The 72,089-nt window shown below is 37.5% G+C and overlaps 2 protein-coding genes across 5 annotated transcripts; one reads left to right on the plus strand and one right to left on the minus strand.

The window, feature by feature from the left end:
• The first annotated feature begins 4,105 nt into the window (after positions 1-4,105).
• On the plus strand, positions 4,106-24,937 carry PTB3 (polypyrimidine tract-binding protein 3). Of its 4 annotated transcripts, none has more exons than XM_089795419.1 (15): positions 4,106-4,356; positions 21,080-21,161; positions 21,266-21,337; positions 21,458-21,534; positions 21,626-21,713; positions 21,914-22,043; positions 22,350-22,414; positions 22,558-22,607; positions 22,720-22,761; positions 22,867-22,930; positions 23,085-23,124; positions 23,236-23,285; positions 23,469-23,582; positions 23,750-23,893; positions 23,986-24,937. In XM_089795419.1, the coding sequence occupies exons 2-15, from the start codon at positions 21,105-21,107 to the stop codon at positions 24,382-24,384; spliced, it is 1,392 nt and encodes a 463-aa protein (XP_089651545.1). In that variant the 5' UTR covers positions 4,106-4,356; positions 21,080-21,104; the 3' UTR covers positions 24,385-24,937. The 4 variants fall into 4 exon arrangements, with proteins under 4 accessions (XP_089651545.1, XP_089651547.1, XP_089651548.1 ...); XM_089795421.1 differs by having other exon boundaries at positions 22,876-22,930; XM_089795420.1 differs by lacking the exon at positions 4,106-4,356 and adding an exon at positions 4,377-4,398 and having other exon boundaries at positions 21,078-21,161.
• Positions 10,745-12,570, minus strand: LOC149544845 (uncharacterized). Its single transcript, XM_089795423.1, has 4 exons — positions 12,238-12,570; positions 11,917-12,140; positions 11,619-11,806; positions 10,745-11,522 (listed from the first exon to the last, which is right to left on the minus strand). The coding sequence occupies exons 1-4, from the start codon at positions 12,463-12,465 to the stop codon at positions 10,909-10,911; spliced, it is 1,254 nt and encodes a 417-aa protein (XP_089651549.1). The 5' UTR covers positions 12,466-12,570; the 3' UTR covers positions 10,745-10,908.
• Positions 24,938-72,089: the final 47,152 nt, after the last annotated feature.

Here is a 72,089-nt window from a genome sequence, read left to right on the forward strand (position 1 = left end):
AGAAGTTACTGATTCACCCCTCCCCTCTCAGTAACTTGTCATATCTTGAATATTTCCAACAATATAATAATGTCATATTTGCTTATCAGAAATGCCCAGAATCTCATTTTGAAAATTAGGCTCCAAGACTAGCCTTCTAGTCTGTATTTGCATTTTAAATCATATCTTGTTTCTAAAGTTAAAACTTTATGTTATAAATTTTCTTATATTTAAAATGCCTGCACATGCCTTTTGTGAAGAAAATAATAAAAAAATAATTTTATACATTTTATATTTTTCCCTCCATTACCAATTGGGGTTAATAAGCTTTAACTTTCCTATGACACGTGTCACCACTGGATTGGCCTAATTTTTGCATAATCATCTGACACCTACCACCTGGGTGCCATGTGTCACTGTCTTATTAGTCCCTGTCTTGCCACTTAGCAGCCACGCCATTGGTTTCCATGTCACCATCCTACTTAGCATGGTGCCATGTCATCATGACACATGGCACCTCAGTCCACGTCAACACCTAGTTAGCAGTGCCACGCCACCACCTTGTCATCCTGTCACATCATCGACTGCTATGTCACATGACACCTCAGCATGGTGCCACATCATCACAACATAGCGATGTCGTGACATGTGGTACTATGCCTCATCACTACCTCAGGAAGTGTGCCAAGTCTGGGTCACCCTGCCATGTGTCACTATCAAATTTGTCATCAATTTGGCCACATGTTGATTTGCGATTTGTCCAGTGGATCCAGTCACCGTGCGACATCAACATTTCATTTCAAACTTTAACTTAACACACCTTTCAACTAGCCATGAGCCCCTCACGAGAAATCTTGGGCTTATAAAAGCCTTGATGTCTTTAAGACATTACATCATGTGTGTGGAAATGTATTTATAGGCCAAGAATCTTGCCACAACATGCATATGGGACTAAAACTTAAAGTATATTCCTTAAGAATTTGGAAAACAACTACATATATGAGCTAGAGTTACACTATTTCAAATTATCGACACATGCCTTTTTCGGGAGCCAAGTTATTCATGTCGATGGCGGTTTGATGGAGAGGAGAACTATTTTCACAAGCTGCAAACCTCTAATGGTGGAGAAAATCGATAGCTCTAATGTACAAGTCGGTTCCCTTGCCAAGGTGGAAGTGTCAAATACATTTTTTTTTCCACAAACAAGTGACTTGGCTACATTCTTCCTCCATCTGATGCCCAATTAAGAGGATCAAATATGTTGCCTCATGGTTCACTCCCTCACAATAGACAATTGCCAAGAGTGCCTAACAAGTGTTGTAGTATATTATTGCGTATATAAAAAAAGATCTTTGGTGGTGTACCTCTTTAAGAATCTCCCTCCAATCTTTGGGCTGCGGCTTCCTCAATCGGCAATAGGGCCTCTCCTTCAAGTTCAAACATAAAACATGGTGCTCCCTCCTTGTCATTGTTGTGGGATGCATTCACCATTTCATTTCTCTTCTTCTGTAGTGCCAATGTAAGGGAGTAGGGAGGATCTAAGATCCAGCTTGCATTGATCTCCACACAATTTTCCTTCCACATGTTCCTCTGCAAATTCTTTGCAAGCTTGATGGATTAATGATGATGCCTTCTTTCAACAATTGCTTCCTTGGCCTTTATCTTTTGAGACCTCCAATTTCCTTTTACATCTTAGCAACATGAAACATTCACATCACCCCCCTCTTAAAAACCCCTCTACTGGCCCCATCTTGAATGTTGTGTAATGAAAATGAATAGATCTTTTTCAAGGGCAGTGGCTAAATATGTGTTTCTCATTTTCAACATTTAACCATTGTGTCAACTAATATTCTTGCTAAAACAACACCTCACAGCATAAGATATGCAACTTTCATGTAGCATTTATAGCTAGGTAAAAGTGAGAGCTAGCTCAACTTCAGACAAATGTTTATCACCATCAGAATCTAGGTTACCAAATATCCTTTTAATAACATTAACATCAAGTTATCCATCTTCTTGAAGGAGTCTTTGAATTCAAAAGAAAAGGAGTTTAAAAACGAAGTGATGAGAAGAGGAACAACATTTTCCTTCAAGTTTCAAATCCACATCCTTAATGATATGCTTAACTTCGAGTTGATTCACATGTGTATGCCCCATATACTCATGTGACCTTGAGCAACTCACGTGTCCACACTCAAACTTATAACGATGAAAACCATTACAACTCTCTCATGGAATCTTTTAATCCCCAATATACCTTATCAGTTTGATACCATCTAACAATAGTAGATTTCCACAATCCATTTGTAAAATAAGTTGTTTTCTGGATTCGATTTAACATCAATGTCTTGGATCACACTACATGATCCATCATCAGGATGAGAAAGTGCAAGATAGTAAAGATATCATTTTCATTTTCAAACACTTGACTTCTCAAATTGATCCATTAATCATCTAATACTTGATCAAAATCAAAATCTATCACTGAACTACCAATTAAGACTCATTTTATCATTTTCTACAAATTGTAACTTTTGTGCCAAGAGGTCCTTTGGCTAGCCTTAAAAACTGGCCAAAACACATGACCGGGCTTTGAAATCAAACTTTATGATTCTTTGTTCTGCATTCTCTTACCCCGTTGAATCTCATCTCATGATGAATGCTTAGTCAAAAGATATTGACTGTCAAAGTTGCCTTCTCACAATTGCCTACAAGAAAATATGTTAGAAAACAATAAATCGTGTTCGGTTTTGGCTTTGAAAATAGGTCAAATGGACACCTGGGGGCATGAAAACTGGGGAATTAGTTCACTGTCATGAGGAGAGTACAAATATGTGATTTGGGCTCATGACGAAGAACTGGGTGTGTTTGGTGAGTGGTCAAAGTGGGCTACTTGGATTTGCAGAACTCAAAACACTAGTAGAAAAATAATTTTTGCAAATGGAATGGACTTGAGAAAGTGTGCAAATGGATTTTTCAAGACTCACAAACTGGCATAGTTAAAGAATTTTCAGATTAGAACACAACGGTACAATCCATTTGATCTCGCCTATCACAGATTTAGAGTTATGACATCCCGAAAAGGGGTACCGATCAATCTGTACTTCTTGACACTAGTAAAACTTTACAAATTGCAAATGGAATCATGTTCGAAAACTGATCAAACAGATTTGTCATAAGTTCAAAATTGAAACATAACAAGTCTTTGACCTCTAGAATACAATGCAAAAGGAATTTTCTCATTTCGGTCAACAGGGTCAAAGTTATAACAAGTCAAATAGGGCCTCCCAGAATTTTAAACAATATACATCAGCATGACAACAATAAACAACCAACTTTGAGGGAATCAAAACCTAATCAAAACATGTCGAAACAATTTGAAAATAGAAACATAAGTTCTCTGATGTGGATATTAAACACTCCCAAAGCAGTGAGTCATGAAACATTATTGGGTGCAAGATATTCAGATGCAAACTAGGCCTCCTGTCGTTGTTTGACACTTAGGCAAAAATGTAGATTTGGATATTGCTCAAAACGAAACTTTACAGAATAACTCGGAATGACAATTTATCTTTATGGGACGCGTGGATATACTGAATGCAAAGTGTTAGAAACATTAAACACCTATTAGGCCTCAAACGAACATCCAGATAAACATACATTAAAAAGCACTTATAGAGCTTGATTTTTAGAATGGTACTCAAAATCAGGGCTTCAATTTTGAGTCCCAACATGTGACTTGCTTATACTCTTCTCATTGGTGCAAAGTGCTTAAATATTATGTAGTGCACAGGGTCAATTAAGATTAATATTAATAATTTTTTATTTTTTTATAACAAGAATGTATCACCAATCAAAAAGTAGATTTAAAAATTCTTATCCTCCAAAAATATTTTAAAATTCTTTAAAAAAATAATAATAATCAACTATAATGTTCATGTCCATAGAATTTAAATTCTTTATCTTGATTGGCTAATTGACTTGTGAAATATGAAAAGACGCACCTATACGGCAGGAACTATTCGAAGGTCGGTACATACAAGTGACCTTATGAAACTACCCTACTCGCTCGAAACACCCACGAGATTTCTCACATATATTAGCTGTAGGGGCCAAATCCAACTTCAATAAAACCTTTTTGACCGCACCTGGAGGCATCCCTCTATCTTAGGTCACTGATTCTTCCTCTTTTTTCTTTTAGGTCTACTGAATCGGTGATATTTTCTTTCCTTTTCCCTTAGATCCACAACGTGCTCAGCCTAGGTGATAACAGATCACAATTTTAAGGATTGATTTCTGAGGTCTCTTTGCTTCCTTGGTAGAGAATAGGAGGAGCTACAGTGGACACTCAGTTGGGCATGCTACGAATCTTATCAGGTAAGATGATTTTTCTGAGTCGGGCATGCTACGAATCTTATCTGCAGAAATGGGTTGGACTGTTTCAGTTTCTTTGTTAGCATATACATTCATTTATCTATGTTTGTCTGATCATTTTATTATGGCTATCTGAATAATATTTTTCGAAGTTTTCCGTTAACTGGCCTCGTGTGAGTGTAATGGAGAACCAAGTTGGTCACCCATGTTTTCGAATAAAAGAAGAAGCCTTCTTTTGGACACTGGTAGTGAATCTTTAACTGAAAACTTATTGATTTCCTAGTTGATGGGTCTGTACCTAGTCCTGGGTGTAGAGGGAATCATGTTGGTCGACAAGTTTTTCTCGTGGGTATTGCTGTTGAGTTTTAAATCCAGAGCCTTTAAGCCTATATGTGACAAGTTTATTCCAGGTTTTTCGAGGCCTAGCTGCCCCGGGTGATTTATATTTTAATCTTGCCGTACAAAGAGTCGCTATGTGCCATTGGAAAGTAGATATATCATACGCTTACTTCATGGCATTCTTGATGTCAAAACTAATTTTTCGGGTTGTGAATCGAAAGTGTGCTGTTCATATTGACTTATTTTGTGGGTTGGACTGAATGCCTTTTAATTTCTGGTTCTTGATGCGTCAGAACATCCGCATAGAAAAAAATGGCAGGAATAGTGTAGTTCAGTTTAGGTCTATGCACAATGCACATATATAGAAGTATACAAATGAAATTTTTACTTTTCTACTCTTGGGTCCTCCAAATACAAAGAATCCTTTACCTTTATACTCTTGGATCCTCGAAGTACGAAGTTCTGAACAAAACTTCAAGGTAATAGGAAAATACTCCTGACGCCTGAGAATTTTGGTTCTCTGCCTGGACGGTGCCTTCGGCTATATTGTGTTGCAGGGTCTTCAACATGCTTTTTCAAGGGTTGCTTATTTTAAGCCAACCCATTTTCTGTCTAGACTTTGTTTTTTCTGTTTTGATTTTTTTCGCTTCATGGCTGGGATTGATTTTTCCTTCGTCCGTTGAGATTGTACTTGCACTGTGTTCCAGGCCCTTTGATTCTTTTTGGACTTTTGTGGATGTTAATATATTTTCTTTCTTTTCTAGCGAGAATCTGATATTTGAGATTGATAGTGCCTAATTAATTTATTGAGTGCCTTTTACTTGTTTTAATCTACTGCAGACTATTGATAGTAGCTTTCTCCAAGAATGTGATTCAAATTTGTCATTCTTTTGATTGTCCACTATCTACATCAGTATTCTAAGTTCTTTAATTGGAACCACATTGCTCTTTACCTGTGCAGGATTAGTTCGTTCTAAGTCATTTTTAAATTATAAATATAATGCTAAAATGCTAGTGTAGTGGCGTTAGGCTGATGGTTGGGTTGTTGGGGTTTCCAAAGTGGACTGATTTATACAAGTAAATTGGTTTCTGAGCAATTTGTGCATGTGTTTGTTTGCGTATTTATTTATTTACTGTGATGTATGTTGTACATTTGCATTGGGGTACTTAGAATTCCAGATTGCTATGCCGCTCGATTGAATATTGTTCAAGCTGTAGGCCAGCAATTAGAACTTTGCTCGGTAGCCCCTGCAAAAAAATGAAAACCTCTGTTGGCAGAGAAAGGATTGAGGTTCCTGATGCAGGTCTTCTCGTGTTTATGTATTTGTAATTGGTTCCACCCTGTTATATGCAGTTTAACTTTTAAGTCATACATCTGAGGATTGACTTATAACTGCTCAACTGGGGGGTCAAAAATCAGATTGTTTTTAATGGAAAGCTGAAGCTCTTTCAAAAACTTCAAAATTTTGAGGTTATTGAAGGTTGGTTTATATTAATATTATGCACCAATCTCGGCTGAGCTTTTAGTTGACTCACTCTGACTTAATGACTTCATGTTTTATGATCTGAAGTCCAAGTTGTATAATTATTGTATTGAGGATCTCTACTACAGTCTGCAAATTCTTAAGCATAGGCTGCTTAGATGGCGAGTTGCTGCTTTGTCAGTAGATTTGTGCTTATTCAAATAATGAATGATTTCTTTCTAGTTTTGTCAGGACTAGGGAATACAGACAATGATAACTTTGGGATATTAAATAAGAACTTTCATTCTAGTAACTAGAATTTTCACCTGGAATTGAAGTCAATATTTTCCATAATTCTATCTGAACTGAACCAAGTGGGTTCCATTTCATGCAAACCAAACAAAGTTTTGCATATATTCATATGAGACAAAATAAACCTCCCAAATAGAGCTTTCAGATGCCCCATTGGGATTTCCTTTCTAAAATCTGAAGGTTTGGCTTAGGTGGTCAGGGTTTCACCAAGTTGTTTTAAACAGATTTGGTAATGGATGGGTTCACGTGTACTATAATTATAAATTTGCACATTTCTTTTACAGAATATTGGCATAGGAATATGCCCTTTTGCAATGGGTGAATGCTTATAAAACTGAAGCTCTGAGCATTTATAGATTAATAACTCTTTGTCTGTGGTTTGTGTGTTGTTGGTACCTTAAAAGTTGCTTTTTAGGATTTGCTGGAATTAGTAAAGTTTTAATTTACTCTTTCATTTTGATTTTAAAAAACATCTGATTTTTGCAACATGTCCTTCTGCTGTATCTTTTTTTGCTTGGGTATATCCAGGGACATAGTGGAGCCTCTGCATCTGGCTCAGGTACGTCTTAGATGTACCTGGGGCAAATGTACAGGTCGGTGTGTTGCCTTGGATTCACCTACGTCATATCTGTCATGGGATCTGAACTCTGAACAAACTGGTTTGGGTATGGAAGGGCATCGGGGTGTACCCGGTATTGCAACATAAAAATGTAACTACAGTTTTTCATTCCTATATGTCAAAATGTGCAATAAGACTATTGGATTCTACCGAAAGGATGTTATTTATTTCTCAGATAGACCATTTTGCTTGCATTTGTATGGAGCTTCTTAGCTTATCCTGTGGTAGCTGCAGAAACTGAATTGAACCAGAGTAAAAGCCTTACCGCTTTCGAACTGATTGACCAAATGCTGCAAGATGACAATGCAATTCAATGAATGCTGACAGTGTATGATAGTACCTATGAAACTAATGAATAATAATGTTAACATTTGATCTGGAAAAAATAAGTTTAGTATTTACTATTAGTATTAATATATCAAGGGGACGCATCAAGCACGGTAAAGCTACTGACAAATTGAGTATTGCAGTGTTATCTTCTTAGTTTTAAAATAAGACTGAATTGGACCAGTGCAAGATCTACACCAAATATGATTCCTTTTTACACATTCGCAATGTTTAACTTTCTCCCATTTTTATGGACTCAAAAACATGCGGTTAAAAAATGATGCCTGCGTAAAATGCAGGTTAAAATGTGTTTTTGATTTTCACATTTTTTTGCTATAAACTATGTGTTTTCTATCTTGATGTGTCAATTTTAATTTAATATATTTTGTAATTGAATTTTACAAAAAAAAGTGTCCTTAATAAATTTTAATTTTGAATACTTTTTAAGTTGCCTAGATGAAAATTTTGGGCTTGCTGAGTACTTTCTGAGTTGGAGTCCGCGAACTATGGCTTTATCTATATTTGTTGAACAGAGCAAACTGATCATGTCATTACCTGTGCCTGCTCATACCGGAAGCAAACTATGATTTTAAGTGTTGTGAGTTGGTAAATGGGTCAGTCTCCACTTAGGTTGACTAATGAAAGCTAATAAATTCAGTAGGTATGGAGGTATTGCACAGTCTATCTAGTAATGGAAATGAGAAACCATTTTTGGTGAAATGTATTGTATACTGTACTCTTTTAGTTTTTGATTTATTACTGTCTACCATGTCAACCATGCGAGCTTTACTTTTAACTGTTTGATACACATCTGTCGTGTCCATGATTTAACGACAATTGAGCTTCTGAGAAGAATCTCTCATTTATAATGCACCATTTGATTTCCAAATTTTAGTATCACTTTTCTACATCAAGCTTTACTTCATTTGGGATACTCATCTGGGGAGTCTTGAGGATGTCAGTTCGCTGTGATATTTCATATCGAGTGTGTGTTGCTATATTTTGTGCGTCATCTATATATAGGGTATTGCAATCTGCAGTGTGCAATTTTATGATAACTTTGTTATATTGATACTTACAACCATCTAGGCTCGCTGGCAGCAAAGCGTAGCTAGATTTGTTATTGAACTCAAGTTGATTCAATTTTGTTGCATTGCAAAGAGGTATTAGCACAAAGTTAGGATTTGACGTATTATATGTACTTCAGCAACTGCAATAGATATGGAGAGTTATAATGAGATGTTAGATAGCCAGTTAAAGCTGTGCTGGTTATTAGTGGGCAAGATGAGCATAGGATTGCTCTCTGGAAAATATCCAGTATCGATTTTCTTAATAATTTATGTTTTACTTTATATACTCGTTAAAGTCTGTAAAAATCAATGATTATTTTGTGTACCTTATTGAAATATGGAGAACATTCTTTAAGGGACAGATTTGTGTCTCCTGGAAATCTTGTGTTGCGTGTTCTGTAGGCTTAAGGCTCTCTGCACAAGAGGAAATTTCTTTTGAAAGTGGCATAATAGGTGAGCTTCTGTTGCCTGATAAAAATGGTGCAAATGCAATCAAGATATCAAAAATCTTATGGCTCGCTTAATTATAAGTACAGTTAACACTTATTTTTATGAGTGCTCAGCTGCTTAGCATAATGTCTAGAGGTGAAGCACAGAAAATTCTAAAAAGATAGGCTTTCTTGTCTAATGGGCTAGCAATTTATGATTGAGAGTCCTGATGGGCACTTTCCTTTTTACACAAAGTTAATTGAATGTGTTGACTTGAGGTAGAGAGCAAGAGAGGGAGGGTCATTTCTATTACGAGGTAATTGGTAAATACTTGCTTGTTAATAACAGAGACCGAAAGGTCAATTCATACAAAAGAATGAGACGATGTTTCCTTAGGAAACGATCGTAAAGAATAGAAACATTCTATTCTAGAGAAAGCAAAAAACGAAAGCAAACTAAAGCTAAAGATATTTACAGGATAACCATTAACATACCCTATTATTGTAATACCCTCCCATAATGGTTAATCTTTCTAACACACCAGGCTGTCCTCGGAATTTGACAAACTTATCATGACCAAGAGGCTTGGTGAGAATGTCTGCAGTTTGATCTGTGGTAGGAACATACTGCAGATCTATAGTCCTGTCTTCAACCAGCTGTCGTATGTAATGACAATGAACATCCACATGCTTGGTTCGTTCATGGAAGACTGGATTCCGTGCTAACTTGATAACGCCTTCGTTATCAACAAACAGAGTAGTCGGTCCTGCTGGTGACATCTGCATATCCCCAAGAATCCGACGAAGCCAGACAGCTTCACATCCTGCCTTAACAGTCCCTCTGTATTCAGCCTCTGTAGAAGAGAGAGAAACTGCCTGTTGCTTCTTGCTGGTCCACGTGACTTCATCGGATCACAAACTGAACACATATCCAGATGTTGACTTTTTATCATCAACAGAGCCTGCCCAATCTGAATTTGTGAACCCACTGAGTTTAGGATTAGAACTCCAAGAATACAGAAGTCCATAATCAAAAGTGCCCTTCACATAACGAAGCACACGCTTTGCTGCTATCCAATGATCAGCCTTAGGAGCTGTCATAAAGTGTGAAATATAGCTGACTGCGAAGCTGATATCAGGCCTAGTAGCAGATAGGTAGATGAGGCTGCCTACTAGTTGCCTATACATAGTATCATCAACGGAAGGAGAATCAGACTTGGCTGATAACTTGAGACTTTTCTCCATAGGTGTAGATGCAGGTTTGCAATCCTGCATTCGAAATTTGTCTAACAAGGCCTTGGCATATTTGGACTGAGAGATGAATATACCAGAAGACTGTTGCCAAACTTCAACACCTAAGCAATAATGCATGAGCCCAAGGTCAATCATATCAAAAGACTGGCATAAGTGTTGTTTGATTCCCTGAATCAAAGATGCCGAACTGCCAGTGATGATCAGATCATCCACATAGATAACCAGAAGGATGATGTCACTGTCAGTAGTTTTGATGTACAGATTTGAGTCTGAAGAACTCCTCTTGAAGCCTTGATCACTGAGGTACGTATTAATCTTGATGTACCATGCCCGAGGGGCCTGCTTCAAACCATAGATAGCTTTTACCAATTTGAGAACTTGATGGTCTTTACCATAGTTGGAAAACTCGCCAAATGCAAAAACTCGCCCAGCCCCCCAAAAGTTTAATCGGGAAAAACTCGGCGATTTAAAAAAAAACTCGGGAACCTAAAAAACCGCTGAAATTTAATTAAAAATACATTTATTTTGCAAAATTTAATGAGAAGATGAATTTAATAAGTTAATTAAAGACATACAAAAGAAAGAAACAAAGTTTAGATATATATAAATGCATAATGCGTACAAAATTGCATTCTCATGCAGAATGCTCATGGTAGGAAGCAAAATAGTAAATTACTAAATAGTTTCAATTTGTCAAACTAGAAGTAAATACTGAAAGTCTAAATACATCAATACAATGTCAATCACATCTTCCTCTTTCCACTTGCACTAGCAGGAAAGCGAGGGGGTCTAGTCCTAGAAGAAGTGCCCCGCATTGGGATAGGGTGTGAGCTGCATGACTGTGAACTCTGTGGCTGTGCCCCCTCGCTCGATGTCCCTACTGACTGGCTCGGCGTCCTAGAAGAGGATGCATCTCCTCCTAATGGTAATGCCTGATCCTCGCCTGAATCATCATCATCCTCGTCCTCATCCTCAATGTCATCCATAGTGAACTGAAAATCAGTGTTAGCCTCCCCCTCCATGGCCTGCCTCTCCAAATCAGCGATCTCATCTGGCGTAAACAATGGACTTGGCTCCTGTGCTGTCCAATCAGAATAAGGATCTATCTCATCTAGATCAAGCGGACCAGGTAGTTCTAAGAGCTGTGCCTTTTTTATGCGCAACTTAAGATTATAGTGCACATAAACAAGATCATTAAGCCGTTTTTGAGTCATTTTGTTTCTTTTCTTTGTATGGATGGACTCAAATAAGCTCCAATTGCGCTCACAATGGGATGAGCTACAAGGTTGGGATAGGACTCTGAGAGCAAATTTCCTTAAATTGGGGGTATTGCCACCCCAACTTGCCCACCAAGCATCTGCAAAACAAAATTAAAAAAGTTATAAAGCAATAAAAAAAAAAATCAGAAGCACAACTTATCAATTAGCAAAAGTTTTAAAGTTTGATGCTTTACCTGGTGCTTGAGTAGATCTTGCTCTCTTTGTTAGCATAGAAGAGAACAAAGGACCCCTTGATTCCACATAGATTTGTTCTTCGGTCACAATAAGGTCTCTCTCCTCTTCACTTGATATCATTCTCTCAATGCATTTAGAGAGACCTTCCATGACCTCTCCATTAGAATCTGAGTAGGAATCATCAGCCCTAAAACAAATAGAAAATGATATCAAGTCTTACTACACAACCTTAAAAAGTAAAGTAAAATAAAGACTTATTAAAATTCCAACTTCAAGGACAATCAATTATCATAGTACCTGAATTTGGGATTGAGGAAGTAGCCTGCTGCATGAATAGGTTGGTGGAGCATATTGTTCCACCTCCTATCAATTATTTCCCAAATGGGGTCAAATCTGAGACTGTCCCCGTGATTGTAACTTCTAACAGCCTCTTTCGCCCTATCCATGGCCTCATAAAGACTTCCCATTGGGGATTGCTGCCCATCACATGTGCGCAAGACTAGAACCAGGGGCAGAGACATCTACATTTGAAATTTGAAAAATACAAATTAGTTAATAACATAGTAAGTTATGAATTGATAATGAAACTTGAATAAACTAAAAATATAATGAAGTTACCTCCACAATCTCCTTAGCCTTTGCAAAAAAGCTATCATCAAAGACTACTCGTGCCACAACCTCTCCTTCGGGCTTCTTTGAGTAAGGTGAAGCAACCCAATCAGCGCACACAAACATTTGCTTCAAAGCCAATATGTGGTCAAGAATACTTTGCAACGTCAAGAAGACCGTTGCAAACCTTGTCATTGCAGGTCTCATCAAATCTTTTCCTTTAGTGGCTTTTCTCATCAAACTGAGAACCCATGGGTGATTATAGATATATTTCGTGACTCGCCTAGCATCTTCCACAACTAGACTCACCCAATCAAGTTTTCCTATGTCCTCCAAAAGAAGGTCAAGGACATGTGTTGCACAAGGTGACCAAAAAAGTGTGGGATGCCTCTCTTGGAGGATTCTACCTTAAAAGATTAGCAAAAAATCAATAATCAGTAACAAACTTTCCATATTTAGTATTTACAAATTACATCAAATCTAAATTGAATAATACCATAGCATTACATTCATGATTCATATTGATTCAAATATAAAAAATTAAATCTACCTGCTGCCACATATGCTGCTGCATTATCTGTGATTATTTGCACCACATTCTCTATTCCCACCTCCATGACAACATTCTCCAACATTAAAGCCAATGTGGCTGCATTTTTCACTTTGTTGGAAGCATCGACAGATTTCCAAAACACCACATCATCTTTGCAAGCAATCAAGAAGTTAATAATGGTTCTACTTCTTCCATCTATCCACCCATCAGATAAAATGGTGCAGCCATACTTTTTCCACTCTTTCTTTTGGTCTTCTATCAACAATGTTGCCCTACCAACCGCTTTGTCAAGCAACCTACAAAATTTAGGTATAATATTAAATAAAGTGTAAGTGTTAGTAAAAAATTAGGAAATAAGTTATAACAATTAAGATTTAAAATATAACAATGAACTAAAGTGAATCACAATTATTTACAATTACTAAATAGTAAAATACTAACCTTCCACTCATATCCTTGCGATTAGGTGGCTTGTACCCTTTGCCTGATATTGTCATTGCATTCACCATATTGACCCAATGGGGACTATCAGCGGCATTCATTGAGATATTGTTGAAAAATCAAAAATCAACTGCTGCAATATCAGTTTGCTCATGCACCTCCTTAAACCATGCAGTGCCCTCTAATGAATGGCTGTGCTCCAAGTGTGTACTTGGGCACAAAATAACCACCTATCCCTGATGGGGATCTGGATGGTGATGATGAAGAAGTAGGAGATGTAGAAGAAGTGGAATCGGTAAAAGAGAAATTTTGTTTGCGGATCCGTGGGCCACGAAGAGATCTTCGTATATTCTCAAGTGCTTCTTCTTCCTCTTGCATATCAAAAGGAGCTCCTTCAGATTTAGCTATGGCTGCCTTCATAGATAATTTTGCCCTCTCTCTATTCAATTTTTTCTCTTCAGCAGCTGCAAGTAGGGCATGGATGAATCTTTTTTCTTCATCAGTTACCTTGAGACAAGGATTTGAGTCATGTTTCTTTATGCCTGCAAGGTGGTATTTGAGGTGGTTTATGCCTCCAGAAATAATTCTCTCACAGGGAATGCATATCACCTTCCCAATATCATTTGGACTTGGAGCTTCATAGGCATACTGCCATGCTTTATCTATTGCATTTTTAGGCCGAGTGCCTATATATCCAGATGGGCATGGTGTTTGTGGCCACTCTTCTTGCGGATTTGTCATGTGTTCTTAATGCTTGTCCGCTGCCCTACACATAAATAATTAAATTTATAGAAAAACGAATAAACAAAGTTAGAACTTAGAGTTAGAACTTAGAAGCTAGAAGTTTAGAACAACTAGGGTTTCAACTTTCAAATGATTTGAAATCATTTACAAACAACAACAAAAACAATAAAAGCTTTGCTTAAAACTATAAAAAGTTTTCAAACAATGATAAGATGAACATACCTAGAAAGAAATTTCTCTTCTAAATTCGGTTAGAATCCTCCAAAATCCACTCCAATTTGCCTTTAATCACTTGCAATCAGCTAAAACCTTCTTTGCTCCATAGAAATGAAAGAAACAATGCAAAAAACAATGCATTTTGACCTATTTAGGCGTCATTGGCCGCGGGTTCCCTGAACTGCGAGTTTTTTTACATAACTCGCCATGTTTTTTACTAAAACTCGCTGATTACTCGGCGAGTTTTTGGACTCACGCCGAGTTTTTTGGCAGGCGAGTTTTTGGGCGATTTACTCACCGTCCCAAAATACTCGCAAGTCTTCCATCTATGGTCTTTACTAACAACCTTGAAACCAGGAGGTTGCGTCATGTAGACCTCTTCATGGAGATCACCATTCAGGAAAGCACTCTTTACGTCCATCTGATGGACCTTCCAGCCAAACTGTGCTGCCATGGCTAGGACTAATTTGATGGTGCTCATCTTTGCAGTAGGAGCAAAGGTCTCCTCATAATCAATGCCCTGACGCTGAGAAAAACCCTTTGCCGCTAAACGAGCTTTGTACTTATCCAAAGTACCATCTGATTTGTATTTGATTTTGTAGACCCATTTGCAGCTAATGGGTTTCTTCCTTGGGGGAAGATCAGAAAGGACCCAAGTGTTGTTCTTTAACAGGCTTTGGTGTTCAGATTGCATGGCCTGTTCCCACTCTGGAATTCCTTTAGCCTCTGAATATGTTTGAGGTTCAAACACACTGTGAATGTTGGCCATAAGAGCAAAGTTAACAGAATCTGTAGTTTTGCTCTTTTTTCGAGCAGTTCTCCCATCAATGAGCTCATCATCATGAAGATCAGCAAGTGTCTTAGCCCACCACTTAGGCCGGAGAGGAGAATGACCAACAATAGTACTAGGAGATGCTTGATCAGCAGGATCCTCATCAGAAGAATCTGGATCAAACTCAGGTGAAGCATCTTCAAAACGAGGTGATCCTGCAGGAGAAGCCGGAGGTGTCTGTATAGGTATCACTGGCAGGACTGGAGTTGTAGGAGCTACTGGAGCCCTCCCATCAGGTGGACCTAATGGAAGCCGAACTCCCAAATCATAAACTTGCATAGGCTGGTCTGCTGGATCAGGAACAGGAGAAACAGGCATGAATGGTCCTCGCTGCTCATCAAAGACTACATCGCGGCTGTATATGAGACGAGATGTCTCAACATCAAGAAGGCGGTAGGCTTTGTGAAGACTGCTATATCCAGCAAGCATAAGTTTCTGACTCTTGGCATCTAACTTGGTGCGTGAAGCATCAGGGATCCAAACAAAAGCAAGAGAGCCAAAAACCTTCAGGTGACTGATTCTGGGCTTGCGACCTGACCAGGCCTCTTCCGGAGTTTTACCTTTGACCGCCACTGTGGGTGACCGGTTCAACAGATAAACTGCAGTGTTAACTGCTTCTGCCCAAAAACGCTTCGGAACATGTTTGTGTTCGAGCATGGAACGAGCCATCTCGGTGATTGTCCTGTTCTGACGTTCAACTACACTGTTCTGTTGTGGCGTTTGGGGTGTGGTGAATTGGCGTTGGATGCCATGTGTATCCAAGAAGCTGGAGAAAACATTAGAACAGAATCCCCCCCCCATTGTTTGATCTAAGAGTAATAATAGATTTTTCAAACTCTTTTTCAACTAAGGGTTTAAACTTCTGAAATACAGTAAATGCATTGGATTTCTTTTTAAGGAAATACACCCACATTTTTCTACTGAAATCATCTACAAACAACAGAAAATACCTGTACCCAAGAATAGGAGTGGCCATAGGGCCGCAGATATCAGCATGAACAAGCTGAAGTACTTGAGAAGCTCGCCAAGAATCGCCATTGGGGAAAGGTGTGCGATGTTGCTTCCCAGCTTGACATGCATCACAAACTCCAAGGTGTTGGGTTTGAATCTTTGGCAAACTATGAACAAAGTCATCCCGAGCAAGTTGTGAGAGATAATGCACATTTAAGTGCCCATATCGCTGATGCCAAAGTGTGCTGATGGAAGATCGCCAAGTAGCCATAGCTAAGTCCTGAGAATTACCAGAATCAGTAAGTCTGAAAAGACCATGATCCTCAAGACCAACTGCAATAGTAGACTTAGTCGCCTGATCAGTGATGGTGCACTGATGTGAACTGAAGGTGACTGCCAAGTGTGGAGAATGTCGCAGCAACTGACTGACCGAGAGTAGATTTAGTTCCATCCCTGGAACGTAGTACACATTAAGGAATATGAGCTTCCTCCCAACAGACTGAATTTGAATGTTGCCTTTACCAACAACCGTGTACTCTTCTCCACCACCAAAGATAACAGAATCTGAATAAGGCTGGTAGTCAGTAAACCAGTCTCTGCGGTGAGTGAAATGTCGAGAGGCACCTGAATCAATGTACCAGGCAGATGACTGCACATGATCTGCGGGTCTTTTAGCCATGAAGGTGTAAAAGGCAGATTTCGCCTGCTCAGTGTGCTCTGCACTGTTCGCTTTGGGTTGCGAACCTGATTACTTAGACTGGGCAGCTAAGCGTTTCCGACATGCAACCTTCATGTGACCATACTTGTGGCAGTAGTTGCATTGAATGTTCTTCTTTTTGGTACCATCGGATGCTGGAGCAGAAGACTTCTGCTGAGATGGTTGCTGAAACTTGCTTTTATCCTTTTGAAAGGATTTCGCAGCAAAGGCTTGCTCAGTGGAGGTGGAACTGGAGCTGCTACCGAACTGTTGTTTCCACCGATCTTGCTGAAGCAGCAAGGTGCAGAGATCGGTGAACTTTAGATCAACACCAGTAGATGTGATGTTGAGAGTCTTGATAAAATGTTCATAGGAATTTGGTAAACTCCGAAGAGTGATTACCACAATATCCTCTTCGTCCATCTTGCGATCGATGGCAAGTAACTAATCACGGATTTCCTGAATCCGATTCAGGTGTGCCTGGAGCGAGGTGCGCTCATCCATGACAATAGAAAACAGAGTGTTTTTCAGAAAGAAGGCTCTGCTTTTGTCGGAAGTCTCATGAAGACCTTTGAGATGTGTCCAGATTTCGGCAGCTGTCTTGCCGGATGGAATCTGAGAAAGCTGGTCATCAGCTATGGATAGTTTGAGAAGCATTACTGCTTCTCGATTATTCAGATCCCATGTATCTTGATCAATACTCGGAGAAGTGGGACGCTGCCTAACACCCAAAACAAGTTGATCGGTGTTTCGATATTCGAAGATTGCGATGATGCGCTGCTTCCAGGTTCCATAATTGCAACCATTGAATTTGGAATTATACTCGAGCAGAATATTTGTCAGAGATGCCATGGCACGTTTTCCAATGAAAAATTGTGAAAATCTGTGAAGGCACGTTCTTTGAGGCAAAAATACGGAAGACCCAGAAGAATCAGAGAATGACCCAGAAGAGAGCTCGAAAAACCCAGAAGGAATCTACTGTCGTTTTATGAATTTGTTGGCTCAAAAATTGAGGCACAAAAATCAAGGCACCCAGAAAAACGGACGACAACCCAATTGAGTTCTCGAAAAACCCACAAAGAATGTGCGAACAAAATATTTTTTTGACCCCAAAAATTAGGGTTTCGAAAAAAAGGCCCTAGCTGAAAAAAGCTTGAAAAAACTTCAGATTTCTTGATAAAAAATGGTCGAATCTGCTCCCCAAAGCACGATGACGGACTGAGACGGCTAAGAGCATGAAGATTTGATACAGAAACATGCAGATTTTCACCCCAAAAACGCGAGTCTGCTAGTCGCGCGGCTGTTAGAAATGATCTCAAAAAAAAGGTCTTAGATAAAGATCTGAACCAAAACTGTTGATTCCTCGTCTTTGGTAGGAAGTACAAGCCCCTGCAACTACAACATGAGCCTCCAAATCGCGCGGGTGCAGGCTGAAGACGCGAAAATGGAGTGAAAAAAAAACGCGAGTTGCAGAGGATGTTAGGCAAAAGAAATCGCGATTTTCAGATACCAGCTGAGAATGGTACAAAACCACCACGATTTTCATGCAATTTGTAGACCCGAGTTCAGAATTTCTCTAGACAGAAAAACCTAGGCGGGTTTTTGGAGAAAATAGCTGCAATAATTTTGAAAAAATTTAAACAAATAATTTCAAGAAGAAATTATAAATTTTAACAAAAAAATTTAAGCATTTAGCTCTGATACCATATTACGAGGTAATTGGTAAATACTTGCTTGTTAATAACAGAGACCGAAAGGTCAATTTATACAAAAGAATGAGACGATGTTTCCTTAGGAAACGATCGTAAAGAATAGAAACATTCTATTCCAGAGAAAGCAAAAAACGAAAGCAAACTAAAGCTAAAGATATTTACAAGATAACCATTAACTAATAATAGACGTCTTATCTATTATTGTAATAATTTCCTTGCATTTTGATGTATATACTTAATGAGAACTCGTTTTGAGAGAAGAATGCATTTGTATAAATAGATTCGTTAAGTCATCCCTAATTCAAATGGATGTACTAATCTGGCTTGGAGATTCAAGATTATGCGTGACATTGATGAATTTAATCTGGGGACAAAGCTAAATCAGAATTAATGATTGCCAGCGACAAATGGCACTGAGTTTTAACCTTAATTATGTGGCTTATATGTTCTATGATGGTCACTATATCAACACATCTTGAGAATCATTTTCTTACATTTTTATGTATATATGTAATGTGAACTCGTTTTGAGAGAAGAATGGATTTGTAGAAAATTTATAAATAGATTACTGAAGTCATCCCTAATTCAAATGGATATACTAATCTTGCTTGGAGATTCAAGATTATGCGTGACTTTGATGAATTGAATCTGGGGACGAAGCAAAATTGCAACTAATGATTGCCAACAACAAATGGTACAAAGTTTTAACCTTAATTATGTGGCACATATGTTCTATGGTGGTCACTATATCAACACATCTCAAGCCTCAGCCCCACTTTTTGATGAGAAGCTTAGGATTATTCTAAAGTCATCTTATCTAACACAATAGATATAGTTGAGACAATTTGGTCTTCAATGTTTATCATTTGCAGGGAGAGGGTATTTCTCCTGCAATTATGCATAATACTCAGGTCATCTGGATTGCCAGGCCTCTGGCCTGGGTTGCTTAGTTCATATCCTTAAGTCGAGAAGTTCTCTGCATCCAATATTTGAGTTTCAAAGTGTCCTAATAAGCCTTCAATCTCATCAAATCAAAAGAAAAAGGTCATATTTTATTCATTGGAAGCTTAGTCTCTGGGTGCATGCACCCTGCCCTGTATCCAGATTCTGGTGCTGGTGTGTTTTGATGTGCCTATTTCTCCCTGTGGAAGAAAGAGGTCATATTTTATTCATTGGAAGCTTGGTCACTGGGTTCTTGCACCCTGCCTTGTATCCAGATTCTGTTCTGTCCGGATGCAGATTCTGGTGCTGGTGCATTTTGATGTGCCTATTTCTCCCTGTGGGTGCATGTGCATCTGGATGCACCTACAGGGAGAAAACATATAAATGGTATTAAAAGCATGCTTTCAAAAATGCTCTATTCATCAACAAACATGATGTATATATAGCAGGTGACAGTTATAGCAAGATCTAACCTAGAAAGCTGTTTAAAACCTGTGATATCCTTTGTAAATGTTGTGTTGGTCGATCAAATAAAACCGCTAACCAAAATTATGTATTTAAATCTGCAGAAAATCTATAACCATGTGAAGCTTTTGTTGTAGGATATCTGTAAAACTGATTTAAGCCCAACAAGAATTGTAAATATGTCCTGAAGTTTTCTCCACATTACACTGATTGAACATTTCTATGAGGTCGGTAGTGAAAATTAGAACTATTTAAATGCATACAAGCTTTCTGCTATAGACAAGGCTACACGCACTCTTTCAATGGAATTGTGAACATACTTTTTGTATTTATAGTTGTAGCAGTAAAGTTCTTTGTATTTATACTTATGTGATTGTAATGATTCTCTGATTTTCATTGGAGTGGTGTACAGTCATATACGATACGGCTTATTTGAATATTTGTGAACTATCAATTGGCATTTAATATTTATCTTTTACATTGATCAGTGATGAAGAATGATACTATCAAATGATTTAATAATGTATATTTCTTTAATTTTAGTATATATAAATTTATAATACACACACCCACACCTAAACACATCCAAACTCCCCCCAAATCACATATCCACGTATTGGGTTCTTGTACCTGCATCCGGATTTTAACTGGGAAGAATATAATGATGCATATACCATGGTATTCTTGCAATCAGCAAGCAGTAAGTTTAACATGGTTTGACATACTTATCAGCTTAGAAGTACGATTGTCTGCATTACTGATGGTGGATCATTTTGTTTCATATTGGTATCTGATTGGCTTCCAAGAAAGTGTTTGAGAAAATGAAATATATGATAATTTCATCAGATTCTGAAAGTTGTTAATGGCTGGAGTTGTAATAAGTAGAAGGGAAATTATTTTTGGCCTCGTTGCAGGTTATCTGTTAGTCATGTTCGCTATCTGTTTAAACGCGCTTAACCATTTTTTGCTGCCAACAATAAATGAATTCTCTTGTTATGTGATGATTCTGAGGGCGTATCCCTGGACCTAAAGAGAGGGTACAACTAGGGCTGATGGGCCCTAAGAAATCCAACAATTATGGAAGTGTCAATACTTTTAAGTAGATCTGCCAAGGAATGAGATCTTTGCACATGTTAGCTTTTCGGAAAAAAATGCACTAACTGTATGTGATTGGGTTAATGTATTTCTATATGATATTCCCTGTCATAGTTATACTTTGTGCTTCTTATTAAAGGAGGTGCAGCTATGTGTCATGAATAAGGAGTAATGAGATCTTGTTTTCATGTTGTTACTGTTAGGTTTATTCTCTATATTGATTTCAAGATGACAGAACCATCAAAAGTTCTTCACATTCGTAATGTCGGACCTGAAATATCTGAGGTAATTCTTTCTGCAAATGGTTATTATTATTTTTTTTTCCTGACAGATTGTCTGTAGAGTCATTTTTCAGTACCTGTTTATATTCATGGTTGTGAGATCTGCAGGCAGACTTGTATAAACTGGTAGAAACTCTTGGTACTGTAACCAAGCTTGTGATATTGCGTGCAAAGAATCAGGTCAGGACTTGAATAGAGAACTTATTCTAGCAAACCTTTAGATTTCTTTTTGTGTTGAATTAACTACTTTTGTAATGCTTTTTAGGCAAACAACATTGACAATTTATGTTTCTCTTGTAGGCTCTCATGCAAATGCGTGATATTACTTCTGCAGTGAGTGTTTTAGAACATTACTCAACAATTCAACCAAGCATAAGGTATTGTGCATGGATAGTTGTGCAATTTAGACTTACGTTTGGCAAAATACTTTTCTTATTTCGTCTAATCTAACAATGGGATTATTCACAGAGGTAGGAATGTCTACATCCAGTTCTCATCTCATCAGGAATTGACAACAGCAGAGTATTCAGGGCAGACACGGCGCAGTGGAGACCAGGTATGCGTTAGTACATATTTTTTCAAATTGATGCTGCTTTGAGTTAAAGTGGAATAGGTTTGGCTTTCAAATATCAAATAGATGTCTTTTGTGCACTACCTTACTAAATCTCTTTTCTCACGCATTCCTTTCTGCTTTTCTCTATGTATGTCTTCTTTCTCCTGTCTTTGCTATGCTGGATTGGTGATGGCCATTCTCAGGATTCACAGCCCAACCGAATCCTCTTAGTTACTATTCATCACCTGCTCTATCCCATCACAGTGGAAGTGCTGCATCAAGTTTTTTCCCCTCTTGGTTTTGTCGAGAAGATCGTCATATTTCAGAAGTCTGGTCAGCTTCTTCGAGTCTTCTAAACATCCAATTCTAATTTCTTTCTTTCCATGGTGCTGTATAGTCTCAGAGTGTTGGTTGCTTTTTCTCTTTCTATTCTATGTTTTACTCTTTTAGAATATATGGATCATTATACTTCACCCTATGCTTCTGGAGCACAAAAATAAATATCATGAACAGATTAGACACATGTCGGTGAACTTATCATACAATATGGTATTGTACGTTAAATTAACGTATTGTGAATCTGGGAGTGATTTCAATTTGGCAATGGTTAGAGTTGATATTTTAATTGTCTGTATGCAGGTTTGCAAGCTTTTATCCAGTATTCTTCAAGACAAAGTGCCATTCAAGCTATGAAAAATCTGCAGGTATGTTACTGCTAGGATATATGTACATTTATATGGTTAGTTGTCTCATCTTTGAGGAGCTGGTGTAATTCATATAGTTAGTTTTCTTAACCTTGTTTGTTGAGGTTTGGTTTAGATTGAGTCATCTTGGCATATTTTTGCAGAATCGTAATATCTATGATGGATGTTGCCAGTTAGAGATTCAGTTCTCAAAGTATGGCTGCTCAATATTACCAACTTTTACCTTTGTTTTAGACTTTTAGTCATTAGCATTTTAAGATTGTCTTTCGGTTTTGCCTGATAATGTAAATCTTTTTTTTTGCTAGTCTTACTGAGTTACAAGTGAACTACAATAATGAAAGAACTAGGTAATTATTTGCATTGCACCAGTTAAGCTCTTAGTTTTTCCTTTATCTCATAATGTATAATCTTTGGTGCTATGCTTATCCTTAATTATCTTTAAGTTGAATAAGTTTTGGCAGGGACTTCACAAACCCCGCATTGCCTTCAGAGCAGAAGAATCGGATGCCAACCCAGGTGATACTTAACCTACATTTAATGCGAATGTAAAGTTAAAATGGTCCTACTGTAACTTGGCCTACATTTAATGTGAATGTAAAGTTTAAAATTTCCTAATGTAACTTAATCTGGTTTTTTCTGAGTTGCATCTTTTTGTATATTAAATAAACAGTCTTTTGGTGACGTGGGAGGCATGTATGGCATACAACCAGGTGGGTATGGTACACAACCATTTGTTCTAAGCTTGAATATTTACCATTTGAGGAATTTATGGTCTAAACTACGTTTTATAATGATGCGTTCTCTCTTGAGAAAATTTACAGTTTCACTCCATCATATGGTTGCACCAGCGATGGGACTAAATTCTGTACAGGTTTGCTAATCAGCTTGAGCTATCGTTGCATTCATTGAAAATTATTCTAAGTTGTAGGGCTATGCATCACATGGAACAGATAATGAAATGTCAAGGAAATTATATATCTATAATCTCTGAATTCTGACCTATCTAATTTGACACATTCTGATAAATTTTTTCACTACCTCTTCCCTGTAATAGATGCCTACTGCCAGTGGAGCTGCTATAATGGAAGCCTTTGGTGGTGTCTTACCACGAGGAGTCACTGGTAACAATGATAGATGCACGATTCTAGTTGCCAACTTAAACCCAGAGGTCCTGTTTTCAGAGCCTTTTTAAAATTGTGCTCTCTGCTTTTCCACATTGATTTTCTCTAATTGTTTACTGACAGAAATGCTGACTGCACTTATTGAATTTCTGAAATGTTTTTAGCTTGACAATTATGAATTGAGTACTCAAGCTGATATTATGACTTATTTCAGAAAATAGATGAAGACAAACTTTTCAACTTGTTCTCCATTTATGGTAATATATTGCGCATTAAATTGCTCCGAAACAAACCCGATCATGCACTGATTCAAATGGCAGATGGTTTTCAGGCAGAATTAGCTGTCCACTTCTTGAAGGTATACTCTTTGGTTTCTCAAATGATTTTAACTCCAGTATAACTGTTTTTATTTATTACAACTGATATTTAACAATGTGAACTGTCACCCAGGGAGCTTTGCTTTTTGGAAAACATTTGGAAGTGAACTTTTCTAAGCATGCACAAATACATCCATCTACAGATTCAACTGATTACTCAGGTTCTAAACTGAATCGTTTTAACCGCAATCTGGCAAAGAACTACCGGTACTGTTGTGCTCCAACAAAAATGATTCATGTTTCTAGCCTACCTGCTGATGTGACAGAAGTTGAAGTTGTGTCTCATTTGGAAGAACATGGAAATATAATTAACAGCAGACTTTTTGAGGCTAATGGTAAGAAGCAGGCACTGATACTTTTTGAAAATGAAGAACAAGCTACAGAAGCACTTGTTTGCAAACACGCCAGTACCATTGATCACTCAACAATTAGATTATCATTTTCTCAGCTTCAGTCCATTTCAGCAACTTGACTGAAAGTTGACATGTTAGCTGTGAAATTTTATCTCCCATATGTATGTAGGTTGCGATTGAGCTGCACTGTTGGTTTTTTTCTTGATTTGATGTTTGCACTTTTTTGATGTTTCCAACTTAAAGATGAGCTGAGCCAATGAATCACTTTCTATCACATGCTTCGAGTAACTATTGTGATCATGTTTGACATTACTCTGGACGTCTATCAGATGCCACAAAACAAAGCAGAACAATTATTAAGTGTTATTAAGAATCATCTTTTCATTTTAGTCTGATTAAGGGTTCACCTGGATGTCGGTGATTGGGTGGATTGGGTTGTGAACTTGAGTATCCCTCTATTACCAAGATCCCAGGTCTTTTCCTACCGATAGTTACCCCATAGCATCAAATTGGCGATATATGGCACTTTGTGATTTTGATGCCTTGTGCTATTGAAGGTCCAATTATATATCTAGGGAGTGCTATTATGGCATTTTAAAATTTAACTATTATGGCATTTTAAAATTTAATTATGACAAAAAAAATGCAATGCAATTATTGAGATATTGTCAATTTTTGCTGTTTATGGATTCTTTGTGGTTGGTCATGCAAGTTCCTTGAGTACAATTTAAAGAAGTGTTTGATTCCTTGGAGAGCCTTGAATTTTGTTAATTTTTTGATGTACATTCTTTATTAAGCTTGTTTTTGTTATTCCAAATGTATTATTTGTTCTTGTGAGACTTTGCCTCTTGTTGGCCTTCAGAATTTGGTGGGTTTTCTCTAGCCATCTCTGAAACTTGAAATTCAGTAGTTATTTCTCCCACGCCCTAGACTTTGATGGAAGATAGGTGTAATATTTTAATGTCTTCCATTTTTAACATAATTTATTGGGTTGCATTATAAAAAAATATTCTAGTATTCTGATGACTTCATTATGGAGCAATGACTAATTTATTTTTGCCCCAAGTCAATTTTAAAATTTCATGTTAGATGATCTCATTGCCTTGTATTGCAATTTTTTGGTCTGTGCTGTAATATAGAAGAAAAGGCTTTATGACATTTATTTTGCGTGGGATTTTTCTTTCCATTTTTTATCTTTGCAAATTACTGCCATGAGCTTAAGTCAGCAGATTCTTCTCTAGCCTTGGTTTATATGAATTGGGTTAGTGTGAGATTGATTTGAGATTGATTGATGCACTTGTCTTAATTTTCTAGTAGAAGCTTCACTTACATCAATCTTATTGTCTTATCTAGTACTTTAAGTGTGAGACTTTCACTGGAGTTGTATGATTCTAGAATCAAAATCTTATCTTGCCTATTTGTATATTGTGTCCATATGGCCTAATGCATTGATGAATCCTTGCCATATTTTTGTTGCATTTTAATGGGATTCAGAATTTTAAGGAATGTTTCTTGTTCAAGATTTAAGCTTTTACGAAGGATTTATCAATCGACAACTAGACTAATGCCATTATCTGTTTCCTTCAAGAGTAATATTTTGCTGAAATTTTAGTGAGATATGTTTCAGATGCATGCATTTGAAGATTAGTTTTCTTAAATATTACTGTCAACTGGAGCTGTATGCATTTTTATTAGAATCTTGTTTCATTCCAACTCTGCTAATGCAACCTAGCCTAGAGATGTCATAAAATTAAACTAGGTTTTTGAATGGTGCTTTGTAAATCCTTGAGTTTGTATGCCTTCTTTTTATGTGTAATGTTGGATCTTCAGCACTTGTTGAATAGATATATTATGTTTTGTTGAAAAGAGCACTTTTGGAATGTTTGATTTTGATTAAATATTCAATTTCAGTTATTATGCAAACGAAGCCACATGTTGATGCATTCCTGAGCTTAGTTAGGATGGGGACAAGCAAGGTTGATAATGCCAGCGATGCATTCCTGAACTTAGGTGTTGCGAATGGGGACAGGTAAGGGTGACAATGGGATGCCCTGCATGCTCCCCACTTTTTTTTGAGGATTTCTGAACATGTTGAGGTTTTTTCCCTTTTTTGGAGCATTTTACAAGGCATGCCGAAATGCATCTGATCTTAGGGTGTCCAGATGATGTTCGCTGTGGCATGTCTTCAAAAAGAAGGAAAATATCAACAGCAGTAGTTTCAACCTGTAAAATGCGACTGTACTTTGTTTCTTTAATTAACCTGTAAACTTTTAATTGGTCAACTGTATCAGTTACCTGAGATATCCAACAAAATTTTGTTATTTTATGTTTACCTTGATATTGCCGTGTTGCTGTGTTTGTGGACATCCATGTTCAAATCAAAGGCCTGTGATACTTAATGGTGCTGGTTGGCATTTAAAATTTATAAATTTCCTAATGATTTGGGTGGAGTGTTAGGCCAGTACCAGTAGGTGGGTAACATTGGAATGGATTTTGTTAAATGACATTGCAGCATCCCTGGATGCGGTGGACATCTCTCCTTGCTGTAGTGGGCCAAACAGCATTTCATACACAAGTTAAGTTGGAGAATTTTACATTTTGGATAAACAAGCACAATTTTCTATAGGTGGTTTGATGGGGCAATTCCTTGCCCTGCATGAGTGATGATAAGCAGATGTTTTGTAAAATTATAGGTTGTTGGATATGCATACTGTATACAATCAATCCAGTTATGAAAGTATTTGTTGCAGATTTAATGCCAATCACAATAGTTCAGACAATTTGTTTATACCTTAAATTAGTGGGTTCTGCAATATGAATCGAGATTGGGTAATTGGATGACCATTTAACTGGAATGAGGAATTTTGAAACAGGAATTGAAACAGAAATTTTCTCTAGTTGATCAGGTGCAACAGTATATTTACTTATATTTCTGGGTCAGGGAGACGGGGGAGAGAATACTGGGTACCTAGAACTAGTGCAATGCATTTCAAGTGGTACTGATAGTGTGGTTAATGGTTAATTTTTTTTCTTAAAACCTGAAACGAGTTTGCATTTTGTTTAATTAAAAATTGATTGAAGTGCCAAATCTATGTCATGGTTGTTGAGTTGGAAATTGCCTACGATGTATTGTTTTAGACTTCTATTTTGTCAATTAAACAGTGTTTTATCTCTCACCACTGTGTCAAGAAACACTATTTATTTCAGTTTTGAATCTTTAACCCATCCATAACTACTATTTATGCCAATAGGTAAACATCATTTTTTTGGGCAGGTTTTCTATATTTGTCGACTGACTTGTTAAATTTTCCAATTAAGACAATCTCAATGCAAAGCTTTATAAGCATCAAATAGCCATTCCTAGCATTGTCAGTCTTAAAACATCTATTGCCTCCTCATTTCTTTGGCTCATCTTAGCAACCTTTATATTTCGTATCCTTCGTATGCAAACGCTGAAAGCACAAGCAAATTTTTTTCTAGCATACGAACCAAATTCCACTTTTGTGAGCAGCATGACTTTTCTTAGCTATATGACCACAATTGTGACGTCCGCACGATAAATTCATGTTTGTTGATCTAGAGTTTATTGCTGTTATTGTGTGAAGGCCAACGGTCATACTCTACTTTCCCCTCCGATTATGTATCTTTTTGGAGCCTTTATACATGCTGCTCCTGCATTGTTTGTAACTGAACTTTTACATAATCAATTCAATGCTCTGCTTAGTTTGGATGTAGCGACAAGTTTGTGGTGAACCACAATAAATATCATATTGTGTTCTCTTCTGTTAGTTTACGTTTGTTGTTTTCTTTTTGCTTTCAAATCCTTTCAATTGGTATTAGAGAATAGATGTGCTGATCTGGAAATTGGTGTTGATTTTTTGGAAAGATAGAGGATGTGAAAGTACAAAAATTCGCAGAGCAGAATTTTAGCCTTTGGAAGGTGCAGATGGTGTAGACACCTAAATCTGATTATATCATTAGATAATCTATCTTATTCATCTTTTAGGACATTATGGATTAAATATTTATTATTTAATTAATTAATTATCATTTTTTAATTAATTAATTAATTAAATTAAATATAGTGCAATTGATAAAATCAAATGATAACTCAAAATCAATTTATTAATTAATACTTTATTTCTCTATTAAATTAAATAAACTTTCAAATTTATTTAATTTAATTCCACTTTTTTTGTTGTTAAATAAATCATCTTAACCCTTAAACCATCCCTTAAACTTATTTTTACCCTTAATCCAATCCATCCAACCATACTAACTTCAATTAGTTTCCTAACTAACTTATCCCATCAAAGTTAAGCCACTTACATCTTAACCTTTTTTTCTAAGCTAAGTCTAATTCCTTTTTTAAACATGTGCACAACTTTAAGCAAGAGTTACCACTTGCTAACTGAAACCAAAGTCAATAAGTCTCCCTTGTCTCCTTCCATCCTTATCCAATAGCATTAATGACTCTTACATGACATTAATGTTTCTTACATCCTTTTTACGTACTCTACCTCTCTCATTACTCACTTTGACCATCCATTTTGTCTATCCCCTCACACTCATCCTCTTTGTGACAAGTGTCACTTCTTAATTGGCTACAAACAAACACAATCCATGTGCTCCCCTTTCAAAGCATCTTAACCCTCGCTCACCATTCTTCTATCCTTGTATCTCGACCCTTTATCTCACTACTCCTCAGCCTATAAATAAAGCCCTTCCCTTTCACAATTCATATCATCTACCCATGCAAACTTACAATGCTCGATTGACCACTACAAAATATCCATTTACACCATCACCATGTTAAAATCCCCCTTCAATTCCATTGTTGAATCCTTCATTTACCCCTATGCTTGATAAACACCCCATCACTTGAAGCTTAAGGACAATCGAGCACACATCCTCTAAGCTATCTGGACATATCTAGGTCATCACAGGTCACACCCAAGGAGCTTACAATTTTTGGTTTGCCTTCCTTCCAGGGGTTCACCTCGTCTACTCATGAATGTTTCTATTAGTTTGTTTGTTTAATGTTCTTAACACACTAGGTTTTTAGCATTACATTTTGCCACTTTTGGTGTGACCTTGCACTCGAGTCACTATAATAATGTCTTTTTGCTTATTTTTGTTCACTAACCAACTTAATGTTTTGTGCTTGTTTGTGGAGTTGGTTTTCTAACATTGTTTGCAGGCACCAAAGTCTCCAATCAAGAAGCGTGCTCTCGGCCATACAACCAAATCCCAACTCAAACACACTTTAAATACCTTTTATTTGTGAACTTGTAGTTGTGAATTCATAATTTTATATTGGTGGGAGTGCGAAGCTGCGCGAGCATGATCACGATTTGTCCTAAACTCCACCACGTGGCATAAAAAACCACCCTCAACATTCCTGCAAAACACTCTTCCTGCGGGAATGCAAGATTTTATTAGCGGGATCGTTGTGAAAATTGTGGGAACACCTGACCAGGTTAACTGAACTCTAAATCTCACGTTTTTCTCCCATCATCAAACCCGTAGATAGACTTGTTAGTGGGAACACTACCCCATTAACTCACGAGATCACACTGTTGCAGTAACGCTACATGATTTTTCTTCCCGCAACTCGCTTTCCCTAAAAATTCACTAGGTTCTTGTACCACGATCCCACAAATATTAAATTGCTTTCTAGTGTTGTGGGATCATAGGTTAAAACCCATAGGTTTGTTGTTTTGATCAACTAGTGTTAACTATTTAATGTTTTCTGATATGGGAGACTTTTGCCGATTTACATTTTTGCTAGTTTTCTTAAAATGCTTGTTAGAAAATCACTCTTGAATGCTTAAAAGGAACAATTATAAGTTTTTTTTTTTATTGAATGAATGTCTAGATATTAAAACTTTTTCCTTGGAATGTTTGATTAGATAATTACAAAATCGAATCTTGAATGTTGAGTTTTATAATTGAACTAATGCGATGAACATTGTGTACAAACACTTCAGTTTTGGAGTTTAAAATGAATTCATTCAAAATCTTGAATGCTATAAAGACAAACTCATCCTTATTCCCTCTTTTTCAAAGCTTTCACACACAATTTCCTTTTGTTGATGCGGTTTATTTTGTTATCCATCGTTGTAAGTTGGAAATGAACATTGTATGTTAAAATCACATGTGTTTTCAAGATTAGCTATTAGGATAAATTAAAGTATACAAAATAGAAATGAACCATGTGCCTTGCGTGTTTTGAGATTGTGCCCTTTAGCACATCTTTGTCTTCTCTTTTTTCTGCAAATTAAGACCTTAAAATACGCAACACATGTACTAAAAGTTGTTAGTAAGATCATTCGCAACAACTTAGGAGTGCTTCTAGTGAGTTCATCCACATTTGGGAAGCACGTCCCCTCTGGTGAGAAGCTCAAACTGGTAAAAATTTAACCAATATATAAATGAGAGGAAAGGTAAATTTTCTCGCTCTATCAAGCAAGTTCAGGCATTGTGTTTCTAGGGGTAGCTTGAGGTGGGAAAACTTTCTCACGAATTCAGCATGTCCAGAATAGATCCTTAAGTGGATTACATATGTAACAACCGATTGGCTGACTCCACAGACCTATTTACAACCCAATTTAGTCATCATGATTTTATCCTTGGTATGTTAATTCATGATGCAAGGGAAATAACATCCCTCAAGATTACTTACCATTGTGCTCCCTTGGTAGAGGCATAAGGTTACTTGGGTTTCATCTCCAAGAGTCGTTGCCCCACATAAGGGGAACTTCTATTTGCCATGCCTTGAAGATTCTTTGATGTGTATCATTTGTCGATCACCTTTTGTATTGACTCACCTCTTTGATTAGAGGGGCATACTGCACTAGAATCAGGAGACATCAAGTTGTGGGCTGTTGAATAACATATTGCAACCAAAAATTGACTTTAGGGATAAAGAGTGTGTTTGAATTGTCTCATTTCTGCAAAAGATCCGTGAAAAACATTTGTAAAACATACACATTTTCTATGGTTACTATCAAATCTTTTTGTTAAAGAGATCACTTGGTTGTCTTTCTAAAAGTTGCTTTGTCCTTTGAGAAACTGTTTGCTCATAATCTAAAAGAGTCTTATCTTTGTTATTTCAAAAATAGTTGTTAGCGAGTCCATTTGCAACAACTTTATTCTCATTGGTTGAAGTTTATCTTTTTTCAAACTATCATTGTTATCTCAAACACAATTGTTAGCAAGTCTATTCGCAACAAGTTTAGTCTCATTGGTTCAACTTTACCTTTTTCAAACTATCTTTGTTATTTTAGAAACAATTGTTAGCAAGCCCATTTGCAACAACTTCAAGTTTTAGGCCACTTTTACTTTACCTATTTTCCTTGATTGATAACTTTCTTTGTAAGCACTCAACAACCATTCATCTTCAAAACAAGTTGTCCTTACCTTTTTTCAAAAAGATTGTTAGCAAGCTTATTCGCAATAGTCCTAGGCCTAGTTCCTCCCACTTTGCTACTTATATCCTAAACCCAAACCACTTTCTTTCTGTAAAAACACCATTTCTTGAGAGTTAGTCACCCCCCAACTAATTTATGTTTTTCAACCTAAGGTAAAAAGGTATACTTAGCATAGTCATTACCTTAAAAGCCCACAGTTTTGATAAATCCCATAGAGTTATCTCATGTCAGGCCTATCCAAGGCCAAGTTCAAAAAGGATAAACTTCCACAAATACTAGCTTACAAAGAAATAGAAACAAAATGCAAGAAGCATACCCCCGACCCAAGGATCGCTAAACTAGACCAAATTGAGAAAGACAGTGTTGACATTGCACTACAAACCAAGTGGGATTACAAAATTTAGAACTTAACTCTTAGACATGGTGTCAACCACAACCTTATCAATAACTCTAGTGTTACTTTGATTGGCTCCTTTTTCCACACAAACTTATGCACTTATCCCCTCATAGGCTTAGTCTTTCACATAGCTCCTCATCTTATTCAAGCATTTGGTAGACTCATCTCCTCCCTTATTATCATCAACCTTGGGGTTTTTAAAAATTCATCCAAAATAAGCATCATAGGTCCAAGCATCCTCCATTATTTACTCACCACTTAAAGCATTTAACATCACCTCATTCAGAATTGTTTACCGTAGAAACCTCCATCCATTTGACCATCACAGTTATCCTTAAACTAAGCATTGTTTAGGACAAACTACCACTCTCATTTGTGTCCCTCATCACCTTGAGCAAAAGATTGGGCTACACACTTGATCACCATTTGTCTTCCAAAAGGTCACAAGGCTACCTTAGGATTTGATATCACCATCACATTTTCAAGTTCACACATAAGAGAAACATACTCTCTTTTACTTAGCACCATCTCATTTAGATTCCCTAGATATCATCAGGAACATTTCCACACACACTCCTTTGCATCTTATGAAGTCCTCCACCCTAGTCATACCTAGGCAAATCACCTCCTCACATACACTTATCTCCATCCTTTTTGCACTCCATCCCTAGGGAAGTTGTCATTTCATGCCACCTACCACACGTCTCGGTAAGAATAAACAAAAAAAGGACATGGATCTTAGTCTTTGTAGTAGCACAACTCAGGCACAACCATACCCCGTAGTTTCCACGACACTACTAGATCAACCACCACAAATTCCTGACAAATCAGGTTCTGCACTAGACATTGATGCTTTCATGAACCAATGTGGACACACAACCATTGTTAATGCCATCATAGATCGAAATAGGGAGATCATCATGGAAAACTTCTTAAGGGATAATGTTGGTGCCTTTGATTTTGGAAGATCACCACCTACTAACATTATAGATCCTGCACATCCTTTGTTTGGATGGCAAGCACCATCCACAGGGCAATCTGCCCCTCATGATCCTTTCTTTTTACCAAGCAACAGGTACCAACCAATGCAAACAAAACCAACAGACCCGAATATCCCTTCAACCCAAGTCAATGCTCCCATTCCACAAAACAATCAACCCATCATCACTCAACCCTTAGTCCATACCACATCCCAACCAACCACAAGTGTACCATCTGCATTTGCTTCCACTACCCCTATCCTTGTTTCACAATATATTCCTTTTCCACCTAGCACCACTGGATTTTCTCTTCCATCTCAAAACACATCCAACCTACATCCCAGTACACTACATGAATGCCTCCATTAGGGTCGAATACGTCATCTTCCATCTCGCCCAACATCACTATCAATCAATTTGTCACTAGCCAAAGTACTTCAACCTCATTTCCACTAGGACCTTGGAGTTTTAGTCTAGCACGAGGGCTTGCCCCCAGTATTTTCTTTAGCACTACATCCATGTCAATACCTTAATCACATCCATCCCTTTCCCCTCAAGTCTATTCATCACCACCCATTACCAACTACTTTTCTATGCCACCCTTAGGCAATAGCCAAGTCACCCTTCCATCACAATACTCGGTTGTGAACACCCTTCCTCACATCAATTACCTAGCACCCATTAATACTCAGTTGCTTTCTCAAGTAGGAGCACAACCAACGTATATCAGGTAGGGTATAAATTGTCAGAGCATGGCCCAGGTATTACCCATGCTACCATCTATTTAGCCACAATCATCACACCAACAGTATGCCCAGGCACCCCTGCAGAATTATCTAGTCGGGCAACAACCCCGCACCTATGTTCCCCAACCACAACTCCCTCATCAACAATCTGCCCAGTAGATGTAGTAGTATGCCCAAACTATATTTCAACAACCAATCACATCCATCCCAATAGTTGCACAACCCATATTTCAACCATCACCATATGGCAGTCAAGGTTTTCCATATCAACCTTCAACATCCGCTACATACCTCACACCGGGGGCACCCATTATCTTGCCTATGAACTCTAAATGGGAAGAGATGAAAAATGCTCTCAAAGCCCTCAAAGATGGGACAAAATCCAAAACTTTCAAATTTGAAAATGATTGTCCATACCCATTTGACAAAACCATTATGATGACACCTTTTCCTAAACACTTTGAAAACCCAAAATTTGATAAATTTAGAGGGAAAAGTGACCTAGTCACACATGCCAAAGAGTTCTATATGCACTTCCAGGAAGTGGCCTATAATGATGTTTTCCTCATGTAACTTCTTTCGAAGAGCCTAGGAGGCCTTGACCTTGAATGGTTCTATCGTATACCCTAGGGTACCATTAAGACTTTTGCTGATCTTTCTAAAGACTTTGTGGCTCAATATTCTCATCTAGTTGAGACTGAGTTATTTGTAGTAGACCTAGTTCATACCAAACAAAAGGGAGAAGAAAGCCTTGCAAAATACTTACAACGATGGTAAACTCTCACAACTCGGATCTCATGCATCATCCCCAAATGTCACCTTGTCAAGATGTTCATTAACAACACACATTCTAGTCTTGCCCATCACATGGTTATGAATTGTTTACAAACATAAAAGACACTAAGGAAAAAGGGATGAGACTCAAGCAAGGGCTCATCAAAGATGGTGTCATCAAAATTTATAAGCAAAACATTGAACACCACAGTCCAAGCAATGACAAACCACGGTATTGGAACAAAAATAAGAACATAGTTACTGATGGTGTCATTGACACCCAACATGTTCATGTTGTCGGAGCAATGACCAACATCCCCACCACATTTTGTCAACAACCTTATCAACAACAACCACAAATCTATTAGCAATTGCTTGTACAAAACAATCAACACAATGTCTAAATACCTAGCCATCAAAATTAGACTAACATTATCACACCTTCGACTGGACCTAAACCACGCGTTTAGAGGCAACCTCATATATACACCCCGTTGGGTGAATTGTTTGATGCAATTTTTGAGAAACTAGCCAAGGATAACCTTATTCAACATTCACAGACACAACCTTTAGAACCTAATCAATTGAGGGCATCTTGGTATAAGGATAATGAGTTTTGCAAATTCCATTGTGTCAAGGGGCATACCACCCTCAAATGTATGCAACTCAAGGACTATAAACAAGACCTTATTGATAAAAAAGAGATCACAATGAGGGCACATGCCTCACCCAATGTAGGGCTATTGATGTATTAAAATGTGTTCCCTCCCCACAACACAAACACAGGCAAAGCACCTACAAACACTCCTATCAATAACAAACCCAACAATGCTCAAAACAAACAAGGTGATAACAAAGAAGTCTTAGAATTACACCTCATCATACTTGGACTATGAAAACCTCATCGAATGTGTATCACAAGTTGAGCCTTCTATAAATGTTATAAATATCAAAGGCCCAAAAGCCCAATGTGTAGCCACCACTCAAAAAGCTCGACTCAGCATAGCTGGCCCATCTATATCTACACCATCAAGACCACCTTCATCAGGACCACCCCCATTAGGACCACAATATAACATCTTGGAACACCTTGGAAATATGCCAACCCAGATTTCTATTTTAGATCTCTTATGCACAAGCCCACTTTATCAAGAGATCCTCGACAGTGCTCTCCATGAGTCACGCGTCCACACCGACATCAATGCCATTGAGTTTCGCAACTTGGTCGGCCACCTCTTTGTATCATGTGCTTTGTCCTTCAAAACCTTTGACATCCCAATAGTCGAACTCAATCATATACTTCCACTTCGCATAACTGTCATAGTTTTCAACTTTGTAGTCAAATAGGTCATGATAGATAATGGATCGACTCTAAGTCTATTTACTTTAAAGTTTATCAAACAAGCAAGATACATTGAGGCAGATATCCTCAATGAGGTCATTACCATCAAAGCATATGACAACTTAGAGTGCACCACTTAAGGAACCATCTTGCTACCTCTTAGGGTTGGTCCAACCACTCAAGAAATAATTTGTCATGCAATTGATCTTAACCTTCCATACAACATCCTCCTTGGTTGACCATGGATTTACGCCATGAAGGCCATTCCATCCACATATCATTAGTGCATCAAGTTCCCGCATAATGGCACTGAGATAACAATCCATGTAGATCTCAAACCCTTTGCTTACTACAATGCAGTAGAAGCTTCATACACCAACTATTGTCCTAGGATCAAAATTGGCCACACCATGGCTAGTTCCTCTGGCACCTGCCACTATTCAGATACCATTTTAGCCTCCACCCTTTCCATGGTTAAGATCAACTACCAAGATTGCAAAGAATATAGTTCTTTAGATGCTTTACTACTTGATCCACATACTCAAGGACACCGAACATATTAGGGGCCAAAGCTAGATACAACCCCCTAGCTCAGACAACTGGGCTCTGCCACATTTATTACCAAAGGTATCCTTGACAGAGAGGAAACCGCTCCTGATATAAGTACATAGCTATATAGAGAGACACCTTTGAAAAGTGAAGAACTTCTAGATCACTTCAAACAAAAATACCCATGATCGCATTGACTTGCTACTGAGCAATGAGATTATCAGGGAGGTGGTTTAGGCTGTCAGGAGTTAGGCATTAAGCAGCCTTTGGAAGCATACAAAGAAAATGTAAGGAAACTTGCAACAAAGACTAAAATTGTTTCCACGTAACCCATAATAGATCTTAAACAAATTTGCAATTGAAATCCACATGCAAGAGAATAGGAAACATACCCACAAAAATGTGACACAAGATATACCCTGGGAAACCCTCATTGAAGTTAAAAACCCAACCTCCAAAACCATCCATCACCATGTATTATTCAGCAAAAACACCATTGCAATACAACCATGGAAGCCTTCAAATCCATAGCCACAACCAAACAATCCATGTGAGCATGAATGCTCACATCGCATGCCATGCTTCCAACCTTCACAAATGCTCACATCGATGTGAGCATGAATGCTCACATCGCATGCCATGCTTCCAACCTTCACAAATGCTCCCTTGGCTAACCTGTCAAGCCTTGTCCTGCTCGACTCTTTCTTTTTTGCTTTCTGTCTTCTCACACCAACAACTACTCCTGTGGTTTCTTATATAGTAGCAAGTCCCACAAAACCACCAAGTGGTATTACATAAACCATGTGCTACCTAATTGACCCCACATATAATATTAGAAATTTAATTATTTTTCTCAATATTAAATAATTACATGAAATATTATTACAGTTACAATACAACTCATCAAGTATATCTCATGATAATCTTTACATGTTGCACATCCATCTAGGTGCAACATTACATCATAAAATAAAATAATACAATATAACAATATTATGCAATGTGTGCAACACCTGTTATCCTAACAAAAAGGAAAAAGAAAGGCTTAGGCTACAGACTCCTCACAACTAGGGGCACCATGAAAGAAGGCCACGCCTTCATAAACATCCAAAATAGTCCTGTTGTGGTTGAAGACATTCCTGAGGAAGTAGAAAAGAAAGCCTATGATGATATCTTCCTTGATGAAATTATCCTAGGAGCCTCTGTGCTTTGTCAGTTATCCCTAAATCGCATAGACTTACCACTCGCTCATCTTGAACTCATTGATTGGGCCCAACCAAGTGTTGTCTCCACAGAGTACACATTCCTTAGATTGATTGGAGCAGAAACACCACATAAACAACTGCCACCACTATCAGCATATGTCTACAAGTTGGATCCAACAGGTTACTTTAGGGAGGAGGAAATATCTACTCTGAATATTGAACTGAAAAATGACAAAAAAAGAAGAAGCAAAGCAAAGATGTCATTTGGTGAAAAATCCTCTAGAGCACCATTGAATGGCTCAAAAAAGTGAAAAGAAAATAAAGGATGCATCCAATGGTGAAAACCTTTTTGAGGCACCCAAGGATGGAGATTTCATCCTTCCTCCCTAGGATCACATGCCCAACGTATCATCAGTCTTGACAGAAGAAACTAGACTGATCAATATCAGTCTAACCAATGTACCAAAGATCACATACATTGCGACATCTCTACCACTCTAACAAGCAAGAATTCTCATTGAAGTTCTTGGTGAAAATGTAAGACATGTCGGGGTTGGACCCCAAGTTAGTAGTACACCATTTGGCCATGGATCCAAAGACTAAACCTATCAAACAAAAACTTTGTAAGATGCATCCCAAAGTTTCTTTATTGGTTAAAGTAGAGCTAGAAAAACTGCTAGAGGCAAAGAGCATTTGCTCAATTGACTATTCAAAATGGATCTATAACATGGTACTTGTCATGAAGCTTTATGGTGATATTAGGATTTGCATAGACTTCAGAGATCTCAACAAAGCTTTTCCAAAAGATGATTTCCCATTACCAAACATAGACATGATTGTTGATCTCACCACAGGCCATGAGCTCTTGTTACTCATGGATGATTTCTCCAGATACAATCATATTCAGATAGCAAAGGCAGATCAACATAAGACAACTTTTACCACCCTTTGGGGAACATTTTGTTATAACATGATGCCATTTGGATTAAAGAATGTTGGGCAACATATCAATGCACCATGATAGTCATCTTCCATGACCTAATCTATTAGACTCTTAAGGATTACATAGATGATATTCTAGTCAAATCCCTTAATGCCCTTGATCACTTATCTCACCTCGAGGAAGTGCTTGATCAATTGGCTAAATGCCATCTTATGCTCAACCCCAAGAAATGCGTCTTCGACGTTACATTGAGAAATTTCCCGGGGTTCATTGTATCATGACATGATATTGAGATTGACCCTAAAAAAGTCATGGCCATCATGGATATGGCTCCTCCTAAGACACTCAGACAACTTTTCTCTCTCCAAGGGAAACTACAATCAGTCAGAAGATTTATCTCCTAGCTCTCTGATAAGTGTCAAACATTTACACATTTACTCAAAAAGGATAAAAAATTTAGGTGGGACCCTATTTTCCAACACAACTTTGAACTAATCAAGCAATACTTGGCTAATCCACCTATCTTGGTTCCTCTAGTTGTAGGATGCCCACTCATATTATACATCACAACTACCCCAACAACACTAGGTGCTCTTCTAGCACAACTTGATGATGAAGGGAAGGAGATGGCTATTTACTACATCAACAATACTCTAGTTGGGTATGAGCTCAATTACACACCAATGGAAAAGGCTTGCTTAGTTGTGGTCTTTACCACTCAAAAGCTGCATCATTATATGTTGAGCCACATAGTACAACTAATATCCAAGATTGATCCATTAAAATATATGTTTTCACACACAATACTCATAGGGCGTCTGGCTAAATGGGTCATGCTTCTTAGCAAATTTGACATCCAATATGTTGACAGGAAGGCTATCAAAGGTCAAGCTATAGTAGATCACTTGGTTGATGCACCTTTGGTTACGAATCACCCTCTCATTATGGAGTTTCCAGATGAACACCTCTGTTTGATTGAGGAACAACAATCCTAGAAGTTATACATTGATGGATCTTACACATCCCATGGCTCCGGAGCCGACATAATTTTGGTCACCCCTCAAGGTGATTACATTCCTAAATCTTTTAAACTACATTTCCAATGTACCAACAACATCTTAGAATATGAGGCCCTTATTGCAAGGCTCAAAATAGTAGTTGAATGGAACATCATAGAGCTATAGGTCTTCAGAGATTCACAACTTAATATCAAACAGGTTTTGGATGAATATCAGACCAAAGATGACAAGCTTCAACCTTACAAAGAATTGATAGATCAGTTGAAGAAACATTTTACTCAAATTCAATTCACACAAATACCTAGATTGCAAAACAAGGCTGCAGATGCCATAACTACTATTGGTTTACTTTTGGAGATCCCTCGGGAGGCTACACAATAGGAATTCTTAGTTGAGAAACTACATGAGCCTACACATGAGAATGATGAATCCAAATGGGTATGCATCTTGGTTGGTCCCCAATCCCCATGGTACCATAAAATTCATGCTTACCTACTAAATGGTATCATATCCCCCATCTCACATGAACCCAATGCCATAAACTTATTTTCAGAGCATCTCATTACACTATCATAGCTCAAACCCTATATTTGTGTGGCTATAATGAAACTCTCTCTCAGTGTTTAGACCAAAATGAGCCTGCAATGGTTCTCAAAGAGGCACATGCCATACTTTGTGGTGCTCACATTAGTAGAATAGTTCTAGCTAAGTAAATACTTCGGGCTAGATATTATTGGCCTACTCTAGAGCATGATGCATGAAACTTTGTAAAAAGGTGTCTACCCTATCAACAACATGCTAATCTAATTTGAGCCCTAGCTCAAGATCTTCAACCTATTGTGCCACCCTAGCTATTTGCATGTTGGGGGTTTGACCTTGTTGGTGTTATAACACCTCTCTCTTCGGAAGGGCACAAGTGGATAATCACTGCCACTGATTATTTCACTAAGTGAGTAGAAGCAATCCCACTTATCACTACCACAGGAGTTCAAGTGTCCAAGTTTATCCTCTATCATATCATATGTCGCTTTGACATCCCAGTTACCATTTTCATTGACTATGGAGATAATTTTGAAAAACTCAATATGGAAGAATTGTGCACTTCCCTTCATATCCATCATCATTTTTCTAGCCCATATGTAATGTCCCCATTTTAGCAGTTGACCAAGTGTGTGTGCGTTAGCCTTATTCTACATGGTCCTGAGGGCTAACGAAGGGTTTAATGGGATCTTGGAGTGTTTTGGCCTAGTCATTTCCAGTTTGGGCCAAAACGAAGTTGATTTACTCAGTTTCAGGCATACTTACTATTTTTAGTAAGTCGGCAGGACACAGTGCAGGTCAATTTTGGTGATTGGATTCGATACTCCTTGGTGAGAGCTTTCCGATGAGCTATCACTCGCATTATTCGGAGTCCGATTGCTAATACATTTTAATGCCTAAAGTTTTATTAAAGTAACGTCTAATTTAATTGTAAAATATTAAAGTGTTACTTTAATATTTATTTTATGGTAATGTGTACCCAAGGGAGACATAAGGGGTATTTTAATATATGTTTTATATTACACATCTTTTATCCTACATTGCCCATATGAGTTGAGCGGACCCGTGGGAATAGAATAAAAGGAAGCATTTGTGGCTTCATTAGGGAGGTTGAATATGAGAAGAAATTGGTGTGTGAGTTGCAGCTTTGTTCTTGGCATTTGAGGACGTCTATCCTCTCTTGTAACATTCTAGACGTCATTCCCTTGGGGTTTGGCCTTTGGAATTCTTTCTTATTGGCTTCATTATCAGGCAGTTTAGTTGCATTTTCGGCTACAGGCAGATTTGATATTTTGCTCATATCTTCTTCACTACTTGTCTGACACTTATGCCGCTTGGAGGGAATGGTATTATGAAGGTAGTGGACTGATTGGAGGACAAAGTATTGTAGCAGCAGTTCATAAGCATGGGCTGGAGTATTAAGACAATATTGCTATAGTAATTAGTGAGTTGATAAATCTGCCATGTATTTGGTTTTATGAATTCTGAAAATAACATTTTATTAGCAACAGTTCATTTTCACTTTGCATATTATTGTAGTTTCTTTCTTGTTTATGTTGTATGATACCAATTCCATAAAAACGTTTGATTTTCAGAGTAATAAGGGGTTTTAAGAAATTGAATGCAAACTGTTTGACATAATTCCTTTCAGCAATTTGGTTTAGTTTTTGGGACATTCAGGGGTGCGCATTACAGTGGAGTATTAAGACAATATTGCTGTAGTAATTAGTGAGTTGATAAATCTGCTATGTATTTGGTTTTATGAATTCTGAAAATAACATTTTATTAGCAGCAGTTCATTTCCACTTTGCATATTATTGTAGTTTCTTTCTTGTTTATGTTGTATGATACCAATTCCATAAAAACGTTTGATTTTCGGAGTTATAAGGGGTTTTAAGAAATTGAATGCAAACTGTTTGACATAATTCCTTTCAGCAATTTGGTTTAGTTTTTGGGACATTCAGGGGTGCCCATTACAGTGGTATCAGAGCTATAAGTCCTACCATCCTGTGGAGGTCTTATAGGGAATTTGGAATAGCCGGATAGAGGGAAAAAGTAAGTAAAAAACACAGGCTAAGCATTTATGTTTGAGCACGCGACAGGGGTCTTATAATTTTCGCGATACCAGAACAAGACAAAATAGGATTTCAGACTTGCAAAGCAAACAGTCGAGTACATCCGTGTAGGGGGACATTGAATTCAACCATACAGACACAGAGGAGATATTCTGTGATCAGGACAATAATATGGGTGATCGAGATGATAGGAATACAGGATTAGGCGGAGGCAGAAATGCTGGTCCAGATCAGGGGGAGGTACTGCTTCGACAGTTACTGGATACATTAGAGCAGGGGCAGCGTATGCAACAGGAGCAGAATAGGCGAATGGACATGATGTTGCAGCTCATGGCTAGACAGATGGGTGTCAATATTAATCCAGGTGATGCCAACAACAGAAACAATAACAATGAGAGAAACAATAACAACGGGGGAAACAATAACCATGAAGGCCAAGGCAACAACAATGGTCCTGAGAATAACATTAATGGTAATAATGGACACGACAACAATGGGAATGAGGCTGATAACTTTAGACACGTTGCACGCCCAGCACGGACTGCGAGCTCGAGACCTCTTCTACCCACTTTTCCACCCAGAGATCCAGTTCAACCAGTAAACGAACCGCAGATTACCGAGTTACAGGATCAGTTCAAGAGGGACTGGGAGGCTAGTGGACTAGAGTTTCAGGCGGATATTTCTCTTAGAGATTATATGGACTTGAGGATGAGACACATGCCTAAAGCAGGAGGGAGGAATCAAAACTTTGAGCTGAGGAAGAAAGTTGGAAAACTTTCTTTACCTTATTATGATGCTTCAGGGAAGATGAATGCACGAGCTTGGGTGCATAAGGTAGATACATACTTGCAGCTAAATCCTATGCTTGAGGAGGAGGCTATCAAGTATGCGGCTATGCACTTGGATGGCGTTGCACATGAATGGTGGCATCATGGCATGGTGACTTTGGGGCATAATCAGATTACATCCTATGAGGAATTCACCGAAACATTGATTGGGAGATTTGACACTAAGGATCCCGAGTTACATTTCAAGGAGCTAGCATAGTTAAAACAGTCAAGTTCTGTGGATGCTTACATTGCCGAGTTTCAGCGCTTGTCTGTACTTGTTACTGATATCTCTCCTAGGAGATTGGTGGTGTTATTTTGTGATGGTCTTGCTGATCCATTACGAGGTTGGGTGAAGGGACATGATCCACTCACGTTAGCTGAAGCAACTAAAAAGGCACGAGATTTAGCCCCTTCGGTATACAAAGGAAAAAACCATTCAACAGATTCTTCCTACCGCAAGGACAAAGACAAGAAATCATTTCAGAAAGAGTATAGCAAACCCAAAGAAGGATCAAAAGGACTAGAAAATGAAACCTTGAATGAACTTCGAAAGAAGAAGCTATGCTTCCATTGTAGAGAGCCTTGGGACTTATCTCATAAATGTTCTGTCAAGGCTAAGGCAAATCAAATGGAGTATTTTTCAGCAGAAGAGTCAGAGTCAGAAGGGGAGGATCAACACTCCGATTCAGATGAGGGTAACACTATAGAGGAGAGCAACATTCCTAAGGATGATAGATCGTTGGAACACTTGACAGGGGCCCAAAAGGCAATCACATTTAAGGTCAGGGGTACTATCCAGGGGCAGAAAGTGATATCTCTTATTGACACTGGGGCTACACATAACTTCATAGATGCACAGTTGGTAGCCAGGAGAGGGTTACAGACAGAGGAGCATGATGGGTTTAGAGTCATGTTGGCTAACGGTGATAAGTTATTATGCACTCGGAAGATATCTAATCTTCGCATCAGGTTTGGAGATGGCTACGAGTTGGAGGATGAGTTCTATGTTGTGGACATGGGAGATTATGATGTCATCCTCGGCATGACATGGATGGCTTCACTAGTTGAGTTCACACTCAATCTAGCGAAATTGGAGATGAGATTCCAGCATGAGGGCAGAACTGTGGTACTTAGAGGGCTTTCAGATGGAGGTTGCAGAGTAGTGTCCTTGAGGAGAATGCAGAGACTTTTTCGTCATGATGACATAGAGTGGGCAGCAGAGTGCCACATTATGCCAACTTCACCAGAGCCACAAGAAAAGAGTCATCCACTAGATGTCTAGAAGATACTTGATAGACACGCTAAAGTATTTAGCGATATTCCTCATGGGGTTCCTCCTGACAGAGGGATGGAACATGTTATTGAGCTCGAGGAGGGAGCCAAACCAGTTATGATTACTCCCTATCGTCATCCTAAGAAACACAAGGATGAGATAGAGAAGGCGATTAAGGATTTGTTGGAGATGGGGCATATCAGGCCCAGTAAGAGCCCTTTTGCTTCAGCAGTAGTATTGGTAAAAAAGAAGGATGGGACGATGCGCATGTGCATTGATTACAGGGCACTGAATAAGAAAACAATTAAAAACAGGTATCCCATTCCTAGGATTGATGAGCTGATTGATGAGTTGCATGGGGCATGCTTCTTCACCAAAATTGATTTGCGATCCAGATACCATCAGATTAGGATGAGAGCAAAGGACATTGAGAAAACAGCCTTCTGATGTCACTATGGCCACTTTGAGTTCATGGTTATGCCATTTGGTCTAATCAATGCACCTGCTACATTTCAAAGTTGTATGAACCAGGTATTCAGGAAGCAACTGAGGAGATTTGTCTTGATCTTCTTTGATGACATCTTGGTCTTCAGTAAGACCTGGGAGGAGCACTTACATCATCTAGAGGAGGTGTTATCTATTCTGGAGAGAGAGTCATTGTATGCCAAGGAATCTAAATGTGAGTTTGGCATGATTGAGCTCCTTTACCTGGGGCATATCATTAGTGCAGATGGTGTTCGGGTTGATCCCGAAAAGATTAGAGCTATTGTAGAATGGCCTACTCCCACAAACCTTACACAGCTTAAGGGATTCTTTGGTTTATGTGGTTTTTATAGGAGGTTTGTTAACAGATTCTCACAGATTGCTACACCCTTGATAGATCTTACCAGGAAAGGAGCCTTTGTGTGGACAGCGACAGCACAGAGGTGTTTTGAGCATTTCAAGCAGGTAATGTCTTCATGTCCAGTTCTAGCTCTACCGAATTTCAGAAAGCCTTTTGAGCTTCATTGTGATGCATCAGGTGATGGGATTGGAGCAGTATTGATGCAGGAGAAGCATCCCATTGCATTCGAGAGTAGGAAGCTCCGAGGAGTTGAGAAAAGTTATTCTGTCTATGATCGGGAGATGTTGGCCATAATGCATGCATTGGCCAAATTTTGATCATATTTGGTAGGTGGACATTTTGTGATCAAGACTGATCACAATAGTATTAAATACTTCATGAGCCAGCGTGATCTTAATGACCGGCAACAAAAATGGGTGACTAAATTGCAGGCTTATGACTTTGACATAGAGTTTGTCAAAGGTAAGAAAAATGTGGTGGCTGATGCCTTATCTCAGAGACCTCACTTATGTGCTCTGGCAGAGATTTCAGGAGATTGGAGAGATCGGATTATAGAAGAGTATGTTGGAGATGCTTGGGCTTTTGGATTGATTTCAGGTACCATACAGGATGATCGCTATGAGGTGATAGATGGATTGATCAGAGTTCAGGATAGGGTTTATTTGATTCCGTCATCATATTTGAGAGAGGCGATACTGAAGGCATCTCATGATGCACCCACAGCTGGACATCCGGGAGTCTTCAAGACCTACAGGCAGATCCGAGAGCGGTTTTCATGGAAAGGGCTCAAGGATGATGTTCAGAGGTATGTCAGGGAGTGTGTGGTTTGTCAACAGAATAAGGGAGAGCGCACATTTCCTGCAGGTTTATTACAGCCCTTGCCCATTCCTGATAGGAAATGGGAAAGTATTTCGATGGACTTCATCACTGGTTTACCACGAGTGCAGGGAAGGGATTGCATCTATGTGGTGGTGGACTGCTTGACGAAGTTTGCTCACTTCTTTGCTATTCCGTCCACTTACACAGCAACACAGGTGGCAGATCTTTTCTTTAAAGAGATATTCAGGTTACATGGGCTGCCCAGATTCATTGTCAGCGACCGGGATAGTAAGTTTATGAGTGTTTTTTGGCAAGAGTTGTTTAGGTTGTGTGGTACAGATCTTACACCTAGCACTAGTTATCATCTGCAAACAGATGGGCAAACAGAGATTGTGAATAAATGGGCGGAAGGATATTTGAGGAACTATGTAACTACACAACAAAAGGCTTGGATCAGATGGTTGCATATGGGAGAGTATTGTTATAACACCACTTATCATATGTCCATCAAGATGACTCCTTTCATGGCACTCTATGGTTATGAAGCACCTAGCTTCATGGATTTAGTTTTGGGGGACAGTAGAGTGCCCAAAGCCAAAAACTTATTGCAGGATAGTCAGGACATCCCGAAAGTGCTCAAAGAGAATATACAACAGGCCCAGAATCAACAGAAATTGTATGCTGATCAGCACCGAAGAGAGCGCAGCTTCGAGGTAGGGGATATGGTTTACTTGAGGCTACAACCATATAGACAGTCATCGCTCAAGAAGAGCGAAGCTGAAAAGTTGAAACCTAGATTTTATGGTCCCTACAGGGTGATTCACAAAGTGGGCAAAGTCGCCTATGAGCTTGAGCTTACAGAGGGCAATCGAGTGCACAATGTGTTTCATGTGTCTAGGCTTAAGAAAGCCATTGGTTAGAGTGTAGTGCCTTCTGCAGATTTACCCCCTTTGGATGAGGAAGAGAAGCTTGTGTTAGTACCTGAGGCTATTCTGGATACCAGAGAGAGGAAGCTTAGAAACAAGATAGTGAAGGAGTATTTGGTCAGATGGAAAGACCTGTCGGAGGAAGATTCTACATGGGAGAGTGAGCAGGTTATTCAGCAGGCTGGATTGAGATTGCTTGAGGACAAGCAATTTCAAGGGGGGCGAACTGTAATGTCCCCATTTTAGCAGTTGACCAAGTGTGTGTGCGTTAGCCTTGTTCTACATGGTCCCGAGGGCTAACGAAGGGTTTAATGGGATCTTGGAGTGTTTTGGCCTAGTCATTTCCAGTTTGGGCCAAAATGAAGTTGATTTACTCAGTTTCAGGCATACTTACTATTTTTAGTAAGTCAGCAGGACACAGTGCAAGTCAATTTTGGTGATTGGATTCGATACTCCTCGGTGAGAGCTTTCTGATGAGCTATCACTCGCATTATTCGGAGTCCGATTGCTAATACATTTTAATGCCTGAAGTTTTATTAAAGTAACGTCTAATTTAATTGTAAAATATTAAAGTGTTACTTTAATATTTATTTTATGGTAATGTGTACCCAAGGGAGACATAAGGGGTATTTTAATATATGTTTTATATTACACATCTTTTATCCCACATTGCCCATATGAGTTGAGCAGACCCGTGGGAATAGAATAAAAGGAAGCATTTGTGGCTTCATTAGGGAGGTTGAATATGAGAAGAAATTGGTGTGTGAGTTGCAGCTTTGTTCTTGGCATTTGAGGACATCTATCCTCTCTTGTAACATTCTAGATGTCATTCCCTTGGGGTTTGGCCTTTGGAATTCTTTCTTATTGGCTTCATTATTAGGCAGTTTAGTTGCATTTTCGGCTACAGGCAGATTTGATATTTTGCTCGTATCTTCTTCACTACTTGTCCGACGCTTATGCCGCTTGGAGGGAATGGTATTATGAAGGTAGTGGACTGATTGGAGGACAAAGTATTGTAGCAGCAGTTCGTAAGCATGGGCTGGAGTATTAAGACAATATTGCTGTAGTAATTAGTGAGTTGATAAATCTGCCATGTATTTGGTTTTATGAATTCTGAAAATAATATTTTATTAGCAACATTTCATTTCCACTTTGCATATTATTGTAGTTTCTTTCTTGTTTATGTTGTATGATACCAATTCCATAAAAACGTTTGATTTTCGGAGTTATAAGGGGTTTTAAGAAATTGAATGCAAACTGTTTGACATAATTCCTTTCAGCAATTTGGTTTAGTTTTTGGGACATTCAGGGGTGCCCATTACACCATACTTCCCACAAGGTAATAGTTAGGAAGAGGCAACTAATAAAACCCTACTCAAAATCCTAAAGAAAGCTATCAATGATTTCGATCGCGATTGGCATTTAAAAATCAACCTTGCCCTCTGGGCCTACTGCACCTCATTCTGTACATCCACAGGCACAACCCCATACTCCTTGGTTTATGATGCTGAAGCAATATTACCTATTGAGGTTGAACTCCCATCCCTAGGCATTTCTCTACGGGGCTAGATAATAGTTGAGGATTATAAAGTGGCTAGACTCACCTAGCTAGATTTACTTCATGAAAAATGACAACAGGCATATGACCATCTCATGGTCTATTAGAATAGCCTCAAGTGCAACTTCAACAAGAAGGTCCATCTGTGCCAATTTCAAGGAGACATGGTCCTCAAGGAAAACATGAAGGTCCAAGATGACCGAGAAAAGAACAACAAGTTCAAGCCCACATGGCTTGGTCCTTACGTGGTCACAACATGTTTTGGCTCAGGGACCTATCAGCTATCTACACTTGAAGGTAAATTCATGAATGATCCCACCAACATCATTCACCTCAATAAATTCTATGCCTAAAATCCTCAGTCTATCTTTCTACCTCAAAGAAAAAATAGAAAAGAAAAGAAAAAATAGTAAAGAAAAATAAGCATCTAATGGTGAAAACTTTGCAATTCAAGCGCCTTGGATAGGCACCCTGGTGAAAACCTACCAAATAGGCATCATGTGTACTTAACCTATTCATTATCTATCAATTACCTACATCTCCCCCATCACCTCATCACCCATCTTCCCATTTTCCAAGGGTGCTCCAAGAGTTTCATCCCCGCACTCCCACAACTCATGACATATTCCCATCATCCCTTGGCTTGGAAAACCTATCTAGATCATGTATTCTACTACGTTTTGTGCATCTATCCTCCCCCTGTACCTTATCACGTGTATCATTATAGTTGCATCTTATCCTTTGTACCATGCCCATGTATCATACCCTTGTAACAATAATAGTATATGTATCATACTCTTGTAACAATAGCAATATGTGTATCATACCCTTGTAACAATAACCATACTATATGATGCTACCTCCTCATCTTGAGCTTTCCCCCATCATATGAAAACTAGCTACTATATTTTACCATAGTTCCTGAGTCATCCACATGTTGTATAAATCCCACTTGTACATTTTCAAAACCTATAGTGAAACCCCGCATCACCAATAGGATGTCTATAGAAAGTTATGGTTGCCAATTGTGTCATAGTCCCAAATACTATAGCTAAGTCCCTATAGGAAGCATCCTTGCTCCTACCTAACATTGGTCTATCAGTATCTAGTTGTATCGATCTCTTTGGAAAAAGGTTACTTTTTCATGAATTTATTCTTTCTTCTGATGTTGGTTTTTTTGTAGTTTCATCAAATAGATCTTTTCCAAATGATTTAGTTGTTCCCTCCTCACAGTCACCATGATCTTTTATATCATGGTGTGCATTGACTAGAACAATTTGAAAGCAAGGTTTTGATCAAGGTCTTTTTCTGCTTCTGCGTCAATCAGATATGACCCTTGCATATTCCAAACATGTTTTCATTCATGATCAAATGATACAATTGAGGAATATTGTTTGCTTGTGGATCACCTAGCATCATTTCCATGCTGATTTCTTGAGGACTCGTGTGATGTTGGGGCAATCCTTGCATGCTTGTTTGAGTTAGTCCTATGTAATATTAGGGAAAAAGGCCTTGATGTTCCTAGTAACCTTGGCATATCCCTAATATCAAATAAAGTGCTCACAATAAATGGTGGTACTTCTTAATGAAGTACCTCACCCTCAAGCTTCAAGTGGATCCCATCAATATGGAAAATTACTTGTTCGTACCACCTTTTAATGCATTCGTACTAGTCACATCCTACATGTTCTCTTCCTACCCTACACATCTATCCTCTCTACCCCCACTCCTTCCCAAGCTCCTGTCTACCATGTTCTCACCTCTCCTTGTCATCCCAATCTCCTACCCAATTCCATCTCCCTGAGTCTCCTACAAATGTTGTGTTTAAAGTTGTGCATATCGTTTCCACTTCCAAACCAAGGTTATGATTGATCAGTGATATGCTGCACCATCTTCCTAAACACCACATATGTTTCCCTATCATTCTACTTGCCTTTCATATCATGACCACTCATCTCCCTTGCATTCCCTTGATCTTTTCTCCTATTTTTCTTCATCATTTGCCTCATCTTAATTCTTTATGTCACTCATCTTTTTCACTCATTCCAATCTTTCTGATACATTTTTTGGGTCCTCCTTGCACTATCACAACTTTGGATCCCTCCATTATTAGAATCTCTTGATTCACTTTCCTTACCTTGAACATTGCATTCATCTTCATTATCATAAACTTACAAATGATAAACCCTAGGCTAAGGTTTCACCATCATAGATTGAGTTCTTTTATCATATTCACCACCATCGATTATGTTCATTTATCATATCCATGATCATAGTTTTAAGTTTATTTAACATGTGTTATCATCATAGATTATTTTCATTTATCATATCCATCATCACAGTTTTAAATTTATTTATCATGTGTTACCATCATAGAATATGTTCATTTATCATATCCATCATCATAGTTTGAATTCATCTTCTCATGTTTACCCATCGTAGTTCGAGTTCATTTATCACGTTTTATCATCATAGTTGGAGTTCATTTTAATCATGATCCACCATCATAATCTTAAGTTCATTTTATCATAGTTTGCATTTATTTTATCATAGTCATTATCATAGTTTATGTTCCTTTTTATCATAGTTTACATTCCTTTTATTATATTTTATAATCGTTTGAAGTTCATTTTTATCATATTTCAGCATCACAGTGTGAATTCATCTTATCATATTTCCCCATCATAGTTTGAGTTTATTTATCACATTTTATCATCACAGTTGGAGTTCATTTTAATCACATTCCATCATCATAATCGTAGGTTCATTTTATCATAGTTTACATTCCTTTTATCATATTTTATCATAGTTTAAGTTCATTTTATCATATTCATTATCATAGTTTGTGTCCATTTTTATCCTATTTTATCATCATAAGTTTACACTCATTTGATGTATTTTCTCATCCTAGTTTACATTTTATTCTTTTTTATTACCCTCATTTAAAAAGTCCATTTCATTTATCTTTCTCATTCTAACAATTGAAACACATTACATTCGTCATCATATCTTTCATTTCCAATTATTTTTAGTTATCATAAACATCATCATAACAAAATTTTCCAAATATCATCATCAAGCACATCATATCCTGCGTCACAAAATGTCAACATCATCCAACAACTCATCATAAAACACATACATCCTACATCACAACATGTTAGTAACATCATATATCTGATAAACATCACATCCTGCATAAAACTATGTCAGTCTCTCTTCTACATCTCATCATATGCCTCTCATACAAACACACCTCTAATAACCAAATCAAAACATAGTAAATCTATGCATCCAAATCCCACCCAAAAGAATGATTAGATCTATATATCTCACCCACAAAGAATAAAAAAAAATCACCCATCCCTGCAAAAATACCAAAGTCCATCATAGTCCAGATATCCAGTATCCATATAAATACAAAGACCCATATCAATACATCCGGCCTATGACCGCACAAATACATCCAAGGATACATCCAAAAATACTATGTCAAAAACAACACATCACTAATCCCCCTCATCCATCCCCTCCTCATCATGAGACTTATAGGTGTCTCTCTTTGCATCAGACACTATTGTTGGTGGAGGTGGAGGCCTCATCTGTTCTCCTCCAGTACCTGAGCTCTTCACCTCATCCCTCCTTCCAGTCACACCCTATCTCACCTCTGGCTCTACCTTGTCCTATGGATTTTCCCTATGCGCTTGAACCCACTAGTCCTCTGTCAGCCCTCGATGTTCCATCCACTCTCTCCCCCTCCCCACATGCTTGTATGGATCCCAACTGTACCTGACCATGTCAGCTATCTATAATGCTCTATCTAGTTAGCTGGCATTGCTGCATGATATCTCCTATGATAAAATCTTGCTCTGTCATTTAGATAATCCACCTCCCCCACAACCTCCTCAACTCCTCCAATTCTCCACTATGTCCTTAGGGTTTCCACCTCCACCACCAATCTATCCGTCTCCTCCTTGATGATGTCCATGCTCGCCTGTAACATCTATCTCTCTAATGTCACCACCTCCAATCTCCCCTCCAAGTGCTCGCCCTCCCCCTGTGGTGTCCCCAACTCTGTCCCTGCTCTATCTACTTATCCCTGCACCACATCACACTCATGTCTAAATTGATCTTGATTTATCCTGAGTTGATCCCTCTCTTGCTATCTATCCTAAAACAACTGGCTAGTTGCCTCATGTGTTTTCTGCAGGGACACACACCTGCTAGCTAGTCCATCATCCCCTCCCCTTGATGATGAGCCACCTACACCTCCCCTCCACCTTCCCCTCCACCTACTAGCCCTTGTGGCCCCTTTCTACCATCCTCTTGTGGTCTCCTCTCCTCTGCTAACCTCTCCTCTCCCCATGAATCCTCCTACTTCCCCTCCCTCATAACCCTTTACCTCTACCTCAATGGTGCCTCCTCCTATATTGTCACTGCTGCCCATTTTCGTAATCCCTTGGCAACATATCTACTCTGTCGTGCCAGTCAGGAAATCTCTCCTGTCACCACTAATTTTCTTGTAACTTGATCCTAGCCTACTGGTCTAGGATGCTCAAAGCCATCTTAGTACTCCTGTGTTGAGCTCACATCTACATCAATGTGGATGTAGTAGCAAGTTATGGTGAACCAAGATAACTATTGTATTGTCTTTATTTCTATTCTCTCGTCTATTCATTTACGTTTGCTTTTTTCTTTTTTCTTTCAAATCATTTCAATTGGCATCAAAGCACAGGCTGTGCCAATTCAAAAATTGGTGTTGATTTTCTAGAAAGATAGAGGATGCAAAAGGAGAGAAATTCATAGGGCAGAACTTTAGCCTTTGGAAGGTGCATATGGTGTAGACACCTAAATTTGATTACACCATTAAGTAATATTATTTAGTCATCTTCTAAGACATTAATGATTAAATATTTATTATTTAATTAATTAATCATCATCCTCTAGTTAATTAATTTATCTAATTAACTATAGTCCAATTGATAAAATCAAATGATAACCCAAAATCAATTTATCAATTAAAACCTTATTCGTCTATTAAATTAAATAAATCCTCAAATCTATTTAATTTAATCCCACATCCCCCTCTTTATTAAAGAAATCATTTAATAAATCATCCTAACCCCTAAACCATCCCTAAAACCTATCATTACCCCTAATCCAACCCATTGACCCATACTAACCTCACTTAGCCTCCTAACTAAACCATCCCATCAAAACTAAGCCACTTACCCCCTAACCTCATTTCTAAGCTAAGTCTAATTCCCTTCCTAAATGTGTGCACAATTTTAAGTAAAGATTAAGACTTGCTAACCGAAGCCAAAGTCAATAAGTCTCCCTTGTCCTCTTCCATCCCTATCCAAGAGCATTAATGGATCTTACACGCTATTAATGTCTCTTTTATCCCTTTTACACACTTTTCCTTTCCTCATTACTCTATTTAACCATCCATTTTTCTCATCCCCTCACACTCATCCTCCTTGTGACAAGCGTCACTCCTTGATTGGCTACAAACAAGCAGAATCCATGTGCTCCCCTTTCAAAGCATCCTAGCCCTCCCTCACCATTCTTCCATCCTTGCATCTTGATCCTCTATCTCACTACCCCTTAGCTTATAAATAAAGCCCTTACCTCTCACAATCCATATCATCTATCCATGCAAACTTATAGTGCCCCACTAATCACTACAACATATCCATTTACACCATCACCATGTTAAAATCCCTCTTCACTTCCATTTTTGAATTCTCTATTTACCACCATGCTTGATAAACACCCCATCATTTGAATCTTGAAGACAACTAAGCACACATCCCGTAAGCTATCTAAACATATCTACGTTATCACAAGTCACACCCAAGGAGCTTACCATTCTTGGGTTGCCTTCCTTCTTGGTGTTCACCTTGTCTAATCATGAATTTTTCTATTAGTTAGTTTGTGAATGTTAAATTTAATCTTAATGTTCTTAACACACTAGGTCTTTAGCATTATAGATGGAGTTGTTAATTAAACAAGATCTTTCTCTCACATTGGAAGGAAAGGTAAAGAGACTAGCGACTATGATAGATGAAAATTGGGAAACCTTAGATATGAAGGCGAAGGCACCAATTTTTCTTAAGCTTGTAGATAATGTTGTCTTAAATATCATACACGAGAATACCACCAAAGAGCTATGTGATAAGTTTGTAGGCATGTATACAATGACATCGACTACAAACAAAGTCTTCATCATGAAAAAAATGTATAAACTTAAGATGAAGGAAGGTGGAATTATTTCTAATCACATCAATTAGTTCAACACTCTAATTAGTCAAGTAAATTTGGTGGGTATGTCACAAGACATTGAGAACAAAGCTATTCTCTTATTATGTTCACTTCCTAGCAATTGGGATGGAGTTGTTACGGCCATTATCACTTCAGCTTTAGCCAAAGCAAATTGGTTTTTGATGATCTAGTTTCCACTCTTTTTAGTGAAGATATGTGAAGAAGAAATCAAGAGACTCTTTTGGTGATACACTTACTATGGTCAACACCTAGTGACATAGTGCAAGGTAGGAGAATCCCCAAAGGAGATGGCCTAGCCCCAAATAAATAACCACACAGTGGATGATAAAAAATAACATAGATATTTAGATCTAGGTTATAGACAGAACATAAGCAATTACAATAACAATTCTACAAGATCTCGCAAGATCCAAATTCTAGCTAGCCTAGATCTATAATCTGGTAGAAACCCCAAGAAGAATCTAAACTTGTGTTCACAAGCCACCAAGCAACCTTCTTGTTTCCCAAGTCGTAGCTACTATCTTTGCTCAACTTCTCTCTTCTCAAAGACTCCTCTCTAGCTAACTTTCTCCATAGTGAATGATCAATAATGAGAAGAAAAGACCCTCTACTTATACCAAACCAAGCCACAAGTCAGCCTAGCAAGTTACATTAAATAAACCCTTTCATTAAATTAATCCACCTATTAAATTCCTTTTTCCCTTTTTTCTCCATTTTTATTTATTTATTTTTCTCTAATTTTTGTCACCTTCTCTCTCCAAATTTTTTTATGTCCCCATTTGTTTTTTGATGCAAGATGCTCCTGCGTCAGACTCCCCAGGTAGATAGAAAAGTGCGTCCCACACTTTGATGACAAAAAAAAATTTGCAACCATCTTCATCTTCACCAAAGGCTTCCAATCCATTAAGGGCAAGAGAAAAAATATCCACTCAAACGAGTGAATCTTAGTAACCCAATCAGCATGCTCATTCCTAGGAAGAAATTGAACATAATGCTTCACACATAAATCCTTATCCATGTCAACCATTAGCAAATTGAGAACATACAGATCTGTAGTATCATGCAAACCCTCAAACATATTAGCAAAATCAAACTCCACATCAACAAAAATATGTAGATCTCTGTCAACATGTGCCAAACTCAAGACACCAACAATCTCATTGCTCACAACAAGATGCTCTACAACATGTAAATCATTACCCACATCAACTTGATTATCCATGACCAAGTGCTATGCAATTTTCATGTCAGATCCATTCAACTTATCATGAAAACACTCCTCCATCCCAACATCAATAAGGTTAGAAATATCCTCAACAACAACCTCAAGCTGCTCTGCAGGTCTTGCATCAGACTCCTTAAACTAATCAACAAAACCAACTTCCACCTCAACATTTCCATGCCCTTTTCTCTATCAAAGAATTCTTTTAACTAGCCAGACAACTCTCTTCTAGGTCATAGACTCCAACTCCAGTAGTATACAACTCTCTTCTTCTGTTTCTCAACTCTTTTAGAAAGAACAACATCCACAAAAATGTCCACTTGAGAAATCATCTCATTTATTCTCTTCTCCACTATATTATGGATATTAACAATTATCCTAGGGTCCAATATTCTCGAAAGCATCTTCCAAGATCTTTGCAAACCCTCTACAACAAATCCTTCCCACAATCCTTGTGAAAAAATCATTTTTTTGAAAGTCAGATTGCAACCTATCACCTTGCATGAACAACCAAGAATGAATCACAAGTCTAGGAACATAGATCTGTAATACATACCACACAAACTCCATGTGATCAACCTTCCATATTTACAACCATCGATCCATCTAAAAGTCCTCTAAAAGTGTAGGTTAGATCACAATCCACCACCCCACACCAAGAATCACCAACTAGGACTTTAGAAGAAATCAATCCTCAACACACTCACCACTAGATCAAGATCTTCTCCCAACCCAAGATCTTCGTGCAAATTTCCTCACATTCGATGATCTATCTACATGCTTAAGAACAAATATGCTTTGATACCACTTAACACAGTGCAAGGTAGGAGAATCCACAAAGGAGATGTCCTAGCCCCCAATGAATAACCAAACAACAAAAGATAAACAATAACACAAAATTATATCCAAAATAATGCCAATTCTCATAATATAATCATAAAGATTTACATCCAACATGCCCGAATATAAGGCCTTCGAGGTTACAGCCAAAATATAAGAAATTACAATAGTAATTCTACAATATCTTGCAAGATCCAAACCCTAGCTAGCCCAGATCCATAATCTAGTAGAAACCCCAACATGAATCTAAACTTGTGCTTGCAAGCCACCAAACAATCTTCTTGTTTCTCAAGCTGAAATTACTAGCTTTGTTCAACTTCTCTCTTCTCAGCTACTCCTCTCTAGATAACTTCCTCCATGCTAAATGATCAATAATGAGAAGACAAGGCCCTTTACTTATACCAAACCAAGCCACAAGTTAACCTAGCGAGTTACATTAAATAAACTATTATTGTTGGTAAAAACTATATTATATCAGATAGGTTTAGTTAGTATCTGAAAGGTTGCATGACGATTGAGTCACCCCTTTGAGAAGTATATATACATAATCCAAATGGATTTATGAATCATCCTACCATCGCAGTAGATCCACCACCACCACCACCTCTGACAGGGAGTGTTGCGGAGAGGATGTTGGAAGCAATAGAGACATCAATGGCCATAGAGAACACCGCACCATTGGGCCATTTGATAGCTATAGAGGAGGAGGATATTGAGATGTACTTAGCAGATGTTCTATCTCAAGGTCACCAAGTAGTAATCTTAGCATAGAGATGTGCTTTGGAGTCAATGGTACAAGAGTTGGAGTAGGTCTTGGCATTTATGCAGTTTGGTTTTCCATTGGTCTTCTCTATATGTTTCGAGGTGAGAGGATGGCCAAACATAGAGACCCCAAAGATGCAACAAGAGTGGAGCCTATGGTGGAGAGAAAAATTGTGTAGCTCATGTGAGGGATAATATAGGTGTATCAAGAGGTATACTATGCTCTACACAGGAGTGAGGAAGATCAGATAGTAGCAGTATGGGTTCAAGAGGAGACAACTACCAAACTAGCCACATTGGAAGTAAGTTTGGCCACCCATTAAGTGTTGGATACAATTGTTCAATTGTGTGTTGTCTTTGATGTTACACAAATGTCATATCAGTTATCAAACAGAGTCTACCGAGCATAGTTGGTCAGAAAAAGAAAAAGATATAATCTACCAAGCTTAGTTGGTTAGCAAAGCAAAAGACAGAGTCTACCAAGCTTAGATGGTCAGCAAAGAGATTTACAGAGTCTACCAAGAATTCCTGGTAGTTACACTATGGAGACAGTTTCTGTCGAGCTCACTCGGGCGATGAAGAATTCTATGGCAAAAGTCAGTTTCTACCGAGCTCACAAGGTTAGTGAAGGAAAGTTAGTGTTTCCTGAGTTCACTCGATCTCCAAAGGATTTTGCAAAATTCATAGTGTTTACATAACTTCACTTGGTTAACACTAGAAATCATTTCTGGAGCAGTGTTTATCGAGCAGGGTCGGCTAATGAAGGATTTCATTATTTTGGGAAATAAAGTTTAATTGTTTCATGTAAAGTTTGTAGCCCACTGATGTAACGATTATTGGTAAATGTAACTTGTAAATGAGCCAACTTGACAATTTGTAATGTATAATAAAAGGTCAAGTTGTGAATTCTAAATTATGGATGGATGTATGAATGAGCAAGAAAGCAAGTGAGTTAATTGTGTGAGTGAATTTTGAAGAAGGATCAAATATCCTTGAGGAGTAGCAAAGTTGTATTCGATCAGTAAGGATCCCGGAACAAAGATTTGTAATAGCCAAGTTTAGTTGCATCTCATTCAAGTCACTTCATTGTTACTTTTTCATCATTGTAGCAGTGATTTCAAAAATCTCTTAATAGAGTTGGTTTAACAACCATTTTGTAAACCCTCTAACAAGGTGGATAGTTCTATTGAATTGTTCTAAAAGTCCTCTAGCAAGGCCACTCCTAGCAGGGTGAATAAATCCTCTAACAAGGTCACACCTAATAGTGTGTTTTGTAACCTTTAATAGGATTGGCTCCTAACAGGGCTTACTTCAGAAGAGTAAAAATTGGTAGCTAGTTACTTGGTAGTTTTTCCCATATTAGGTTTCCACATTAAATCTGGCGTCTCTTGCGTTGATGTTATTTCTTTTATGCATGCATGTTAAATCTTTGTGAATGCTTAATAAGTTAACATACATCTACCGAGTTACAATATTTTTTCTATGTGGCTACTGAGTGACAATAGTAACTAGTTTTATAAGACATCTAAAGGATTTGTGGATTTGTTTTTGTAGTCACTGATTCACCCCCCCTCTCAATTACTCCATCTATAATTCCAAAAATTGGTATCAAAGCTTTTGGTGCTTGCAGGAAGGATTTCAAGGATCTACGCTAAAGATCAGGATGTCTTACAAGAGGGAAATTCCAAGGCTTAATAGGGATAACTTTTCAGCATGGCAAGGTCTCATGAGACTCCATCTGGCTTCCATTGGAGATACAGGATTAAAATATCTTGATGAAGCATATGTGTTAGGATAAACCACGGATAGAAATAAAAAATTACATGCAAATATAATCAATAACATAAAATAATAATAGATCACACAGAAATGAACACAAGGCACCAAGATTTAATGTGATTCACCCAATCCCTGGGCTATGTCCACCAAACAACAAGTTTGATCTTATTAAAATCTAGTGATTACAACCTGATTATAGTCCGTAATCCCTTACAACTCAATACCACCGCAAGAAGCAATTTCGCATCACAACATATTGAAAATACCTAACCCTAAACCCTTTTGTACAAGTATTTTATCCAAAGCTAAATAGGAGTTTAGCTTCTCCCTTGTTACAACCTTTGTCAACATATCTATTGGATTGTCATTTGTATGGATCTTCTCCAACTTTAATTGTCCATCCTCCAAAACTGACCAAATGAAATGGTATCACAACTGTATGTGTTTGGTCTTAGAATGCAAAACTGAATTCTTTGCAAGATGAAAGGCACTTTGACTATCTGTGAAAAAATAATTATCTTGCTGAGGAAGTCCCAATTCCTCCAAGAAGAACTTAAGCCATATCATCTCCTTGGCTGCCTCTGTAGCAACAACATACTCTGCCTCTATAGTGGATAGAGCATTAATCTTTTGTAACCTAGAAACCCAGCTCACGGCTGCCCCACGAATAGTAAAGACATAACCTGTAGTACTTCACATGGTATCAATATCCCCTCCCAAATATGAGTCAACATAGCCCTGTGAATTAGTAGTAGAGCCCCCAAATTGTAAACACTTATTGGATGTTCCTCTCAAATATCTGAGAATCTACTTGACAACATTCCAATGCTCAAATCTTGGATGACTCATATACTTGCTAATGACTCCCACTGCATGTGCAATATCTGGCCTAGTACATATCATAGCATACATTAAGCTTCCTATAGCTGAAGCATAGGGTACCTTGGGCATCTTATCCTCCTCTTCCTATGTCTTAGGACAAATCTCCTTAGTCAACTTCAAATGACTAGGTAAAGGTGTGCTGACAGCTTTAGCATTCTCCATAGAGAAACATTGCAACACCTTCTCAACATAATTAGCCTGAGATAGTGTCAATGTTTTTTTCTTCCTATCTCTACAAATCTTCATACCAAGGATTTTTTTGTCTACCCCAAATCCTTCATAGCAAAAGCATGTGCTAATTGGCATTTCAGCCCCTTAATATGATCCATGTTAGACCGAGCTACAAGAATATCATCAACATATAAACATAAAATAATGTAGCTATCATCATCCAAACTCTTAAAATAAACACAATAATCTGAATGATTCCTATTATAGCCATGCTCATGCATAAACCTGTCAAATTTTAGATACCATTGCCGAGGTGCTTGCTTCAAGCCATATAAACTTTTCTTCAATTTGCACACTAAGTTCTCCTTACCTTTGACCTCAAATCCCTATGGCTGAGCCATATATATTTCTTCATCCAAATCACCATGAAGAAAGGCTATTTTAACATCCAACTACTCTAAATGAAAATCTTTAGTAGCCACAAGACTTAAAACAGTACAGATAGAAGTCATTTTAACAACAGGAGAAAATATCTCATCAAAATCAATTCCCTTTTTCTGTGCAAATCCTTTAACAACTAACCTAGCCTTAAATCTTTTTTTACCTTCTTCCTCTTCTTTCAACCTATAAAACCACTTATTCTGTAAAGCCTTTTTAGTTGCAGGTAACTTGCATAGATCCCATGTCTTATTCTTCAGAAAAGAGTCCATTTCATCTTTCATTGCAGACTTCCATTGAATCTTAGTATCCACCTGCACAGCTTCATTATAACTTTCAGGTTCACCAGTATCAGTAAGTAAAATAGAATACAAAGAGGGAGAAAATCTTTGTGGAGGTCTAATTTGCCTTGTTGACCATCTAACATTCACCAGTGTGTGTGGTATTTGTTGTTGCAGTTGTTGCACATCATGAGGAATGGCGGGAACATCAGCTTTTGGAGTATCATCCAACATTACATAATCATCTTCTTTCTTCTCATGTTGCTGCAACAGATCTTTGTACAACACTTTCTCATTGAATATGACATCGCGACTTCTCACAATTTTATGATTTTCAAAATTCCAAAGCCTATAACCAAATTCATTAATGCCATATCCAACAAAGTCACATTTCTTTGATTTAGCTTCTAGCTTGGTTCTATTTTCAGAGTCTATATGAGCAAAATCTTCACAACCGAAGGTCTTGAGAAAAGAATAACTCACCTTCTTACCAGTCCATGCTTCCTCTAGAATACCATAGCCCAAAGGAGTAGAGAGACCTCTATTAATCAAATATAATACAGTATTGATAGCCTTCGCCCACATGTGTAAGGGCAACCTAGCATGCAACCTCATGCTCTTTGCATGCTCCATTATAGTCCTGTTCATGCGTTCAGCCACTCCATTTTTCTGTAGAGTCCTTGGAACAATTTTCTGTCTACGAATACCATTATTGGACAAATAATCTTCAAATTCATGACTGCAATACTCACCACCATTATCAAATCTGAGACATTTTAATTTCTTACCAGTCTCATTTTCAACCAAGCATTTTCATTTCTTAAAAGTTTGAAATACATCAGATTTCTGTCTAAGGAAATAAACCAATACTTTTCTAGTTGTGTCATCAATAAATGTAACATAATAATGAGAGCCACCAAGGGAAGATACCTGAACTGGTCCCAATACATCTGTATGCACAAGCTCTAATTTCTCCTTTTTGTTTTCCTTCCTAGTCTTTACAAAACTCACTTTCTTTTGTTTTCCATACACACAACTTTCACAAAAATCCATATTAACATATTTTAGACTTGGTAAAAATTTCTTTGAATAAAGTACTTTCATACCTTTCTCACTCATGTGCCCAAGTCTATTGTGCCACAACGCTGTATCAGAATCTACAGCAACTATTTGTTCTCCCTGCTTAACTGCAGCAATTGTTCTTGAACATTCATTTTTCTCTAAAAAAATCAAAGTAGAAGGAACAATATAACCTGTACAAAGATATAAGGTGCCTACTTTCACACCTTTTGCTACTACAAGGGAACGTTTTGAAACCTTCCAATTTTTATCATTAAAACTAACAACACAACCCTCATCACTGAGTTGCCCCACTGAAATTAAATTCCTACTCAGCCTTGGAACATGTCTTACCTCATGTAGTAGCCAATGATTCCTATTCTGAAACTTAATCTTAATTTTTCTCTTACCAACAATCTGACAGGGTTCATTATCCCCCAAATAAACAAGCCCAAAATCCCCTTGGACATAATCAATGAAATAACCTCTATGAGGTGTAGCATGAAAAGAAGCACCAGAATCTAAAACCCATGAATCATCAACACTGTCTAAAGACAAAAGCAAAGCATCCTCTTCGGATTTGTTACTTACCACATTTGCCTCCTTGTCTCCATCTAATTTATCTCCTTCATTTTTCTTTCGATTCCAGCAATCTTTCTTTTTGTGCCCTGGTTTCTCATAGTACCAGCAGTCATTTGGTCCTCTCGATTGACACCTCTTCCCCTTTGACTTTCCTCTTGATTTCCCATGATTTCCACAGTTACTTCCTCTCTCAGTTGTTCTGCCCCTTCTTTGTGCATTCAAAGCACTTCCTGATGTAGATCCACTTGAGGATTTCCTATGATTTCCCTCACTCAAAATAACACCGATCACATCATCATATTTTAGGGTACTAGTTCCAGGAACAAAATTACTCACCGCCATTACCAAGCCATTTAAGCTTTCAGGCAAAGAACACAAAATCAAGAGATCCCTAATTTCTTCATCAAAATTTATACCCACAGAAGATAACTGACTAGTAATAGTATTAAACTCATTTAAATGATCTGTAACAGATCCACCTTCTGCCGTTTTCATTTTAAATAAATGCTTCATGAGAAATACCTTGTTTGAAGTGGAGGGCTTTTCATATAGTGTCGCTAGGGTTTTCATCAACTCTTTTTTCATAGTTTCTTTTGTAATATTAAATGCCACTGATGGTGCCAAGCATAATCTAATGCTTCCAAGTGCCTTTCTATCCAAAAGATCCCATTTAGCCTCTGACATAGTTCCCTGATTCTTGGCTTTTCCTTCCAACGGCTTCCATAAATCCTTCTGATACATATAGTCTTCCATTTGCATCTTCCGTAACTGGAAGTTTTTCCCATTAAACCTATCAACCCTTAGCTTACCCTCATCTTCCATTGCTCTCACTCAACCATGAGACTCATACTCAACCATGAAACTTTCCTACAGAGGATAACTGAAAAAAACTAGGCTCTGATACCACTTGTTAGGATAAATCACAGACATAAATAAAAAACTACATGCAAATATAACCAATAATAGAAAAAAATAATAGATCACACAGAAATGAACACAAGCTACCAAGATTTAATGTGGTTCACCCAATCCCTAGGCTACATCCACCAAACAAAAAGTCTGATCTTATTACAATCCAGTGATTACAACCTGATTATAGTTCGTAATCCCTTACAGCTCAATACCATCGCAAGAAGCAATTTTACATCACAACATATTGAAAATACCTAACCCTAAACCCTTTTATACAAGTATTTAATCCATTTTAGGGTTACAACATGTCGGCCATAATATGTTAGCCATAATATGCTTGCTACAACTAATTATGAAGTATGTACAGTACTTTCCTGATTAGTCACCATAATCTAACAATATGTAACTCCTTTTAGCACATTACTTGCTAATGAGATTGCTAAGAAGAAGACCCACAACATCATGATGATAAACATTGCATATGCCCTAAGCTATGAAGAATTTGATGATGTCAAGGACTGCAAAACTACCTTTGAGATGTGGAACAAGCTAAAATATATCTATGGAGGTGACGATAATGTGAGAAGAGCCAAAGAAAAAAGTCTAAGAGGAAAATTTGATCAAATGAAGATGAGAGAGGATGAAAACATTGCCAAATATGTTGAAAGAGTCAAAGTAGTTCTCAGTGCAATCAAGGCTTCTAGAGCAAAAATTGAGGAGGAAACAGTTGTAAGCAAAGTTCTTAGAAAATTACTTCCCATTTATGCAATTAGAGTTTCTAAAATTCAAGAAAGAAGATGTGAAGCAAATCATAAGATAAATTTAGAGGCCATAGTAGGAAGATTGACTGTGTTTGAGCTAGATAACTATGATAACTATGTTCCAGCTTCCAAGAACATTGAATCAGTATTTGAAGCCAAGCTTTCACTCAAAGAGAAAGGAAAGAAGATCAAGGATTCTCAATCAGAAAGTGAAGAAGAATCAAAATAGAGTTCAGACAGTGATCTTGAGGTGGTTGAAGCTCTACTAGCAAGGAAATACTCTAGAGGTAGATAAAAATACGAAGGTAAGGTTCCTGTAATCTATTTTTCATGTGAACAAATTAGACATATTGCTGCTAGGTGCCTAAACAAATAGAAAAAGGATGAGAAGAAAGGTAATAAGTGGAATGGCAAGAAATATTTCAAATCACTCAAGGACAAAGGTAAGAAAACATGTTTCATGGCTAAGGATTCTAATGATTCTAATGAAATTGTTTACATTGCTATGAAAGATGAATCTGATAATGATAAGGAAGATAAAATGACACTTATCTCTCATGTAAGAAAAAATGATACATGGATTATAGATAGTGGTTGCTCTCATTATATGATTGGTGATAAAACTAAGTTTGAATAATTTGAAGACTATGATGGTGGTAGTGTGAGGTTTAGTAATAATGGACCTTGTTGCATAAAAGGAAGAGGAAGAATCTCACTAACCAAAGAGGTGGTATGTGATAATGCCTATTGGGTTGAAGGTCTAAAAAAAATCTATTGAGTGTGGCAAAACTACTCAATAATGGATTCAAAGTGGAATTCATGCATGGAAAAACAAGATTGCTGGATGACAAAGGAAAGCTGATTGGATCAGGCATACAGATGCAACTTTTTTTTATCTTGAACTTGGTAAATGTTCACGCTTTATTGCTCAAGTTGAAGAAAGTTGGTTATGGCACATAAGGTTATGTCATGTGAACTTTGATAATCTAGTGAAGATAAGAAAATTTAGAAAAGTAAGAGGCATTCCTAGTATAAAGAAACTTGATGTTGGTCTATGTAAGAATTGTCAGATTGGTAAGATGGGAAACACTACCTTTAAAAGTAAGAACTATCAGTCTGAAAAAGTTTTGGAAATTGTGCATACTGACTTGTGTGGACCTATTAGAATTAAAAGCTATACTAGAGAAAATTTCTTCATTCTTTTTGTTGATGATTACTCTAGAATGATGACTACCATGTATTTGAGAGAGAAATCAGAAGCATTTGGGAAGTTTGAATGGTATTTGGCCAGAGTAGAGAAGGAAATAGGGAAAAGACTAAAATGCTTGAGGTCAGATAGAGGTGGTGAATTCATCTCTTATGAGTTCAATAACTTTTGCATTAAAAAGAGAATAAAAAAATAGGTATCAACACTTGGAACTCTCAAGAAAACTGGAATAGTTGAAAGGAGGATCTATCATAGGCTGTGTGATTGAAAAGAACATTGCTATCAAATACTGGAAGGAAGCTATCAACACTGCAATTCATACCTTGAACTGAGTACAACTAAAGAAGGACTCATTCAAAACCCCCTATGAGTTATGCTATGACTATAAACCCAATGTAAGTTACCTAAAAGTATTTGGAAGCAAATGTTACATTTTGAAAGAATCTAGAAAAGGTAAATTTGATGTGAAAGGTGATGAAGGAATATTTTTGAGATATTCTTGCAAGAGTAAAGCATATAGATGTTTGAATTTGTCTACTCACAAAGTCATAGAAAGTGCACATGTGAAAGTTGATGAGTTTGTAGAAAGGATTGAAGAAGAAAGCAAAGAGGAACTAGACAATTACAAGAGATTTTTTTTCATTGAACCTGATACAGTGCTAGATACATCTATCAATAAGGAATCTTCTACACTTGAGGCTTTAGTAACCGAGCTACAAGAACCTGAGTCACATTCAAATGCTACCGAGCCAATGCCTACCGAGTCTGAAGGACCCGAGCAATAGACAAAATAGCCATAACCTAAAGTTGAAGTGCAAGAGGATGAAAATGCAATTCATTGAAAAGGCAAGGAACCTATTTTAGCCAAGTATGTGAGGAGACATCATGCACCAGATTAGATTATTGGAGACAAATTTGAAGGTACTATGACAAGAAGTAAGCTAAAAGGTACTTGTTTACTTGCTGATTTTGAACCTAGAAATGTCAAAGATGCATTAGCAAATGAAAGTTGGATTGAGGCTATGAATGAAAAGATAGAGTAAATAGAAAAAAATAAAACATGGACTCTTGTACCCAGGCCTAAAGATAAAAATGTGATTGGAACTAAGTGGTTATTCAGAAATAAATTAAATGAAGATGGTAAGGTGTCAAGGAAGAAAGCTAGACTAGTATGTAAAGGATACTGTCAAGAAGAAGGAATAGACCATGGAGAGAATTTTGCTCCTATTGCAAGATTGGAAGGTGTCAGGACCCTACTTGCATATGCTACATACAAAGGATTTAAGGTATATCAAATGGATGTCAAATTAGAATTTTTTAATCGTATACTAGATGAAGAAGTCTACATCGAATAGCCTAAAGGTTTTGTTGATCCAGACAAGAAGGATATGGTTTGCAAATTATACAAAGTATTATATGGTTTGAAACAAGCCCCTAGAGCATGGTATGAAAGATTGCATAACTATCTTATTCAAATTGGTTTTCATAGAACTAATGATAATAGTAGCTTGTATATCAAGGAAGGACTAGATAACAAGATTGTTTTGGCAAAAATATTTGTGGATGACAGTTTGTTCATAGGAAATGATGATCTTTACAAAGAGTTTCAGAGAAAATGAACAAGGAATTTGAGATGTCTATGTTTGGTGAGATCAAATTCTTTGTTGGCCTTCAAATTTAGCAGAGTAAGAATGACATCTACATTACTCAGTCAAAATACATCAAAGAGATACTGAATTTTTTTGGTATGGAGGATTGCAAACTAGTTGGGACTCCTATGTGCACTAGTCTAAAGCTTACCAAGGATGATGGATCAAAAGAGGTAGATCAGACATTATATAGATCAATGATTGGAAAGTTGCAGTATGTAGTTCATACAAGGCTAGATATTGCTCTTGTGGTTGGTATTGTAGCAAGATTTTCAGCAAAACCAAGAGAAAATCACATGATGGAAATCAAAAGGATCATGAGATACCTGAAAGGCACTAAAGATTATGGATTATGGTACAAATTTAGAGGTAATCTAGATTTGAAAGTGTTTATTGATGCAGATTGGGTAGGAAACATTGATGAAAAAAAAAGTACAAGTGGAGGTGCATTCTTTCTTAGAAAAAGGTTGGTTTCTTGGAAAAGTAAAAAATAAAAATTGTTCATCCCAATCCACATCAAAAGCAGAGTATGTTGTAGCAGCAGTAAACTATTCTAATATTGTTTGGTTCAAACAATTATTGGAAAGCATGAAGGTAGAAATCAAACAAACGATTGTGATGTTTTGTGACAATACAAGTGCAATCAACATTTCTAAGAATCCAATAATGTATTAAAAAACCAAGCACATTGCTATAAAGCATCCATACAAAGGAACAAATTGCTAACATGTTCACCAAGACTTCACCTAAAGATGCATTGTTGTATCTAAGAGGAAAGTTAGGGGTCATTCCCCTATCTGAAACTCACTAAAATGAAGTTTTAGTGATGCATCAACAGGTATCAAGTTGAAGATTTTTCAGTTGATGCAGCATAATCATGAGAACATTGCATATGAATTAGTACTAAGGGTACATTGCTACTCATTTGGTTTATGTTGTCTTTGACATGTGTTTTCAAAGAGGGAGAGTATGATGTCGTAAGCTTTCTAAAATTTGAAGCTATGTAATTCCTTCATAGAGGGAGATTACTGTATTTGAGAAGTTTGTAGAATAAAATCCAAGAGGGAGAAATATTTTGTCAGAAAAAGACTTTTTCTCAAATTTCATTCTACTATGACATGCTGTGTTTCCATCAATGCCAAAGAGGGAGATTTTTGGATACAATTTTTCAATTGTGTGTTGTCTTTAATGTTACGCAAATGTCATATCAGTCATCAGACAGAGTCTACCGAGCACAGTTGGTTAACAAAAGAAAAAGATAGAATCTACCAAGCTCAGTTGGTTAGCAAAGAAAAAAAATAGAATCTACCAAGCTTAGATGGTCAGCAAATTGATTTACAGAGTCTACCGAGCGTTCCTGGTAGTTACACTGTGGAGACAGTTTCTACCGAGCTCACTCGAGCGATGAAGAATTTTATGGTAGAAGTTAGTTTCTACCAAGCTCACAAGGTTAGCGAAGGAAAGTTAGTGTTTATCGAGTTCACCTGGTCTCCAAAGGATTTTGCAAAATTTATAGTGTTTACCGAGCTTCACTTGGTTAACACTGGAAATCATTTTTGGAGCAGTGTTTACTGAGCAGGGTCGACCAATGAAGGATTTCATTGTTTTGGGAAATAAAGTTTAATTGTTTCATGTAAAATTTGTAGCCGACTGATGTAATCATTATTGGTAAATGTAACTTGTAAATGAGTCAACTTGACAATTTGTAATGTATAAATAAAAGGTCAAGTTGTGAATTCTAAAGTATGAATGGATGTATGAATGAAGGAGTAAACAAGTGAGTTGATTGTGTGAGTGAATTTTGAAGAAGCATCAAATATCCTTGAGGAGCAACAAAGTTGTATTCGATCAGTAAGGATCTAGTGAAGTAGAATAGAGATCTATAACAAAAAAGTTCAGTTGTATCTCATTCAGGTCACTTCATTGTTACTTTTTCATCATTGCAGTAGTGATTTCCAAAATCTCTTAACAGAGTTGGTTTAACAACTATTTTGTAAACCCTCTAACAAGGTGGATAGTTCTATTGAATTTCTCTAAAATTCCTCTAGAAAGGCCACTCCTAGCAAGGTGATTAAATCCTCTAACAAGGTCACACCTAACAATGTGTTTTGTAACCTTTAACAGGGTTGGCTCCTAACAGGGCTCACTTCAGAAGAGTGAAAATTGGTAGCTAGTTACTTGGTGGTTTTTTCCATATTGGGTTTCCACATTAAATCTAGTGTCTCTTGTGTTGATGTTATTTCTTTTATGCATGCATGTTAAATTGTTGTGAATGCTTAATAAGTTAAAATACATCTACTGAGTTACAACATTTTTTCTGCGTGGCTACCGAGTGACAACAGTAACTAGTTTTATAAGACATCTAAGGGATCTATAGATTTTTTTTTGTAGTAACTGATTCACCCCCCCTCTCAGTTACTACATCTATAATTCCAACAGTAAGTAGCTTGGGAGGAACAAGAAAAACTCATTACTAAGAAGGTAAGTTGGGGGATGCAAAGAAAGAGTTAGAAGCAAAGAAAGCGGAGCTTTGAAAGATAGCTGGCATGATGAAGAGGGCACTAGAACTCTAGATGTGGGCGAAATTGAATTTGGATGCTCAGACACAACAAGTACATGAGTTTTGGGCACAACTGAACGAGCTCTAGGCATAGAGGATGTCTACCACACTAGCTATATCAGGGATGCAATCCTCTGCTTAGCTTAAGTCTTGATGTACTTAGTAATTTAGGTTGTCTCTATTTTGTCATCCAAAGATGACTTTTCTTTTGGGGGGATGATGTTGTTGGTAAAAACTATATTATGGTTGATGGGTTGAATTAGTATCTGAAAGGTTGCATGACTATTGAGTCACCCCTTCGAGAAGTATATGTACATCGTCCATATGGATTTATGAATCATAATTGTAATTGGAATTGCATATTTTCTTATATGAATAAAATATCTTGTTCTACATACATTCTAGTCTCTTAATGCGATAAACATCCATTTATCCTATACGATAAACAACCGTCAAGCCACAAGTTACATTAAATAATGCCATCTATTAAATGCACTTTTCCCTCTTTTCTCTATTTTAATTAATTAACTAATTTATTTTTCTCTAATCTTTGTCACTTTCTCTCGCCAATTTTTTTAAAAAGATTATTTGATTTTTTTAATGTCCCCCTTTATTTTTGATGCAAGATTCTCCTGCATCACCTAGACAAGGAGAATAAGCCATCATAGAGGTGACAATCATAATCAAAGGAAATCTAAATAACCTAATAGATTAAGGTCAAGAGGTAGAAATGGAGAGTGTTGGTTTTGTGGTAAACTTGGCCATTCAAAGCAAAATTGTTGGGCTTACAAGATGGCACAAGATAAAGTGTGGAATATTGAAGCAAATACAACCTATGAGAAAGATGAAAGTAATCTATTTTTTTTCAACAAGTGACACCAAATCAGATTCTTGGGTGATAGATTCTGGAGCCTCCTTTCATGCCACCTCTTAAAGTAATCCAAACTCTGCAAACAATAAATCAGAAAAAGATATGGCATAGAAGTTTCAAAACACCAGAATTCTTCGTCAAACTTTCCCAACTCTACTCTGCTTTTATGATGAAAGAAAATAGCTACTTGTTACATTTTTGAAAATTATTATATTTGGTAGATTTTTGGGATTTTTTTCCATTTTTGGTAATTTTCAAAACCCATCCTATGAATCCCAATTTTTTTCCATGAAAATCCCCCAGCTAAGGCAAGACAAATTGGAAACTAATCAACAAAATCAAAAATATGATTTCAAATTTATTACAAAAACAACTTTATAAAAGAAATTGTAAAAAAACATAAAAAAGCCAATTTTGGAGGCCAAGATGATATTTTAGGCTCCCGAAAAAATGTTGAAATGAGCACCTATCAAGCTGGGCTTGATTAAAAGTTCAAATAAATCCTCCTTACGCAACTGCCTGTAAAATTTGACTGAAACCTACATTTGAGTCAAAAGTTATGATCTGCAGAAGAAATCTCGACCAAGACCCACATCTCAGTCAACAACCTTGACCCTCAGATGCCCTTGCATCACCTCTTATATGAATTGTTTTACAAACTATCATAAAAGAAAATTTGAATAATTATTTCTTGGAGACAATAAGTCTTGTGAGATAGTTGGTAAAGGTGATAATATGTTGTAGCCAAAAGGAGGCCAATGGTTGCTAAATGGTGTTCACTATGTTCCCAAATTAAGGCAAAATCTGATTTCAGTTAACTTTTTGCACAAGGATATCATCCATTCTTTCATCCGAACTCTTGGAAAGTCACTAAAGGCTCTATGATTAATTCCATGGACAATAAAGTTGGTAGTTTATATCTCTTTGAAAGACCTACCAAAGTAGGTGTTGCTATGACTATTGTGGGCAGGGATGTGACACTTTGGCATCAAAGGTTAGGCCACATGAGTAAGAAAGGACTTGAAGTAATGCTCAGAGGGGATCAATTATTGGGTCTCCAATCAAAAAATTTAGAGTTTTGTGAACATTGTCTCTATAACAAGCAAAACAGGCCAGCTTTTTGAAAGATGGACATGATATGAAGACTAAACCATTGGAACTTGTGCACTCAGATGTCTTTGGTCCTACCGAGTTAAGTTCTTTAGGAGTTGAAAAATGTTTTGTTACTTTCCTTGATGATTCTAATAGGAAAGTTTGGATATATATGATGGCTAGCAAATTTGAAGTGTTTTCTAATTTCAAAGTTTTCA

This window comes from Cupressus sempervirens, chromosome 8, assembly GCF_028749045.1.
Source record: "Cupressus sempervirens isolate cs-2001-9-10 chromosome 8, ASM2874904v1, whole genome shotgun sequence".
Classification (NCBI taxonomy): Eukaryota; Viridiplantae; Streptophyta; class Pinopsida; order Cupressales; family Cupressaceae; genus Cupressus; species Cupressus sempervirens.

Coding starts and splice junctions, on each gene's coding strand:
- LOC149544845 (XM_089795423.1), bottom strand. CDS start 12,465: ATGAGAAAAGCCACTAAAGGAAAAGATTTGATGAGACCTGCAATGACA. Junction 12,141..12,237: donor AGGCTAAGGAGATTGTGGAG/GTAACTTCATTA, acceptor TTTCAAATGTAG/ATGTCTCTGCCCCTGGTTCT. Junction 11,807..11,916: donor TTCCTCAATCCCAAATTCAG/GTACTATGATAA, acceptor TATTTGTTTTAG/GGCTGATGATTCCTACTCAG.
- PTB3 (XM_089795419.1), top strand. CDS start 21,105: ATGACAGAACCATCAAAAGTTCTTCACATTCGTAATGTCGGACCTGAA. Junction 22,415..22,557: donor AAGCTATGAAAAATCTGCAG/GTATGTTACTGC, acceptor ATATTTTTGCAG/AATCGTAATATCTATGATGG. Junction 23,894..23,985: donor TAGCTGTCCACTTCTTGAAG/GTATACTCTTTG, acceptor ACTGTCACCCAG/GGAGCTTTGCTTTTTGGAAA.